The sequence below is a fragment of the Coloeus monedula genome (genome assembly GCF_965178545.1).
Source record: "Coloeus monedula genome assembly, chromosome: 27".
NCBI lineage: Eukaryota > Metazoa > Chordata > Aves > Passeriformes > Corvidae > Coloeus > Coloeus monedula.
Window position 1 is genome coordinate 1,833,316 of NC_138807.1, and position 68,476 is coordinate 1,901,791.

The 68,476-nt window shown below is 60.8% G+C and overlaps 2 protein-coding genes across 2 annotated transcripts in view; one reads left to right on the forward strand and one right to left on the reverse strand.

Annotated features, from left to right (window-relative positions):
* NFIC (nuclear factor I C) overlaps positions 1 to 622 on the reverse strand; it is a 39,859-nt gene extending 39,237 nt beyond the window's left edge. Inside the window, exon 1 of the mRNA XM_082297958.1 lies at positions 42 to 622. Within this exon, the coding sequence (XP_082154084.1) occupies positions 42 to 44 (3 nt within the window). The 5' untranslated portion in view covers positions 45 to 622. The remainder of the gene's footprint in view (positions 1 to 41) is intronic.
* Positions 623 to 23,030: 22,408 nt separating this feature from the next.
* On the forward strand, positions 23,031 to 59,482 carry UNC13A (unc-13 homolog A). The gene is made up of 43 exons (XM_082297680.1): positions 23,031 to 23,128; positions 27,981 to 28,010; positions 28,333 to 28,432; positions 28,664 to 28,781; positions 28,963 to 29,086; positions 29,260 to 29,333; positions 29,413 to 29,467; positions 30,186 to 30,221; positions 30,753 to 30,963; positions 32,957 to 33,149; positions 33,360 to 33,565; positions 35,141 to 35,234; positions 36,198 to 36,241; positions 37,320 to 37,398; positions 38,950 to 39,021; positions 39,671 to 39,890; positions 40,421 to 40,648; positions 40,823 to 40,964; positions 41,352 to 41,521; positions 41,944 to 42,059; positions 42,163 to 42,326; positions 43,059 to 43,209; positions 45,338 to 45,406; positions 45,518 to 45,607; positions 45,756 to 45,890; positions 46,166 to 46,299; positions 46,740 to 46,825; positions 47,060 to 47,186; positions 47,268 to 47,364; positions 47,477 to 47,620; positions 48,718 to 48,801; positions 49,032 to 49,109; positions 49,385 to 49,473; positions 49,602 to 49,754; positions 49,888 to 50,011; positions 53,135 to 53,173; positions 54,151 to 54,180; positions 55,282 to 55,338; positions 55,520 to 55,600; positions 55,722 to 55,869; positions 58,252 to 58,344; positions 58,422 to 58,581; positions 58,858 to 59,482. Exons 1-43 carry the CDS (start codon positions 23,107 to 23,109, stop codon positions 59,144 to 59,146), a joined length of 4,956 nt encoding a protein of 1,651 aa, XP_082153806.1. The 5' UTR covers positions 23,031 to 23,106; the 3' UTR covers positions 59,147 to 59,482.
* The last annotated feature ends 8,994 nt before the right edge of the window (positions 59,483 to 68,476 follow it).

Here is a 68,476-nt window from a genome sequence, read left to right on the forward strand (position 1 = left end):
GGGGGAAGTAGAAGAGAAAACGAAAGTGTCATGGGACCTACCATCGCCAAGTGCAATTAACGGGCTCCAAGTTGCTGCGAAGCGCAAAGCAAAGAGGATGGATGGGCTGGTTTGGGATTTTGGTCTAAAACGTGTGTTTTCCACCGCGCCGAAGGAGGAGAAAAAAAAAACCGCTGCCCCGCGAAAGAATTAAAAAATTAAAAACCCAATAATAATAATAATAATAACAATGATGGTAATTATAATAAAAGTCCTCCGAGGCCAGCGGCAGAGCACAGTGTCCCCCGCGGGCGGTCACCCTCGCTCCGGCTCCGTCGCGCTGCCGGGGGCCATGCTCCGGGCGGGGGGCCGGGCTGCGGGGCGGGGGGCGCGGGGCGGCGGTGACGGGCGGCGGGAGCGCGGGGCCCGCGCCCGGCCCGGCCTTGTGCGCTGCGGGGGTGGCGGGGCAGGGGGATGGCAGGGGGGGGTGCGATGGGTATTTTTGGAAGGCAAGCAAAATAATATTTTCTAAAAATTAAAAAAAAAAAAAATTAAAAAAAAATAAAAATAAAGCCCGGGAGCGGGGCGGGCGGGCGGCGCCTACGGCAGAGCAGCGCGGGCATCCCCCCCGCGCCCCCCCGGCGCAGCCCCACTCCGGCCGGGCACGGCTCCTCCTCGCAGCCCGCAGCGCCCCGGCCCCATCGCCGCCGCCCCCGCCTCCTCCTCCTCCTCCTCTGCCTCCTCCCTTCGCCCGGGGCACCGGCGGCGTTGCGGCGGGGACGCTCCCGGTGCGGGGGCGGGGAGGGAGGAGGAGGAGGAGGGAGAGAAGGAGGTGGAGGAGGAGGAGGAAGGCTCCGGCCCCGCTCGCCCGGCAGCGCGACGGCGGCCCCCGGATGGTGCGGGTAGGTGGCGGGGGCTGCGGCGCGGCCCCCCCGGGGCCGGCTGGCTGCGGGGCCGCCCCTCCGGCCCTGCCCGGCGCGGGGGGGGGCGCTGGGGGGGGCGCGGCCCCGGTGCGGAGCTACCGCAGCGCGGGGAGGAGCCGCGGGCAGCGCCGGGCCCACCGCCCGCCCCCGCCCCGGGCATCCCCCGGGCACCCCCGGCCCCGCGCAGCCCTGGCCGCCAGCCCCCAGCCCGGGCATCCCCATGGCACGCACGGCCCCGGCCCCGGCCCCGGCCCCGCACCGCGGACACTCGGCCTCACCCCCATCCCCGGCGCACGGACGCCCCTCGGCACCCCCGGTGCGGACACCCCCCGGTCACCCCGATCCCCCGGGTACGGACACTCCGCTGGTCACCCCAATCCCCTGGTTGCGGACACCCTGGCGGTCACCCCGGTGCCCCAGGTGTGGACACCCCCGTGGTCAACCCCTGCCACCCCTATTCCCGGAGGCAGAAGCCCCCCCATGTCAGCCCCGCGCCACCCCCACCTCCGGGTGTAGACACCTGCCCTGGTCAACCTCGTTGCCACCCCCCTGTCCCTGGGGGCAGACACCCCCCCGGCTGTGTCACCCCCCGACTCCAGCCCTCTCGAGCATCCTCCATCCCTGCCCCTCCATCCCCTGCGGGGTTCCCCACCCATCCCTGCTCCCCCAGCCTTCCCTTCACCCCTTCCCCAGGAACACCCCCGGATTCCCCCCCATCTTTTAAAGCCAGAGGCCTCTTTGCGCCCGGGGCTGGGGGGTTTGGGGGCTTTGCCCCCTCCCCAGTCCCACTCAAAAGTTGGCAGCGACTCAGGCACTGGGTTTGGTCCGGGACCGGCGAAGGGCGTGTGTGGGGGGAGAGCGATTCCCTCCTTTCTATTGACCCCTTTTGTGTCTGGACCTGGATTTTTAACCCTTGTTATCGAGTAATCCTTTAATCTCTTAATCCTTTCAAATAACCATATTTTTCTACAGGAAGGCAAGAAAAATTAGATATTTTTTCAGTTTGCTGAGGGCCGAAGCGTGCACCATGTGCCTGGATTTTTCGGCACGCTCCGTAGTCCTGAACAAACAGGAACATAATCTCTGTCTGCCTTGAGCTCAAATGGTTTCAATGTGATAAATAATATGCTAAATAATTTATTATATATTTAAAAAATAAAATTAAAGCAAACTTCTCAGTCATTCCACTAGTTTTTATTCCATGATTTTCTCTCTCTTTTTTATATATATTTTTTTTTGGGGGGGTACTCTGAGCCTGATCATTTTTACAAGGGCTCAGCTCAAATTTAGCAGGGATTTTGGATACACTGGAGGTTTATTTTGTCCATCCCCCGTATCCCCTTTGCCTGCTAAACCCACCACATGCATACCAAGATACTGGATGTTAATTTGTACGTTCACAGGGTATTGTATTATCCTGTATATATCTATATTCTGTATGTGCATATATTTACTGAGTTATTTGTCAGACACAAGTACGGCCATCGGCCTTATGGAAATGAGATCTAATTTTATTCCAGCTGTCTATAAAAAAAAAAAAGAAAAATTCTTTAAATTTAAAACCTCAAGAACTTTTTTCTTTAAGGGTTTTTTTTTTTTTTAATCACCATCTGCTCCCCCCAAAAAAGCCACTTCCCTGTTTTAAAGCTGAAAAAAAAAAAAAAGGCTGAAATGAGCAGTTCCCTCGCCTCGTCCCAGCTCCAGAAGCCTCGAGGAATGTAAACTCGGCGGTAACTCCGCTCGCAGAGCACAGTTTGCATTTTCTGCCCGGCCCTGAGCGCGATACGGCGCAAAAATAAACCCTGGGAAGAATTTGCCAATTTTTAACCGCTTCCAAGGCCGCTGTGGTGCCCGCTGGCAGCTCCCTCTCTCCTGCCAGGGTTTTATTTTTCTCCAGCGATTCCTCGTCTCCCCTGGCCCAGCGTGTTTTGGGGGGAACGTGGATATTTGGGTTCAGTCCGTGGGAGATTGCCCGGCCGTGCCAGGCTGGCGGTGCCAGGGCGGGCGAGGAGGGAAAATGGGAGAGAAAGAGCAGGGCTGGGATTTTATTTTCCCTTCTGCGAGGCCCTGGTGTGCAGGGTGATGGGGAAGGGGTTATTTATTTCTTAATGATAAAGAAGTTCTTTATTTATTATAAATAATTGTTTCTATTTATTTATAATAAATAAACAACTGCCGTAGTTATTTATTTTTGTAATGCTGTTAAAAGTATTTCCTGGGTGATTCAAAGCTGGGGCTGAAGGGCTGCTGCCCTTGGTTTTGAGACATCCCCGTGGGCTTCCACACCTTGTGTCCCCCCAAATTCATCCTGCAGTCTGTCCTCCCAAACTGATCCCATTTCTCCTCTGTCAGCGGGGACTCATCAGCACCGGCCGAGGGTGGAAGTAATTTCAGTGCAGTGAGTGGCACCTGTCCCCTGGCACTGGCAGGGCCAGAGGCAGAGCAAAGGGCACCCCAGATCCTGACTCCTCATCTGGAGGGTCACCCAGCCCCGGGGGTGCTGCAGGATTTGGGGTGCCATGGGCTGTGCTGCCCATGGGGCCGGAGAGCTGCCACCAAACCCTGCAGCAACCGTCCCCACTCCCCCCTGTTCACTGCAGCCCCCTCAGCCTGAACCCCAATTCCTAGTGTAAATCCCAGGCAGAAAAAGACTAAAAATACAAAAATCCTGATTTTTTTTGTGTTTCCAGGCTGCCTGTAAACGGCGTTTTGAGGATGGGGGTGGAATCCAAACCCAATTTAATTTTCCCGTGCAGGCCATCCCTGCTGCCTCAAATAAAACAAGAAGTGTGGGGCGGATTTGGGGCGCAGTTCTGTTTCTCCAAGTGTTTTTTCGCAAGCATTAAAGCCCGGAGGTGGAAGCTGAGTTACCCCAGTTCCAGGGAGTGGCTGGATCAGGCCCTTTGTTCATTCCTTGGGTTTTTATCCCGGCCTGTTCGTGGGCTCACGACCCCCCGTCTATAAAACCAGTGCTTGGAACAAGTGGAAAATTGTGGGGCCCCCCCTCAAAGCTGGATTTTATTTCTAAAGGGCATTTCATGGTTGATTTGTGCTGCTAAGACACCTCGATGCCAACTTTTGGGCTCAGCCAAGGGGGTGCAGATACCCGCGGAGCAGCACAGGGCTGGATGCCCCCCCATCGCCACGGGGAAACATCCCCCAGCCTCATTAACCCTTTTCTTGGGCTCATTTTTAGCATTTTTGCAGGTTTTTTTCCAAGGTCCCATTCTACTGGGCGCAACGGCACGGCCGAGCCACGTCCCTCTCTGGAAAGAGGGAGAGAAAGGGAAATAATCCATGTTGGGATAGTTTTGTTGCTGCCTTTCTTTGCTTTTAAAATAACTTTTAAGGAGAATATTCTGGTTTTGACCAGAATTTATTTACTTTATTCCTGCATATGGCTCTTGGCCTGGGTCCCAAACAGGCAGAGGTCTGGCCTGGCTCGATTCAAAGCCAAAACGTGCAATGAAAAGAGATTTTTTTTTCCTCCTTTTCTCTTTCTTTCTAAAGCAGGTTTTTAACTAGTCAAATTGTTGCTGATGAGGGGGGGATTTCAGCTTAAAAATTGCTAGCAGATTTCAGGGAATTATTCTGCAGGAATTTCAAGGGGTTTTAGGATTTTTGCTGTGGCTTTTTATTGGTTTTTTTGGCTGCAAGTTAAATGTAAAAAAAAAAAAAAAAAGAATCCCCAATTTTCCCCCCCAGTCTGTATTTTCTACATCATCTCAAACATCGCCTTTTCCCCCCGGGATATGTTGGAAACCAGCCCTCAAAGAGCTTGTGGAGCCCTCTCCCTGCTCTCACACCGCTCGGCACAGGGAACCATGACCTTACCGGAGCAAATCTCCCCCAAAATGACCCTAAAGCTTGGTTTTACATCAAAAAGGGGCTTTGGGGGGGGTTGCCAAATAGCTTCAAACACCACCACGGGGCCCATGGTGCTGCTGCTGCTTTCCCTGCTCTGTGCGCTTGGGCCAGGACTTTTGCAGCCACGTGTGGATGGAGGCACCAGGAATTCTTGCAAACACCGAAATTTCACTCATTAAAAAAAACCCCTCCCAACAACAACCAAACCCCAAATGCAACCAGGAAACGTTTCCTCACTCGTTTGTTTTTTTTTTTTTTTCTTTGTCCGCAAAAAGACATAAATCAAATCTGGCCACTCTCCCAGGGCGGGTTTGTCGTGTTGGTGTTGGGGAATTTGGGGAAATTTCTGGAGTGGGAGGAATGGCCCCGACTCTTTGTTCGGGGCGTGTGAATCCCAGTTTGGTTTTTGTCCCCTCCCTGCAGACAGAGCTGGCAGAGGGGGGTCCCCATGTCACCGTCACACTGCCACGGCAGCCCCTCGGCCCCTGCAGCTCCGTTTTGGGAGCAGGAGCACCTCAGTGCCGTGACCCCGGTGACATCCTCGGCACAGGGCTGTGGCTCTGCACCACCACACTGAGCCCAGCAGTGCCCCAGTGCCAGGGGAGCCCCCCCAAAATGTTTCCGTGTCAAGGGGAGCAGCACCCAGGGGTGGGGGGAGCACAAAAATCCCCCCAAATATGGCTTTGCTGGAGGGGAGGGCGGAGGAGCAGGGAAGCTTTGGGGAGCTGAAAGTGAAAGTGGCGGGCGGTGGGTGCGGCGAGCGCAGTGAGGTTTTGGGGACCCAGCTGGCGCCCTGTCCCCTGCGGGGGGGGTTCAGTCCCCAGGAGCTGGGCCTGGGGCGGGCAAAAGCAGCCGGTGGTGGTGTTTTGGAGCCCCTACAGAAGCGGGAAGGAATCCTGGGGGAATTTTAATCAGTTGCCAAAGCAAACAGAAGTGCAGGGAGGTAACGAGGTACCTGCTCCCGCCGCCGGATCCAGCACCTCCGGCTCGGCCCCAGCCCCCTTCCCACGGTGTGTGCCGGGCCCAGCACTCCAGGGCACTGCCAGGGGCAAACACGCTGGCAGCAGCAATGGAAAACCACCACTACCCAGTTGCACCAGTTCAACACTGGGGCCAGGTGTGGGGTTCACACTCCCAGCACAGCCCTGGAGCCCAGCGCTGGCCCCGGACCCTCCAGCGGCCCTTAGATGAGGCCTTTGCTGTGGTAGGAAATGGTTTCTCCGAGGATTTTGTTTGCCAGAGGAGAAAACTGGGCTGGAATTTGCAAGAAGAAAGTTTGAAGGGAATGGCAAAGAATTATTATATTAGTTTTCCAGAAGGAGCTTCCAACTGTGCCGGAGCACAGCGACGTGTCCCGGAGCGACACAAACTGGGGGAATACCCAAAAGGGATTTTGGGGAAAGAGTCCCTTTCCCGGGAAAAGTTTGGCAACTCGCAGACTCCATTGCCAGCCTCTGTCTGCAGCTAAACCAATTACTGCAGACAAATTGTCATGGACGCTCGCCTCGCCGAGCTCTCGGCCGCACAAAGGGCTCGGCTTTCCCTCCTCGCCTTCCGTCCTCACTCTCCCTCCTCGCCTTCCCTCCTCGCTTTCCCTCCTGGCCTTCCCTCCTCGCTTTCTCTCGTTTTCCCTCCCTTTCCCCCTTCCCTGCCACGATTTTATGAGAGAGGAAAATTACTCGGATGCTGAGCGTACTGTAAGTAATAAGGGCTTTGAAAATAGGCTCCTAATTAAAAATGATACCACCGCTCGTTTGTTTTTAAGCACATATTAAACTTTTTTTCCCTTCCCTGCTGCATTCAAATGTTGGGGTTGCTGGCTTGGGTCTTTTTTTGTGAAAACTGGCTTTCCATGCCGTGATTCTGGTTTGATTTGATTCCCCCCTTCTGCCCCCCCGCCCCCCCCGGGGTCTGCTTCGAATTAACGAAAGCCAAATCCAAGAAGCTGGAAAGGGATATTATAGAATTTTCCATGTCCTTATTATTTTTTTTATTAGCGGGACCAGGCAGCTCAGCAGAGCGGGGAGGGAAAATGGGGTTTGTGGTTGGGGGGGCTGCGTGAGGCACTGGTGGGGGGGCAGCAGCCCCCACCTGCAGCTCATGGACCACGGGCTTGGGGGGCTTGTGGCCAAAGTGTTTAGCACAGGCGCTTGAGGTGCACCAGAAGATGGGGTGTTCTGTCTGAATGTGGGGTTTGCAGGGTCACCCACTCTGCAGCACCCCAGGGTGGTGGTGGGGAACCCCCAGAGCTGGCGTGGCACCCGCGCCGCAGTGTCCCGGCATGCACCAGCCTGGGCACATGGAGCAGGCACCGAGGGATGCTGTGAACCTGCCGGAGGCTCCCTGGGGGATGTGGTGGCACTCAGGGGGTGTGGGTGCTGCTGGCTGTGACAGTGCCCCAAGGCCCAGGCATTGCCCCGCGGGCAGGTGCCCAGTGGGTGCTGCGAGACCCCGTGGGGTCAGTGCGCAGGGCCAGGCACCCTGGGCAGGGTGGGGGCCTTGGATAGCCATGGGAAGGGGGTACAGGGGCTTTTTCATGGTCCTGGTCCAGCCTTGGATCATAAAGCCCAAATTATGGCCGGGCCCGGGGCTGGGAGCTGCGCATTAACGAGCAGCGCGGGGACCAACAGCTCGGCTCCCCCACCTGCCCCGTGCCAGGGCGAGGGAGTTCGGTGGGTTTGGATTTGTTCCCTGCCTGTTTCGCACTCGGGGCACTCGGAGCAGGGCCTGGAGAGTTAACACCAGCCACGCCAGCTCTTGGCCGCCGGCACATGCTCTGCCCGGCCCTGAACCGCCGCCAGCTCCCGCTCCGGCAACAACAGCCCCCATTGTGTGCCAGGCGCCCTGCGCCAGCACCCAGCTGCCGCCCGGGCCGAGGGTGCAGCGCAGGGCCACAAGTGGACTTTGTATCCCCGCTTCGGGCTGCTGGGTGGTGCTTTTTTTTTTTTTTTTCTTTTTTTTTTCTTTTTTTTTTTTTTTTTTAATAGGAAGCAAGGAAAACAGGGCGTTCGGCTCCCGGCGTTTCGCCCAGCCGCTCTGCAGCGAGCCAGGAGGAAAATATTTTTTTAAAGACAATTGCTTGGCTCTTTTTTTGCCTTTTATTTTGCCTCTCTTTTTTTTGCCTTTATTTTTCATTTTTTTTGCCTTTCATTTTGCCTTTCATTTTGCTTTTTTGCCTTTCATTTTCCTTTTTTTTTTTTTGTCCTTTTGTTTTCTTTTTTCTTTTTACTTTCCCCCTCTTTTTTCTCTCTTTTTTTTTCCCTCCTGCTTTTTCCCCCCTTTTTCTGGTTTCTTGGGTCTCTCCCTATGGTGGCCCCGGATGCATCGCCTCCGAGGGGCTGTGTTTACCCAAGTGGCACCGTGTTTGTCACCGGGGCTGGCTTGCTCCGGTGTCTAAATCTGTGGTGGGAGGCACGTGACAGCGGGAGCAAACATCCTCCGCTGGCTGCCAGCGCCGGGGCTGCTCCTTCTCCCGTAGGATTGGGGCTGAAGCCTCCCAGCTGCTGCACCCGAACGCTGCCTTGGGGGCTCAGCCCAACCCTTCAGCTCTTTTGAGGTGAAGAAAGGGATCTGTGCTCCTGGGGCCCAAGGCAGGATGTGTCCCTGCTGTGCCATTCCCACGGAGTTGCAGGAGAATCACCAGGTCCCTCTGTGTTCTGAGCGGGGAAACCGAGGCACAGCTCCTTACTTGCAGGGGCAAATCAGACCCATGCGGGAGGATTTTCCTGAAGGTTTTTAAATCAACATTTAGGGCCTTTTGGGGTGAAGGCTGTTGCCGAGGCAGAGATAGGGGCTCTTGCACTGCACTCCTGGCTCCCGTGGCACTTTGGACGTGGGTGAGCTCTGCTTAAGGAGCATCCCTGGCTGAGCATGGCGGGTGGTGGGAAAGGTGCCCAGCCCAGGTATGGCAGCACGGAGCCCACGGGACCCGCAGGCTCTCACCGGAATGCCCGCGCTGGCACTCCCCACCTGCCCGGCCATCCTGGCTGTGCTCCCAGAGCAGGGAGGAGGAGGAAGGCAGCGTCACGGGCCGGGAAGCCGAGCCAAATCTCAGCCCAGTGATAATGTTGAACATTGATTTCTGTATTCCCCTTCCTCCGGCCTGGCAGGACTGTGGGGTGCACGGAGCCAACAGCTCCTGCAGCCGGAGCCTCCGTCGTGGGGCATCCTGCATCCATGTGTGCCCTGCATCCCAGCCAGCTCTGAGGCCCAGACCTGCCAGGGGGAACTTCAAGGCAAGAAGAGTCTCCAAATAAAGGGTATTTTGGAGGAATGGAGGCACCATTTCTGAATCCAGGGTGGTTTTGGCTGTGAGCAGGCCCTTCTGGGTGCTCTGCTGTGTTCGGCGTGTGCCAAACTGAGTCCCGAATCCCAGCCCTGCCCTGGGCTCCAGATAACCTGGACACCCCAAACACCCCTGACACCCTCCAGACACGCCCATGCTGCACCTGTGTCTGACACCGAGATGGGAGCAGGGCTGTGGGGAGCACAGTGGAGTCTCTGGGCTCCAAAGTGTCTCAAAAATGTGGGTTTCAGGTCACATTCCCAAATCCCTGGAGAGGACCCTGCAGCCCCAGCCTCCCGCACAGAGCATTGGTCTCTCCAGCCTGGTGCATCCCAGAGCTGCCAAGGTGCTGGTGCAGGTGTCACCCTGCTCCTGCCCCATCCTTCCACCAGCCATGGAGGGGCCACGGCAACACTGGCACCCCAGAGCAGCCCCGCAGCACCATCAACCCAGCTCCAGCCTCGGAGCTGGGAAGTCTGTCCCGAAACCAGTCCGACTAGAATAACTGGGAAGGCAACTGTGGTTTCTTTTCAGGAAAAAAGAGATCTCGAAAAAGAACTGAAACTGTTTTCATTTGGACAAAAATATTCCTAGACATTTTTCCACATTTTGCCAGCAAGAAAGAGCATTTGCTTTTCATTTTTCAATGGAAACCCAGAGAAATGTAATTGAAAATGATGTTTTCCCTGAGAAAGAAGAAAAAGGCAATTACTGTTAAAAATCCATTTTGGTAAAAACAAAGCAACTTGGTGAAAGAAAACCCTCCCCAAACCAGGCCTGGCCTGTGCTGACACGGTTCCCCCCGAGCTCTCATCCCGCTGGGGGCCGCACGCCGGGACCGGCCGATGGCCACTGGTCATCCTGACTCCCTCGGGTCCGGAACGGCCGGGAGCCGGGAATGGCCGGGAGCCGGGACCGGCCTGACAGCGGGAGTGGGACACAGCAGGACACCCCCACCATGTCCCACCACGTCCCCGCAGCCCGCCTGCATTTTGGAACGGGGTGTGAAGCAAACATGAGACGACCTCAAACACTCAGTCCCATGGTGCTTTTTGGAATAGTGATAATTAAATTCAGACTTTTTTCCTTTCAAAATGCCCTGGAAAAATCCAATCACTTTGCAAATCAAAATAAGCATTTCCAATTAATCCTCTAACTTGAACCACATGGCTTTTAGGGAACGCGGTTGCACTCTGCTGAGACGCTATTTTTAAACCGGTGACGGCTCCGGCGATGTTCTGAGCGTGCTGCAGACAGGCACGGCACAGCCCAGGCCGCCGGGGGCTGCCGGAGGGAGCTCGGGGGCACTTTGTTCCCCTCCCTGTCCCCCAGGTGTGCAGGTGCTGCCCCGTGGCCACCGCAAGGGCAGGTGACAACTCTTGCTGAACACCCGGTGGCTGCAGGGACACAGCTTGAGGCTTCCTGAGTTCAGCCTTCCCCCTCCGACAGTTGTGGCCATTGTTGCAGAGGAGCAGCCACAACCTCCTGCTCCCTCCAGCCAAGGGGTCCCAGCAGCAGCACCCCCAAATTCCTCCCCTGGGGGCTGAGGCTGCACAAACTCATCACAGGCTGGCTGGGCACTGGGGCTGTGCCAGGGACAGGGGTGGTTGCGGGGTGTGAGGACAGTGCCCATGTCACAAATGGAGCATGAGGACATTAAAGCCTCCCCCCAAACCCCTTCCTGGATTACTGCAGAAACTCTACCAGTGGGGAAAAGCCCTGCTTACGAGGCCACTTTGCCTGGCACCACTCCCAGGCCTGCCAGTGGGAGGAACTGGTGGCATACTGGGTCACCTTCCCCTTTGACACCTCTTTTATCCCTGGGGACAGGAGCCTTGAGCCCGTGGTGGGTGAGGGCACCCAGGTGAGGGATGAGGCCAGCTCCTGCCTCCCGGTCCCTGTCCTTGCCCCATTCCAGCAGTGGCATTTCTAGGGCCCCTCCATGGTGGTGCCAAGGTGGTGCTGAGCGGTGCCAGCTGCCACCCGCCAGGCCTGGGGGGTTATTTTTAGCCCTGGCTGGGGATTTGGGTGCTAAGCAGCCAGCACCTCACAAGCTGATTTGAGCACTAAGCTGAAAAGCTGGGGACGTGGCCAAGGCAGGCACGGATCCGGCCCCGGCCCCTACCTGCCCCCAGTGCTGGGGGAAGGGGCACCGAGCCCTCCGGGGAGGGGGTCACGGGCGAGCCTGAGGTGCTGTGGGGTGGCACCCCCATCCTGCTGCTTGTGCCCATCACCCTCCGGTGCCCAGTGTGCCAGGGGCAGTGCCACTGGGGGGAATGGGGGTGTTGGATCCCCTCCAGGCCGCGGGGGCTGGCTCTGGGAAATGCCGCCGTGGGCAGGGAGAGGCGGGAGCAGGCCCCAGCCAAAGTCAACTCAGCCACCGACGTTCCCAGGCTCCGTGTGCTGACGGATGCCCCAGTGCCCGGGGCCTGGGCAAGTGGGGTGCTATCCACCCCCCGCAAATCCTCCTCTTCCTCACACGTGTGCTCCTGCACGTGTTTTTCCCCTGGGACTGTTTTGGGAGCAGCCAGGAGCCTGCAGCATCCCCTTTCCTCAGGGGCTGAGGCTGTGGTGGGGCCAAGGGTTGGTTTGGCACCGCTTTGGGCACTGAGCCAGCACCTGGAGCTGGGGCCGTGGAGATGCTTGGGGCCTGTTTCATCCCACTGTGGGGATACTGTGGAGCACCCACATCATCTGTGCAGGGAAAAATTAGGGTGCTGAGCTGCTCTGGGAGCTGTGGCATAGGAGGGCCGGCAGGGCCAGATACTGGAGTGCTGAGAGCGCCCTTGGCCTCAGCCCAAAACTTCCTGCTGTGTCCCCAACCAGCTCCTTGTCACCTTCATCACCTCCTGCCCATTCCTCGTCCCCCATGCTGGGGTCTCCAGCAGCCAGGCTGCTGCTTGGGAAGGAGCCATTCCCCTGCGGACACCAGCATGGTGACAGGCTGTGGGTGGCCAGCACAGCGGGTGAATGGCAGAAGGGCTGACCTCGGCCTGTCCCCCTGTCGCCCCTCACCAGCTCTAGGGTGGTGCCCACTGCTCACAGAGCCCGCAGCCTCCCCGCCATGCCAGCTGGCTGCCAGCCCTGCCTGGCACTGGGGCCTGCCCGCTCCTGCCTGCACACGTCAGCGGCAGAGCTGGGCCCAGCCCTGGTGCTCAGCACCTGTGCCAAGGAGCGCAGCCTGACCCCGCCAGCACCGAGCCTGGCCCCGCACGCCACGCTCTGCTCTTGTACCCATGATGGGTCCGCTGCCCGCAGCAGGGCTGCGGCACCCAGCACCCGCCACGCCCAGGAATGGGCAGCATGGATCCAGCCAGCTCCGTTCCCCCTCCCGAGGGAGCCGCAGCATCTCCGGGCTGGTGGGTGTTTGGCAGACGGGTGCGGAGGCGGCTCTCGGCACTGTACCTGTGCCAAGCAGGCGTCTCCAAAACGCTGCAGATGCCAGCGGGGCATGGCTGGACCCCAGTGGTGGCCAGGGCTGCTGGGGGAGCTGATGGGGGGTGAGAGCGGGGACCAGCCCCAGCCCTGGGGGAGAAGGGCCCTTCCCTGGCACTGCCAGGGGGGGTTAGGGCTGTTCTGCGGGAGGAAGGAGGCGGCTGCGTGCGGCGTCCGGCCCTGCCGTGTGGGTTTCCCAAGCTGCTCGCCCTTCATTTCGGAGCTTATTAAGAGCTGGGCTTTGTCAATAAGGCACCATATAAAGCACATTGTTGTCTCTTAGCAACCTTAACTAGTTTAAGAAGAATTTTGTTTGGTTTTTTTTTTTCGGAATATAGAAGAAATGCACCAGGAAGCGGCTGCGCCAGCCGGGTTCATCCGGGAGCACCCGCTCTTCCCGCACGAGTCGGCGGCACAGCACAATGGCTTGGCCCCAGCTCCAGTCCCAGCTCCCGGCGAGCAGGGCCTGCTCCCAGTTACAAAATGGGAGTGCAGGGAGCACCGAGAGGCTGCTGGGGGAAGGACACAGATCCAGGGGTGGCAATGTTTGCGATGGGGAGATTACCAGGCTCTGCCAGACCCTGTCTGGGCAGCCTGCAGGGAGGTGGGGGGGTGTGGGGGGACCCTGTACCTGGTGTGAGGACAGGAGGGAGCCTTGGCCATGTCCCATTATTCCCCGTGTCCCCAGCCCCTGGCCCTGCACAGGAGCTGATGGGGTGCCATGGCCAAGGGCACCGGGCAAGTGGTGGCAGAACCACAGGTCCTGCACTTCTGCCCGAGTGGGACCAGAATGCATGGAGACAGGGATCCCACCACATCCCTGCCCGGGCTGGACTGGGATAACTGGGCCCCAGCCTCTCACTCTGCATGGTGCTGGAGCTGGTTAATGGCAAACGGCGCCTGGGAGCATTAACCCAAGCGGGGGGGCGGGAAGGGGGGGTACAAAGAGGCGCTGAGGGTGAATCTGCAACCGCAGGAAGTCAGTTATTAATTCGAGGGAGACGTTTTGCCCCTTGATTTACTGTCATCGGGCCTTTATGTAACGGCAGGGGAAGGGTGGGCGATGCTGTGGGGAGGGGGTAGATGAGGCGGGATGCAGTCCAGCATCCCCCCAGTGCCCCCTTCTGCTGCTCCCTGAGCCCCCCTGTGTGAAAGGAGAAGGGGACCGGGGTGGGAGCCCACCGGCTCTGTGTGCCACCGTGTACCAGGGGAGCATGGGGGACCCTGAGAGAATCCTGTGCCTTCCCCATGGGACTTCCTCCTCCCCGCCCCCCCAGTTCTCAGTCTGGGCCCCGGCAGGCTGTTGACATGGCTGGGGCCTCGTGTCCTCGTGTCACCTCCAGGGTCGGGGGACAGGAGCTTGCAGAGCAGCTGCCGCCTGCGTGGTGCTGGTGTGCAAACACGGGGGTGTTTGTGCACGGATGCACATGTGGATGGAAGTGCACGTGTGGCCACGTGGGCACGTGCACATGCCTGTGCGTGTGCAGATGTGTGTGCACACGCAGGTGCGCCGTTAGGTGTGTGTGCACACGGGCACCTCGCGGTGCTCTCGGCACACCCCGTGGGCACCGCCACGCACACGCTGAGCACCGCGCGTGTACGCGCGGCGGGGACGGGGGACACGCGGCGTGTGGGACCCACGGCAGCCCTGTGGCAACGCCGAGTGCCGGGGGACACGGCAACCCTGTGGCAGGGGACACGCAGCGTGTCAGGACCCCACAGCGGCTCTGTGGCGGGGGGACACGTGGGGTTCCAGGGGACACGGCAGCCCTCGGTGCCGGCTGGAGGGTGGCCCGGGCGGGAGAGGGCTGGGGGATGCAACACTCCCCTGCCTTCAATTGGCTGAGCGGTAAATAAATAAAAGGGAATTAAATAAATAGAGGCGAGTCGGTTTATATAATCGCTGGTACAGTTTGTCCTGAACCTCTGCACGGATTAGAGAGCTGGCACCAGCCGTGGGTCATTAGCAGCTGGGCTGAGCCCCCCCAGCGCGGCCGCCCCGGCCCCAGCCCCCGCCGGTGGCCCCCAGCCTTGCCCCCTATTTACCTACCCGGGTACTTTTTAACGAGAAACCTTGGGAAGGGCTGTGCGTGCGTGTGCACGGGTGTGCGAGTGCTTGCAGGGATGTGTGTCCATGTGTGAGCTCTGCAAACGTGCACAGGAGGGCACACGGCTCTGTGCGGGCACCTGCCCGTGCCCAGGTGTGCCAGAGCAGGTTGGTGTGTGTGCAAGGGGCTGCGTGTGTGGGTGTGCACAGTGTGTGCATGCACGTGTATTTTCGTGTTTGTGTGCACGGGGGCTGGCACATGCCTGTGCCTCTGTGTGTGGTGTGCGTGTGCACACGTGTGTGTGTATGCACCTCTGTGCACAAGCACGGGTGGTTTTCCCCTCTCTGCTCAGGAAAGCACCTTTCTCCCACAGCTCTGGGTTCTTCCTGGGTGCTGGGGTGTTCCTGCAAAACCATTTCGTTTCTTCCCTGCCTTTGGAGCAGCCCCTGGGAGGTGCGTTTGTTGGGGTGTGAGGGGAGCGCCCTCAAAAGCTGTGGCACCCAGGCAGGAGGTGTCAGTGTGCCACAGGACACACTGGGTGCCAACTGGCTAGGGCGCCCGTGTCCCCCCGCACCCTCCCCAAGCACCCCCACACCCCGCCCCCGGCCCCGAGGGCTGCCGTGTCCCCTGGAACCCCACGTGTCCCCCCGCCACAGAGCCGCCGTGGGGTCCTGACACGCCGCGTGTCCGGTGCCACAGGGTTGCCATGTCCCCTGTCCTCATGCCCTCCCACCGTCGCCCGCAAACCTCGACTCCCCTCCTCAGCTGCCCCAAATTGCTCCGAGCGTCCCACGGCAGAGCGTCCCACCCCGGGGACGGCCGGCGGGAACCCCCGATGTCCCCGGGCTCATCCCGGACTGTCCCCGCAGCGCCCCGCGGGGAGCCCCGACCCCCGCAGGACGCAGCTGCGCTGCCGCCCGGCGCCGGAGTTGAGTGTGCCCGTGCCGTGTCTGTGCCCGTGCCGTGTCTGTGCCCGTGCCCGTGTCGGTGCCGGTGCCCGTTCCGGTGCCGATGCCCGTGCCGGTGCCCGTGCCGGTGCCGGTGCTCGTGCCCGTGCCGGTGCCTGCTGCCGTGCGCGCTCTTCTGCTGCCATCTAGTGCCCACCCACGGGCGAGTCCCCGCAGGGCGCCTGTGGCTCGTGGCGTTCCCCGCCTGGGCAGTGCCCCGCCTCGGTCTGCCCTGGAGAAGCCACCCGCGCCTTGGGGATATCTTGGTGCTCTCTCTGGGGAGGTGCCGGTGGGCTGAGCCCCATGGCTTTGGACCCTGTGGGGGTGGGCCCTTGGCTCCGGGGGGACGGGGAGCACCATTCCCCCTGGAAACTGGGAGAAACCCAGCCGAACCACGGCGCCTGGGAAGAGGTCAGTGGCATGGGTTGCTGCGATGGCACTTGGATGTCCCACCAAATCCCGCCACCCCCATCTCACCGGGCACAGGTTGTGATGGAGGGCTGCAGGATCCTGGTTTTACCCACCAGTGACTATCCCGGTGCTCTCTGTCCCTGAAAGGGACAGTGCCATAGAGGGGCCATGGCTGGCACCAACCCCAGGCATCACCAGCCACCTCGCTGCCGCTGCGGCCGTCGACCTGCGGACCCCACCGCAGCCGTCCCCGACAGAGCCATTCCATGCAGGATGCTGGAAAGCAGCTTTCCTGCCTCTCTCCCGCGCCTCTCATCCCTGAGATGGATGGACGGCCTCGCCCTGCGCTCGATACCTGCTGACTCAGGGACTCGTGCGCCAGCATTGACGGATCAACCTCTGCATCGCTGCCGGGGCTCAGCAGTAAATCGGCTGTGCCGGAGCCAGCCAAGCCCACGGAGCACTCGTGTGTGGATGCTGGCCCTGCCCAGCGAGGAGGGGGTGATCGATGGGGTGTCAGCAGAGATTCAGGCTCCTTGGGGCTTTGCTCAGGGACGTCTCGGCAGGAGATGCCGCAGAGGTATTTTTAGCCACGTAATTCATAGCTACCTCCAGCCTGATTAATTTTTTTCCCCTTTGGTCAATCCATCACACATTCTTTCCCGGTGGATGGATGCGTGCTGGGAGCTGGGTGTGCTGGGAGGGGCTGAGGCAAAACCTGGATGCTGGGGCCATTTAAGAAAGGTTCATTTGATTCTGTTTTCCATGGAGTAACACAAAACACCTGTACGGGGGACCCTAAATGCTGAGAAAACCCTTCTCAGGTGCCCCCCAGCAGGCCAGGGTGGGTGGAGTGGTGAGCACCTGTGGGGCAAAATTGGTTCTGGGACTGTGTGCTGACGTGGACCAGCTCCTGGGATGCTCCAGCCTTTCCCAGGGCACTTTCCCAGCCAGAGATGTCAAAATGGGAGTCAGGGAGAGGCTGCAGCATCCCACATCTGTCGTCTCTGGTGAAAGCATTTCCACTCAGGCCTGATTCAGCAAAACAGTGTTTTTCCAATTGCTGCTGCACCCAGGATGAGGACACGCAGTCCTGCGGGCTGCCGGCATCTCCCAGGGGTGCGGGCACAGAAGGTGGGTCAGGCAGCTGATGTGCTTGTCCCTCGTTGGGAAATGTGAGCTGAGCGATTAATTTGGGTCCAGTCTGGGCTTTAGGCTCCCGTTTGCCCCTGCACCCATCCCCCCTTCCGAGCCCTCACAAACTCTGCAGCGCCACGGCACCAGCTACCTCGGGTGGGACCCAGCGTTTGTGGGTGCACCACGGGGCACGCAGCAGTGGGGTCACCCTGACACCCCGCAGAGGCCCTGGGCTGCTGCCAGTCCCTCTTCCGGCCGGCCGAGCGTCACCCACCGCCCCCGTGTCCTGGCGCGACCCAGCTTCCCCGCGCCAGCGGCTGCGGCCGGAGGCAGCGCGGGGCTGCGGGGGCCGCCTCAAAGGCCCGATTTTCTTGCTCTGAAGCCCCGGCTCTGTTCGGCGTCGGGCAGGGCAGTGGGATGCTGGGGCAGCGTGGGTGATCCCGAGGGAAGGGGCACCGCGTTCCCGCTGGGCACGGGCGCTGCCAGTGCCCCCCACCTCCAGCCCTTTGATTCCGGCTCAGCCTCTTGCCCTGGAAACTGCAGCTGCCCACGGCAGGGTCGTGCAGGGCAGGATCTGGTCTCCTCTCCCTGTGCTCCGTGCCTGAGCAGCAGCAGAGCTGGCATGATGCCAGGCACCATCCCTGCATGAGGAGGGGGACACTCCAGTGTCCCCAGGGTTTGTCTCTGAGTGGGTTTGCAGGGTTCCCTTGCAAGCCTGAGTGTCAGCTCGTGCTTCCCAGCAGGAGTCTGCTCAGCATGTCTGCTTCCCAGTTATCCTGTCCTGGGAGAGCTGTGGGGTCCCTTGCAGAGGGTGATGGCTTCTCGGGAGCTTGGGGAGTGAATCCCCTGGCTCAAGGTTTTGCTGTGAAGCTGCAGAGAGATTTCTCTGCTTCCCAAAACCAGTCCAGGGCTGTGCCCAAAGCAGTCTTAAATCCAGTTTAAGGCCATTCATAGCCCCTGCCTTGGGCCAGGGTGAGCGCTGGGGGATGGACAGACAGACAGACACCCAGGCCCCCTTGCTGGCACCATCTCAAGGACAGGAACTGAAGGGACTGGATGGGGCTGGCAGAGGTGGGATGGGGTTCACACCAGCAGAGCCCTTCACTGCCAAGCAGCGAGATGCTGTTTCCTGCCAGCAGCAAAGATTTCTCCAAAAACACGTGAGCCAAGCACCTGGAGTGAGCTGGGGCAAGGACAGCCAGGTTGGGACCCAGGGCAAGGCTGGGATCAGTGGGAAACAATAGAAATCCAAACCCCTGAAACAGGGAGATGATCCCTGAGCACACGTGGGTGGGTGAGTGGGTTCCACCCCAACCCTCCCTCCCTTGGTCCCAGCCACGGCCATGGCACAACCTCCCTGTCCTTGGCCCCAAGTCCTTCTTCTGCCCAAGATCAGCTTCCCCCCTCCAAAATCAAACAGCCAAGAGCTGACCCTGCACCCCTGACCCGGCCGCCCTCACTCACCATCCACCAGGTCTTGGCCCTCACGTCGTAGCAGAGCTGCCACCTCACCGAGCCCCTGGCCGCTGGTGCTGCTGCCATGCCTGGCACCTCCATCCCTACCGGCTACTCCAGGAGGTGGCTGGCATGATGCCCTGCTCCCAGTGCCATCACAGACCCTTTTTCCCTCAAAAAGCACTCAGAGCAGCTCCCAGCCCTGGGGAAAAGCAGCTGGATGGAGGCGAGGAATAATCCCAGTCCCGGAGTTCCTGGGCTGCCCCCGGGGAGGCGGGTCGGCTGCTCTGGGTGGGCTGGTGGGTGGCCACTGCCGGGCAGAGGCTGTGCCAGCGGCTGGACACGCCGGAGGGACAGCACCCACGTCAGCGGGACGGAGGGATCCTGGAGGGTGGGACAGCAAAGGGATGTGCTGGGTCTTGGAGGATTTGGGAGTTGCTTTGGCTCTGTCTGCCCAGGGAAGGGGCTGCTGCAGGTACCCCCTACAACCCCCCAGCCCCCCTCCAGGGACCCTGACACATCCCTGTGTGGGTGATGGGCTCCCATGTCACCTGTTCCAGAGCTGTCCTGTGTCCCCCAACACACGCGTGCTCAGATGGAGGGGCCCTTCTCCTTCTCCTTCTCCTTCTCCTTCTCCTTCTCCTTCTCCTTCTCCTTCTCCTTCTCCTTCTCCTTCTCCTTCTCCTTCTCCTCCTCTCCGGCTCTGTACAAACTCAGGGATGAAAACGGGGTGTGTGGGTATCTCACCTGAGGGTCTGGGGGAGCCAGGCACCAGCAGGGCGGTGCGGGCTGATCTCTGCTCCCAGTGTGGGGGCAGGATCTGGGCACTGGTGGTTCCTGGCCCTGTCACCCTGGTCCCAGCGTGACCTGGCCCAAGGAAGTCAGAGGTGCCTCAGGGTGTGACATCCTTCTGGCCCTACTGTTTCCACGTGCACTGTGGGATTCTCCAAAGGATCCCAGTGGGGATCACGTCTGCCCCCTTCCCTCTGAGCCTGCTCCCCACCCAGGGATGAGCCATCCTGGATTTTGGGCTTGCCACAGGCAATTCTGACCCTGGTGAGTGCTCAAGGCTCTCAGTTGTCCACGTCATCATGTCCATTTATCATCCGTTCTCCCAGGAATTGTGATTTGATTTGGAGATTGGGGGTTGTGGGCTGACCACCCCCATGCGTGGCTGAACAGCTGGCTCTGGCTTTGTTATCCTCAGGGACAGTCAGATCCTTCCCAGTGCTGTGCAGTGGGACAAACTGGTCCCTGCTGGGTGCCCTGCCTCCCCCCTGTGCCCCCTGCCCTCCTCCCCGCTGCTTGCAGACTTTCCAACCCCAGGGTTTTGCTGCAGGGATTGAGGAAGTTTTTGAGGAGGTTTGGGGTTTTTTTTTTGCTTTCAAGGCCCAGGAGTCACAGGAGAAGCTGGGTTTGTGCTGAGCTGGAGATTTGATGACATTTGGAGATATTCAGACAAGAAGCTTCTGGGGATGGAGCCAGCCTGCTGCCTGGGGTCCAGGGGGCTCGGGCACCACCACAGACACAGCGCCAAAGGATTTTGGGATGGGTGAGATGGCTGTGTGGGAAGGGAAGCAGCATGAGGGGCAAGTTGCAGGAATTCAGCTCCTGGAAATAATTAATTTCAAGGCACGGAGATTACTTCCTGATTTACTTTTTTTTCCTAACTACCAGTTTTTTTATCCTTATTTTTGATCAAAAGCCAGGCCTTTTCTTGGGAAAAGAACTCTGGAGCTTCTCACGAACACTTCCCTTTCCAATGAGACTTTTTTTATCCGAACAAGGGTTTGGGGCAGAAAATAAACCCAAAGTTGAGCCGTGGTTGCAGCTCAGAGCTGGGTACTGAGGCAGGAGGGTGGCATTGGGCAGCAGTGGGTGCAGGGGGGGGTCAAATGGATTGAGCTGAGTAAGGAAAACCTTCCTGCTTGGAATCTTCCAGAACTGCTGTTTGGATTGGAAAGGGTGGTGTGTGAAAATGTGAGTGTGTGTGTGCCTGCACTACTGGTGTGTGTACACAGGCAGGCACGTGTGTGTGTGTGTGTGTGTGTGTGACACGAGCACGTGTATCAGTGTCACACGTGTGTGTGTGTGTGTGACAGGAGTGCATGTCAGTGTCACACATCTGTTTGTCTGTGTGTGTGACACGAGCATGTGTGTGTGACAGGAGTGCATGTCAGTGTCACACGTGTGTGTGTGTGTGTGTGCCTGCACTACTGGTGTGTGTACACAGGCAGGCACGTGTGTGTGTGTGTGTGTGTGTGTGTGTGTGACATGAGCGCGTGTGTGTGACAGGAGTGCGTGTCAGTGTCACACATCTGTGTATCTGTGTGCGTGACACGAGCGCGTGTCAGAGTCACACGTGTGTGTGTGCGTGTCAGTGTCACGTGTGTGTGTCTGTGTGTGTCACGTGTCTGTGTGTGCAACACAAGCACGTGTCGGTGTCACACGTGTGTGTGTGAGTGACACGAGCGCGTGTAGGTGTCACACGTGTGTGTGTGAGTGACATGAGCGTGTGTGTCAGTGTCACACGTGTGTGTGTGTGTGTGACACGAGCATGTGTAGGTGTCACACGTGTGTGTGTGTGAGTGACACGAGCGTGTGTCGGTGTCACACGTGTGCCAGCACACGTGGACCATGCACTGACGGTGAGCGGAGCAGACATGTCCTGCTGGAAGCAGCTCTGCTGCCCCAGGGCCGCGGCGCTGGCAGAAAGCAGGAGGAGATGCCATGAGCTGGCACCCAAAAATACATCAAGAGGCCTTGGTGGCGTTGGGAAGAGCCTCTGGCACATCCCTGCCTGTGAAGAAGGGCTCTGGGGGTATCTGGGGGACCCTGAACCTCCTGCCAGGATGCGGTTGCGAGGGTGGGCACTGTGGAAATGCCGTGTGCCGGGGCTGGGGTGCCATGCAGTCCTGGTCCATCGTCAGGGGAGTCTGGGAGGGCTTTGACAGGCAATGGGGGGCAGAAGGGAGAGAGCCCCCAGAGTGAGGAGTGGGGGGAGGTAGCCTCAGTGCTGGCACCCACCCTGGCATGTGCCCACTCTGCCATTCCTGGGGCAGGGCTGTTGGGAAGCAGAGAGCCAGGAGAATGGATGTGGTGGGGAAGGGGCAGGGCTGAGCCAGCTGCTGCAGCCTGGGCACCTGGGGGCCCTGCCTTGGCATCTCAGCATTGCCCAGGGTGATCCTGCCTCCTCTGGCCTGTCATTGGTGCGAGCCCAGCTCTCCGTGCCTCAGTTTCCCTGGCAGGAAGGGCTCTGCCCATTGCTACCCACCGTACCCGGTGTCCCTGCAGTGTCCACCAGGGAAAAGGGAAGGAGATGGCAGCGGGGCTGTTTGCAGCCCGGCCCCGTGGGCCTCCCTGCTGCCCAAACTGGGTCACCCTGCCTGAGCTGTCACCTCAGGAGGGGCTGTGTGCACACGTGTGGGGGACAGGGGGTGTGCAGGTGTGTGAGGGCACACACGGATGTCCAGCTCCCATGTTCCCTGCCACCGGTGGCTCCCGTCCTGCACTGTCAAGGGGCCTGACCCACCCCAGGCCTGGGACTGCTTTGGGAAGGTCAGGCCCTGCTGCTCTTTTGGGACCCCTCATCACTGTTGTGAGACCAGTGAGCAGGGTCAGGCCGGGGCACCCAGTCCAACAGGTACCCTGTGTGCACATCTTCCCTCGCTGCTCCGTGCCTCAGTGCCCCTTGGCATCTTCTTTTGCCCCTGGTGTTCCTGACCCCACTTCCTGCAGCTCCCTGCAAGATGCGATGATCCCATGGGAGTGACATGGTGACACCTTTGCTTGTGCCACAAAGCCACCAGGACCAGCAGGATGGGAGCGTGAGTCCATCACGTGGCTCCACGGCAAGAGGAAGCAGGCGGGGACAGGATGAAACCCTGTCTGAGCTCGTGCCCCCAGCGATGGAGGTGAAGGTCTCTGCTTTACCCTCATGTGGGACCCCTTCCATGAGGGTCAGCATCCGGAGATGGGTGCTGGTCCCTGTCTGGGACCACGGCAGCTTCTGCAGCCCCTGAGCTGGGATCCCTGCCCAGAGCTGAGCATCTCTTTGGGATGTCACATTCGGTGGCCGAGACGAGAGAGGGGACAACAATGGGGGAGTGACAACGACAGTGTGCCCCCACTTGCTCAGACCCATCCCTGGACATGCACAGCGCTGCCCGGGGAGGGTGAGATAAATTTTGCACCCCAAAACCACCCCCCCTTTAAGGCTGTGCAAGCAGGACACAACACCCCCCCCCCCCCCCCGCCCGCAGCTGCACAAGCCAGACGACCCCACCCTCCCAGGGAAAGGAGGGCACGACAGCCCCCCAAGGCTGTAGGAGCCAGCCAGACCCCACCCCCCCGGCAGCACAGTCCCTCCGATTCGGGCAGGAGCCTCCGGCCGTGCGGCGGGCGGTGCGGGTGCGGCCGCGCTCCGTCCCGCCCCGCCGGACCCCGGACCCGCCGCGGCCCCGGCTCGGGGGGGCTCGGGGGGCGGCGCCGCGCGGGCGGGGGCGGGGGTGACGTCAGGCGCTGTCCGCGGTGCTGAGGGAAGATGGCGGCGCGCTAGAGCCGGGCGGCGGCCAGGGCCCCCCGCGCCCCCCGCGCCCCCCGGCACCCACACCGCCGCCATGTCGCTGCTCTGCGTCGGAGGTACCGGGGCACAGGGCACGGGCCGCGGGGACGGGGCGGGGGGCGCGTCCCGCAGCCCCTCTGCTCGGGGCGGGGAGGGGGCAGCGCGGGGCCGGCGGGGCCGGCGGGGCTGAGGGGAGTGTGGGCAGCAGGGGGGCGGGGGGGGGAAGGGGGGGTCGTGGGAACGGCTCCATTCACAAGCACCCGGCGCGTGGATTTATGAATGAACCGGCGGGGGCGCGCGCGCGGCGCGGGAGCCGGGAGTGGGGGAGGGACGGGGCTGTGGGCGCGCCCTGCCCGCACAGGGATCCCCCCGGAACCCCCCGGGATCCCCCCGAACCCTGACCCTAAACCCCTGCCGGGAGGGACGGGGCTCCCCCTGCGCCTCCCCCCGCCCCATGGGGACGGCAGGGGAGGGACGGGACTCCCCCATAACCCTCCCTGGCTCTCCCCCCGCCGCTTCCCACCCCGCCCTGGGAAGGGGGCTCCCCCCGTAACAACTCCCGGGCTTCCCCCATAACCTCCCACCGCCGTGGCGAGGGAGCTCCCCCCATAACTTCCCACTGCCGGGGACGGAGGGGGCTCCCCTATAAGCCCCCCCCGGGCTCCCTCCGTAGCCCTCCCCCGCCGTGGGGAGGGGGATCCCCCCGTGCCGCCCACCCCAGCCGCTCCTGGCTATCAATCTCCAGCTTCCCGCCCCCTCGGAGCCCCCTTTTTCCCACCCTGCCCCCCCCCGCGTCTCTTCCCACACCCCCCTCAAACGCAGACCCCCACGTGCTCATCTCCCAAACACCCCTGCCCGTACACCCCCACCATCCCATCTCTCCCCAAATACCCCTCTAATCAACCCCCCCAGGACCCCACCCCTCACGCCTATCCTCAGGCACCCCCATCCTGCAGGCACAGCCCTCTGCATTCCCAAACACCCCCTCATGAAAAACACCCCATATGTGCCCCCAGCACCCCACATCTATCCCCAACCCCCCAATTCCACCCTCAAGCACCCTCGACCCCTAAAATCCCTCCAACCCCAAACATCATCTTTCCCCATCTATGTATCTCTACATTTTCACTCCCCCAAACAGACCCCATGCACCCCAAATCCCACAATCTCTCCCCACGTCCCTTTGTGAACCCCTAAATACCTACCTCAAATTACACCCCGAGCCCCAGCCCCACCTCCTGCAGCCCCCTATGCCCCTGCAGGTGTTGCCCCACCTGGGCATGGTGATGCTGGTGGGAGCCAGGGCAGCTGGGGGGGTCAGGGTAGGAGCCTGGGGGTCTGGTGCTGGTGTGTTAGGGGATCTGCTGCTCAGTTAGGGGATCTGGTGCTGGTCACCCTATACTGGGATGAACTGGGGGGAGTGCACAGGGAGGGGAGCCCCACACCCAGCACACTGAACCTTGCCCAGCTTGATGCACAGATGAGTCCTGCTGGCTGGGCCTCAGCCCCGCTGGTCACTCTGGATTGAATGCTCAGTAAGGGGGGAGTAGAAGTCGGAAGGGGATCCCTCTACCCTCTTCCCAAGGCCCTGATGGGGATGAGGTAGCACTTGTGTGTCATGGGGTCATAAGATGGAGGTGGCAGAGTGACATCTGGGACAAGGTGGGACATAGGGTGTCTGGGATTTTCCCACCCCAGGTGAAATCTGGAGGAATATGGGGCTCTCCTGGTGCTGCCTGAGTTCCTCAGGATGGGGGCTGTGCCCCCTCCCACCCCCTGCCATGTCCTTGTCCTTTAGGTGCTGTCACAGCCCCCTCTCCCCTGGCAGTGTCACAACTGGCGTGCCCCCGTGTGCCCCCCAGCCAGCCCCAGATTTGGGGTACCCTCCTCTGGCGGGGGGGGCGCCTCTTTACTCCCACATAAAGGACTGTCACATGTGGTGACACCCTCGGCGGCGCTGGGGGTGGCTGCTGAGAAACAGCTCTGAGTGGGTTGGGGCTTCCCCCAGTGCCCCGTCACCACTCGCTGGTCACGCTTCTCATGCTATTTCTGGGGGTCCCGGGGGCGGGGGTGCCACCCCAGAGCCTCCCCCAAGCTTTCCCTGCCCCTCCTGGGGAGCTGCGGCCACGTGCAGCTCCTGGGGGCTTCGTGCCATGGGGTGTCCCTGGGTGACAGGCACTGGAGTGACCTGGGACTGTGGGGTGAGTGGGGACAGGAGGGGGTGTCTGGAGTGGCGTGAGGCAGACGGACAGATGGACAGGCGGGCGGACGGGCATCCGGAGAGACAGATGGAGAGACGGAGGGACAGATGGATGGAGGGGATGGGAGACGCGAGCATGGAGGCTGAGGGGTGGGTGGAGGGAGTGACAGAGGGGTGGAGGAACAGAGGGAGAGGACAGACAAAGGGGTGGATGGATGGATGGACAGATGGAAGGATGGACAGAGGAGTGCACAGAGGGATGGACAGAGGGTTGGATGGACAGACAGAGGGATGGACAGATAGATGTATCGGGGGATGGACATAGGGATGGGTGTGTGGACAGATAGTGGGGTGGGCGGGCAGAGGCATGGGTGGATGAACAGATAGGGGAGTGGATGGAGAGACAGGTAAATGGGTGGACACACAGGAGATGGACATGGTGGGTGGTGGGGTGGGTAGATGGACAGACAGGTGAATGGATGGATAGACAGAAGATTGGGTGAATGGAGAGGCAGGTAAATGGACAGAGGGGTGGCTGGATGGACAGAGGGGTGGCTGGATGGACAGAGGGGTGAGTGGATGGATGGACAGCAAGATGGATGACAGATGGATGGGTGGATGGACGGAGGGACGGGTGGGTGGAGAGACAGGTAAATGGACAGACAGGAGGATGGGTGGACAGGGGGTGGACAGGGGGTGGACAGACAGACAGGCTTGTTGTGGCATGCCAACAGCCCAGCCCAGCTTTCCTGCCATTCCCAGTCCAATCTCTGCCAGCTGCCTCCTGCCTCAATTTCCCCAGCTGGTCAATGTCCCCAGAGAGGAGCCAGATCCCCCAGCCTGGGAAGATCCCAGCTTGTTGGTGTCACACAAGTGTCACACTGTCCTCAACTCCTTGCCTGGGGACTCAGGTAGAATTTAGCCCCAGGGTGGCACCCCAGGACTCGCCACCCCTGTGCTAGCTTTGGGGACCCTTTGATGGGTGTGAGGGCAGCACATCCCGCAGATGGTGACAGCAGGACTTCTCCCTGGCAGGAGATGACAGCCAGGAAAGCCACGTGTTCCCTGGGTAATTGTTTGTTCCTGTCATCTCGGGTATTTTTGGAGCTTTTCCTTCCTCTGCTCTCCCATTCCTTTTTGGAAGCAGCAGCTGGTGAGGAGTAGTGGGTGCCCCTGGGCCCGGGGGAAGGGGATCCCTGTCAGCCACAGGCAGGTTTTGGCTCCAAATGCTGTATTAGAATAGAATAATATCAATTTATAATATGTATCATATAATGTATAAATACCTTATATTTAATTTACATCATTATTACACTCAGTGATGCCAGCCATCCCCAGACAGCCCCCAGGCTCCCAGCCTGGTGTCACTCGAGGATCTTTGGGATCCTGGCGCCTTGTGCCACCCCCCAGGTGTGAATTCCCCATCCCTAAGTGCAGCTGCAGCTCCTGGAGCCCTGTGATTCCCTGGGAACATGGCTGCCGGTGACGTGGCTGGTGGCCTTCCTTCGGACAAAAAGCCACCCAGCGTGTCATCCAGCTCTCGGTGGCACAGGGCAGGCAGCCGAGTCCAAGGGTCCCCAATTGTTTTCCGAGGCGATGATTCCCCCTGCCTCAGTTTCCCCGAGGCCGCTGGTGCCACCTCCCAGCCCTGCCGGGCACGTGGCTCTGGCGGCAGCCCCGCGTCCCCTCCGGCGCTGGTGGCGGCTGATAAGCGGCTGGCGAGTGGCACGTCTCCGAAATCAAATTACCTTTGATGTCGCCAGGGCTATTTTCATCCCTCCTCGGTCACGTTGGTCCTGCACCCGCTGGCACCCGCGTCATTTAGCCGTTCTCCGGGTGCTGTGTCATTCCCTCCCTGCCCGGTCCCCTCCTGGCAGCCCCGAGGACACCCCTCGGCCCCGCCACCCCCCCCCCCCGGCACTGGCAGCGTCCCTACCTGGCTGTGCTCAGCTCCTTGTGCCCCCCTCCCCCCCCCCCCCCACTGCAGCCAAAAGTTGGGGACCGACCCCCACCCGACTGGGTAAAGCTGGGGGGGGACAGCCAGGACTGGGGGGGTTTTCCCCTGGAGCTGAGCAGGATCGGAGGGCCCCCTGCACACCCCAATGGGCAGGATGGGAACCAGCCCCACAGTGCCCCCGGGGGCAGACAGGGCTGCAGTGCAGTGGCAATGTTTTGGGGCCGTGTAAGATTTTGAGGGGCTGTCTCCACCACCTCTGGGGCTGGTTTTGGGCAGGCCCCCGACCCACCAGGTTTCCTGTGGGAAGTCCTGGTCAGTGGTTTGGGAGAGCCTTAACCCTGGTCCTGCTGGGCTGGTGCCACCCAACTGGGCCTGGAGTGGGGGACAAGGCCCCCCAGACCACAGGTTTTCCCTCTGGATATGGATGGTAACATCATCTGTTTCTCCAAATAAATCCCAAATCAAAAGGGGGGGGGGTGTAACATTCCTTCAACAGAGGAAGGCTGGTCATTTGGGGTTACAAGCTGTCCCAGAGTAGCAGGTTTTTTGGGGGAGCCTTTGCTCCCCTCTGATGCCCACCTCCATCTCATGTCTGATCCACCACCCTCATTTGGCATTGGGGATCCCAACACTTTTCCCACCTGGCAGCTGGGGGGGGGTGTGGGGGGCAACCAGGACTGGGGTCTTCCCATCCCCTTGACACCCTGGTGGGGATCCCCAACCTTCCCCCAGGGTCTCAGCCTGTTTCTCTTCTCTCCCTTTGTCCCCACAGTTAAAAAGGCCAAGTATGATGGGCCCCAAGGTAAGTGAGACCCCACCTGCCTGCCCACCTGAGGGGAGAGGGTGGGCGGCTCTTGGGCTGGTCGGATGTGGTGGGATCAGGGGAAGGGCTGGGGACGGGGGGCGAGGGGACCCTTAGCTCTGGAGGCATCATTTGGCAAGCTGGGAGGACACACACAGGGATGGGGGTGCCCTGGACAGGCGCGGGGGGCTCACATCCTACCAGCCCTGGATGTAGGATCCATCCTGGGGCTGGCGTGCTGAGGGAAGCGTGTGTGGCAGTGGGCAGTGGCAGGGGTTGGGGACACACTGGGGGTCACTTCACCCTCTGCTTGTTCCCACAGAGAAATTTAACACCTACGTGACCCTGAAGGTGCAAAATGTCAAGAGCACGACTATCGCGGTGCGGGGCAACCTGCCCTCCTGGGAGCAGGACTTCATGTTGTGAGTGTCCAGAGGTCCCCTCGAGCTCCCCCATCCCTGCTGCTCCCCTCACCCCCATAAATAACACAGGGAGCCCCCCACTGCCCTGACCCCGGGTCTGGCAGGCTCACCTGAGTCCTGGGCCCAAGGGGACAGGTAGAAGCTGGGGTGGTCCCAGAGGGCTGCTGAGAAGGGGTAACCTGGGGGGGGTTAACTTCATGGGGGATGACCTGATACCTTTCCTGTCCCCAGTGAGATCAATCGGCTGGACCTGGGCCTGACTGTGGAGGTGTGGAACAAGGGGCTCATCTGGGACACCATGGTGGGCACGGTGTGGATCCCCCTCCGGACCATCCGGCAGTCCAATGAGGTAGGGAGCCGGGCACAGCCATCTCCCTGCTGAACCCCAAGAGACCTGTGCCACCCCCAGCTGTCCTTTGGGCCAAGCAGAGCCTTCCCCGTTCTGCCTGAGGCCAGACTGTGTGTGCTGGGGTTGTGGGGCCAGGAAAGGGGGGTCTGGGAGCTCTCCTCACTCCATTTCCACCCCACAGGAGGGCCCTGGGGAATGGCTCACGCTCGACTCCCAGGTCATCATGACCGACAATGAGATTTCGGGCACCAAGGATCCGACTTTCCACCGCATCCTCCTTGACACCCGCTTTGAGCTGCCGCTGGGTGGGTACCCCATCCCTGGCCCCCAGGCCCGGCCCGTGTCCTTCCTCGCCCTCAGCCCCAAGGATGCTCATGAGCCTTGGGGCTGGGGCTGAGGGTCTGATACTGTGGCCCCAAAAGCTCGAGGGCTGTTTTGGGCGAGGTCTGTGCACGAGCTGGGGTCTTTGCCCTCGCAGATATCCCTGAGGAGGAGGCCAGGTACTGGGCCAAGAAGCTGGAGCAGCTCAACGCGATGCGGGACCAGGATGATGTGAGTGCAGCCAGGCCTTGGGTGAGGGGGCAGGGGCAGTGCTGCCAGCAGGAGCCCTCACCAACCCCTCTCTCCCCAGTATGCCTTCCAGGAGGAGCAGGAAAAGCCTCTGCCCGTGCATGGCTCGCAGTGCTGTAAGTGCTGCCCTGTCCCTGCCCCGCTGTGGGACCCCCACACCCTCCTTTCTCCCCAATCCCACACTGAGGAATTTTAAGGGGTGGGCTCCACATCTGCTTTGGGGCATTGGACCCCGCCCTAAGTGGGGCTCAGCTTCACCCCATACCCTGTCCCCATCCCCACTCCTTTTGTCCTTCCCGTGTTTGCTGGCATTCCTTTGCTGTCTCCCTGCTCTGCAGTGGGTGAGCCTTCCTGTGGGTGGAGGGAGCAGGGCATGGGAGCAGTGGGGCTGGTAAGGATGGTCCCCCCATGGCGAGGGGCAGCAGGCTGGTGATTGGGGGCTGCTGGATGGGGGCCCTGCAGAGGCATTTGGGGTGGCAGCTCAGTTTGTCCCAACCCGTGCCTCAGTTTCCCCTTCTGTAACCACCCCAGGGCCATGCATGGTTCAGTGCCCCTGTGCCCAGCCCCAGGCCCTGTCCCCTGTCAGTGCCACCATGCCTGGCTGTAGCACTGTCCTCAGCCAGGGTCAGTGACACCATGCCCTCCCCAGGCACAGTCTCCAGTCCTGATTGGTGTCACCATGTTCAGGCCCAGGCACTGTCCCAGTGCCAGTGTGCCCCATCCTGGATGCTGTCCCCAGGGCAGTGTCCCCAGCCCAGTGTGCCCTCTGGGGAGATGCTGGCTCCTCCCAACCAGCTGCCTCCATCTTTATTACCTCTGCCCCTTTCTTTGTAGGCAACTGGAATTATTTTGGCTGGGGAGAACAGCAGAGTAAGTATCCTGCCCACTCATCTCTTCCCAGCCTGGGGGTCCCCAGCACATCTCTCTTTGCCTGGCCCAGGGCTCAGGGGACCTGGAGCTCAGGTCTAGCCTGTGGCCTTGTGCCATGACTCTGTACTGGGTGAGGACAGTGTCACCAAGTGCCCTGTCCTGGGCAGGGCTGTCCCCATGGGCTGGTGGGGACATGGCACCATGGGGCTCTGTGCCCTTGGGGTGTCCCAGTGGCAATGAGCAGCTTGGGCTTTGCCTCTGTGGTGGAACATTGATGGGGCAGAGGGAGGGTCCCTGCCCGCGTCCTCTTCCCCCTTCTGTATGTCCCAAATTCCCCCTCCGCCTTCCCCTCATCCCTCCAAACCCTTCCTGCGCTGTGAACACATCAGCTCCCCCCTCACCCTGCCCTGGGCCCACCTCCCCAGCACGGTCCCACAGTGGTGGGGACACAGTGGTGGCATTAAAGGGTCTGTGCAGGGTGGGGGGAAGATTTGGGCCATCCCCTGCCCCACTCACTGTGGCCCCTTGCAGACGATGACCCCGACAGTACCGTGGACGACCGGGACAGTGACTACCGCAGCGAGACCAGCAACAGCATCCCCCCACCCTACTACACCACGTCCCAGCCCAACGCCTCCGTGCACCAGTACCCCATGAGGCACCAGCAGCAGAGCTCCCGCGACTCCTACACTGACTCCATGCAGAGCTACGAGATGGACTACTCGGACCAGGCTCCCATCAGGTAGTGTGGCCACAGCCAGCTCACCCTGGGACCCGCTCTCTCAACCCCCCCCGCAGGTGACAGAGGCCAGCAGGTCCCCAGGGTGACACCAGGGATGGTGCTCCCGGTGCTGTGGGTGACAGAGGGAAGGATGCTGAGGTGAGGAAGAGTGGGGTGGTGCTGGCCCCAACCAAGCCTTTCCTTCTCACTAGGAAGTTTTCAAACTCTTTTGGGTCACTGCCCTCCTCTGTCCTCAGTGGGTTTGGGGCCCCCCACCCCTGGCTGTCCCTGCTGGGAGCTGGACAGTGGGGTGTGGGCTGGCTGGGGACACAGACGTGGCAGAGCCCAGGCCAAAGTGCCAGCCCCATCCAGTGGACAGAGCCTCCCTGCCAGCGTCCCCACGGCAGCAGGGGGTGGCGGGTGGCGGCGGTGTGGCACCTGGGAGCTCGCTGACCATGTTCCTCTCCTCCCCTGGCAGACGCTATGGTAGCGTAGACTCTGCCGCAAACGGACGCAGTGACGCTGAGTCCGGTTCTGAGTCGAGCAGGCGGACCAGCCGCCAGCCTTCCCTTGAGAGCAGGCGGTCCCTAGACCTATCGGATAGGTGGGTGGCTACCTGTGCCGTGTGCCGTGTGCCGTCGCAGAGTGCTGTGGTCGGTCCTTGCAGCCATGGTGAGGCCAACACCAGTCCTGGCAAGGGCGGCCTTGTGCCACGCTCCCCGCCCCGGATCGGCCTGCTACAGGGACAGCATTGGGATGCTCCAGGTGTCCCCCCAGCCCTGTGGTGTTCCTTCTTGCTGCTGCACCCTGCTTCATGGGGTGACATCCCAGCATCCTGGTCCCGCTGGCTGGCACTGCGACTGTCTGGCAGCACTGCTGCTCGTTCCTTGTCGTGCCAGCGGGTGTGGGACTGGGCCCTTGGGGACTCAAATGCCACCCCCTGTTCCTGGTCACCTGCCAGGGTGTGCCTGTCTGGGCAAAAGCCTCATGCAGTGATTTGGGATCCTGCAATGTGCCAAGGGCCCCTCTCCCAGCTCTGGCCAGGATCAGGATGGGGAGATGTGGGGTTTCCAGGTGTGAGCTGTGTCTCCTGTATCCCTGTGCCCCAAATGCTCCTTCCTAAGGTACCTGGATAATGCCAGTACCCCTCCCAGCTGGGACTAGCCTGAGCCATCCCCCAGCACTCTCTTCCCTGCCGTGTCCCCTGGCTTCCCACAGCCTGGCTCAGCCATTCTGGGCTCTGCCCATCCCAGCCCCTCCTCTTTGTCCCCTCACACACCCCCTGAGCCCTGGCTGCCAGTGCTGGAGACGTGGTGTCGGCCTCTTCCTTGGCATGTCCCTGTCCTGTCTGCATGTCTGCTTCTGTCAGCCTGTCCCCACGGAGCCATGGGGCTGCCCTGTCCCTGGCAGCCTCCCGGGGCACAGGGCCCTTGTGGGCCCCCCAGTGCAGGCAGCTGTGAGAGGAGGGGGCTGGAAGAGCTGGGGGGCACATGGGGTGGGGGAAGGGGTCTGGCCTGGCAGGAAGAGTGGAGAGGGGAGCCTCGGGTAGGGATGGTGTTAAGAGGAGTGAGGGGGTTGAGGGGGTGTCCTGGGGTGGGGGTGCCTGGGAGGGCTGCAGGGAGCACTAAGACATCAGGGTAGAGGTTGGGTGACAGATCTTTGTGTCGGGGGCAGGACAGGGTGTCCGGCAGCAGCAGGAGGCAGGATCTGGCTGGGGGTGCTGCTGCCCCCACCCCTGGCTGGGGTGAGCCTAGGGGACAGACACTGTCACCCCCATCCCCACTCTCAGCCCAGGCGCAGGCAGGGAGGTCAGACCCTGCAAGTGCACCTGCTTGAGGGGCTGCTTCCAGCCCAAGGATTCTCCTGGTTCTGTGCCTTCGGCTCCCAGGATGAGGAGCCCAGTGCTCCCGATGGGAGCTGCACATCCTCCTGCCCCTGGTGCGGGGCCCCGGGGCTCTGCCTGGGGTGACACGGACCCACGGGAGCCCTGTCCTTGTGTCCCCTGGCCCCTCAGCCCCACAGGGAGCAGCCGCTACGCCTCATCGGCCGAGCTGAGCCAGGGCAGCTCCCAGCTGAGCGAGGACTTCGAGAACGAGAGCCTGAGAGACTCGGAGCTGGACGAGAGGGACGGGGACTCCTACCACTCCTGCCACAGCTCTGTCAGCTACCGCAAGGACTCGCCGCGCTGGGAGGAGGAGGATGATGATGATCTCTACCTGGAGGAGGAGGAGGAAGAGTTCATTGAGGACTACAGCGAGACTGAGGAAGGCTACCCCAAGGAGGAGGAACTGGAGGAGGAGGAGGAGGAACTGCGGGAGCAGGACACCTATGAACCCCCTGAGCATGAAACATACCCACCACCACAGAAACCCCTGCCACAGCAGCAGCAGCAGCAACAGGTCCCACAGCAGCAACAGCAGCAGCAGCAGCCACCCCAGCTGGTCCCACAGCAGAAGCCTCAGCAACAGGAAAAGAAGGAGGAGAGGAAAGAGGAGAGGAAAGAGGAGAAGGACATCTCTGTCCCCCAGGAAGCCCCTGAGGCCCTCCAGGCCCAGCGGGCAGAGGAGGAAGTTCCTGTGCAAGAGGCAGCCCCGGAGACTGAGCCCCCAAAACCGGCTGAGAGGTAGGAGGGGGAGCTGGGCTGTGGTGTCCCTAGGATGGCACTGTGCCTGGAGGCACTTAGGGTGCTCTGGAGGTGGCTCAGGGATGGTGCTGGTGCTTGGCGCAGGACCAGGGACCTTCTGTCATGTCTGGAGCTTTGCCAGGTGCCTGAGCCATGGGGGAAGCCCACCTTGTGCTACCCAGGCAAGAGCCAGCACCCTGGGCACTGCCCTGCCCCAGCCACCCCCTGTGCTAAGCATGGCTAAAGCTGCTGGGGCTCCAAGGCTGCAGGTTCGTAACCTGGGACGAACCTGGGGCTGGGGGAATGGGGTCTCGGGGCTGTGATTCCTCTCCTCTGGCACAGGCTCTTGGCACCCTGGGTGGAGCTTGGTCAGAGGAGGAGATTTCCTTCATGGGAGTCGATCCTCTCCCTAGGCCTGGAAAAAGCTCATCCATGGTCTCCTGTGCTGTACAGGTGAATTAATTGGTGGTCAGGTTTCTGGTGCAGCATGGGAATGATTCCTATCTTGGGGACAGAGGATTCAAATATCATTATTGAGCATTTCCATTTTCAGTGAGTGTCACTCCTCTGTGCAGAGGTGAACTGTGATGGGCTCTTTCAGCCTTTTGTTTAGTTTAAATTACAGACCAGGAATGGGGAATCTCTAATTTAAAACAGTGTGTAATGAGTTGTTTTTAAAAGAAATGGATATTTAAGCCCAAGACCTGGCAGGAGCCTCAGGTCATGTCTGCCTGCAGTGTCCACTGGGCAGGGGGCTCAGGGGGTCCTGTGCTAGGATTTGGGGACCGTGGATTGTGCTGGGAACCCCAGCTTGTGTTGGGACCCCCAGATTAGCCCTAAGGGCCTCAGATTAGCACTGATGACCCCAGAGTAGCACTGGGGACTGTGGATTAGTGCTGGGAACCACAGGTTAATGCTGGGGATCCCGGGTTAGCACTGAGGATCCCAGATTAGCAGACAAAGCCCCCCAGGTTTGGGCAGGTTCATCTCCTGAGCACCCCACGGCCTCTTCCTAGCGTGGTTCTGGGCTCCTCTCTCCAGTGTCACATCACACCAGGCTCTCCAGGAGACTGGTATGTTTGGAGGATTTCTTTTCTTTTCCTCCATGTCTTGATTTTGTAGGAGAGGGGAAAAAAACCCACAACATCCAGCATGTCCAGGCAGACAGCTTTCCCTGGGCTTGGAACCACCGGCGTGTTGGGTGCTCTTTGCCCCAGGAAGTGGCCAGAGGATGTTGTGCTGGGGAGGTGGGGGGCAAGGGATGTTTAATTCACACGCTTGTGTCACCAGCTGTCCCCTGGGTGTCACTTGGGTGCCCAGGGCAGGGTCTCCTGAGGGTGGGGAAGCTTCTGGCTTCTCCCTGGCGTCCTGCCCTGATTGTGCTGCCCTTTGCAGCAGGACCTGCTGCCTTTTCAGGTCCTTCCTGGTACCAAGAGGGGGTTTTGCCATGGCCACGCTGTCTCAAGGCCCATCAGGATCCCCAAATTACAGCCTCAGGCCTGCTGGGGGTGTGGGGGCTGCTCCCCCCTCCCTGGTGCCGTGCTGGGAGGTGACAGGGGGTGTGTGTGCTTGCAGGGAGCCGGCAGAAGAGGAGGTGCAGGACCCCAAAGCACGAGCCAAAGCCAACTGGCTGAGAGCCTTCAACAAGGTCTGCATGCAGCTGCAGGAGGTGAGGACCCCTGGCCACCGCCGCCGCCCCGGGCTGGGGGCACGGCCCCTTTCCACACCTGGGCAGCTTCCAGGGACATCCACGGACCTGGGGGTACCAACAGTGGTGGCCCACAACCCATTCCCACCAAGTGGGACATCCTGGAGGGGCCGGGAGTGCTGAGGACCCCCCGTGTGTGCTGCATGCGTGTGCTGGTGCGAGCCCCCCCCCCTCCCCTCTGTTGAGTTGACAATATTTTGTTTTGTTTTTAGACTCCATCCTCCATCTTTTCTTTTTGTTTTGGCTCTGGATTCGCTCCCCGGGGTCTCGATCCCCCTCCCCACCGCTTCTCTTTTCAGTTGTCCACCACCATGGCCCTTGCACCCGCGTCTCCCCTTCCTGCAGGGAAGGGATGTAGGCTGCCTGCAGGTAAGCATGTCCACCTGGCACCTCCCAGCCACATGTGTGCCTTCCCTCTGTGTGTGTGTGTGTGCAGGGATTGCCCATGAAGGAGGGGCAATGGTCTCTCTCCACCCTTCTCCTCCAAAATAATCCCCTCCCTGCAGGGGAGGTGGCACTGCTGGATGATCCCTGGACGCACACCCTCTTCCATGTGCTCTGGCTTTTCCCTGCTCTTCTTTCCAACTGCTGTGGGTCCCTGAGGACCTGCTGAGCCTCTATGATGCTTCTCCAATCCCACAAGCCCCGAATTTTCGCACAGTGTAACCATCCCCCTGCTTTGCCAGCCTCAGCCCCTCCGCTGAAGCCCACCCACTGCTCACCCAGCTCGGCCTCCTGAAGATATTTATTCCCAGTGCCAGCTCTTTGCTGGGAAGAGCCCCCTTGATTTTGGAACACACTTTTCTCTGCCCACCCTGCTCATCCTTCCATGCTCCTGCAGTGCTGTGAGCACTCACTGCCCTGGGGGGCTGTCCCCATGCTGGTGGCTCCTGCTGTGCCCTGACACTGTCCCTTGTTTTCCAGGCCCGCGGGGAAGGTGATGAAAAATCCCTGTGGTTCAAAGGCGGGTGAGTACAAGGGGAAGCTGGGTACACTCTGCCCCTCGGGATCTCAGCCCCCTCCTCATTAGGATGTGATTAATGAGCTCAGCAGTGAGCTTGTGTGGGGAACGGTTGCTGAGCTGTGGGCAGGCAGGGAGGCCAGATTTTTGGGGCTGAATTTTAGGGCTGGTCAGTGCTTTTGGAGCAGCCAGCAGACATGACATCGCTCTGTGACGCCAAGAGCTGCTGCCAAGGGGGAGAGCGAGGAGGTGAGTTGGGATGGGGATGAGGTGGGGTAGCAACTCCTGCTTCCCTCATGGAGCGGTGTCATGGGCAATCCTGAACGTCTCACCTGGACAGGCTGGAGGTCTCAGTCCTGTCTTGCCCTTGCAGACATGCCCTCTGCCATGGACCTGGGCAGAACCTGGTAGGTTGCCTGAGAACCCCCAGATCACTCCAGGGATTTCTTCCTGACAGGGCTGTGAGGTGCTGTTCCTGCCTTGGGTTCCCTTGCAGCAGAACTCGAGGCTCACCTGCTCAGTGCTCCCCTTTGGGGTCCCAGAGGGAACCCCAGCTCTCCAGCCTCACGCTGCAAAGCCAAAGCTGACTAAGCCAAATGGGCAGCTTTTCTCCTGGGTTTCACTGTCACGCTTCACATGGGGAAAAATCACAGTTTTTGCCAAAATCCCCTTCCCCCTCAGTTTTTAATCCAGTGATCCCTGCCCTGGCTGGGCTGGTGGTGGGGATGGGGATCCCATGGGTGGGTCCCAGACCACACAGGGGTTGCTTTGCAGTCATATTCACCAAGTCCTAGATATTGAGAAGAAATCCTTTCCTGTCAGGGTGGGGAGGCCCTGGCACAGGGTGCCCAGAGCAGCCGTGGCTGCCCCTCGATCCCTGGAAGTGTCCAAGGCCAGGTTGGCAACCTGATCTAGTGGAAGGTGTCCCTGCCCATGGCAGGGCATGGAATGAGATGGGCTTTAAGGTCCCTTCCAACCCAAACCATTCTGCGATTCTACAAAGCGCTGAGTGACCACGGGGCAACAACAGGGGGCCCTTCCTGCCTCAGTTCCCCCTTCCCCGCTGACTCTCCTCTCTCTTGCAGGCCTGGTGGCGGGCTGATCATTATAGACAGCATGCCGGACATTCGCAAGCGAAAGCCCATCCCCCTAGTTAGCGATTTGGTGAGGTTCCCCCCAAGGCACCCCCCCACAGCTGCCGGCTTCGCTCCCGCTGCGCCCCACCGGACTGCGCCGCCCGTGCCCCGCTCCCCAGCTGCCTCTAACATGGCTTGTGTTCTCTGTTTTCTTTCCTGTGGCCTGGCTGGGCCTTCCCCGCGGCAGGGGGGCGGCTGTAAGGTTTCTGCGCTGCATTAACAGCATGCCCGACATTAAGCCTGGACGCAAATCTCTCCCTCTAGTCAGCGATCTGGTGAGCGCGGTGCGAGGGGTTAAAGAGACAGCGCCCTGGGGGCTGCCGGCCAGCCCTCGAGCCCCCAGCCCTGCCAAAGGGGGGCGGGGGTATCCCACGCTGCTTTGGGGGGCTCCTGGCCCTCCTTGCAGTGGGGAGCTGGGCTCTCCCTTACCCGAGGGTGCTTCTCTTTAACGGAGCTCTGGTCCCTACCCCAAGCATCAGCCTAAGGTTTCCCAGGGCTGCATCTGGTTTCCCATTTTTCTACTGGTGCCGTGTCCCTGGTCCCTTCCTGTCCCAGCTGCCATAGGTCCCTGCAGCTTGGACCACGCTGGTGCTGGACAGACAGATCCCCATACCAGGGGAGGGCTGGCAGTGGCTTTTCCAAGTTGCCCAGACCCTGTGCTCCTGTCCCCACTGTCCCAGTCTATGGGGTTGGAGACCCCCAGTGTATGGGCCCCCCATGATGGGGTCCCCTCCAGCCCCTGGGCTCTGTTGCACAGGGTCACTCTGCTGGTCCCCTACCGCCCCTGATGATAAGAGACAGCAATTTTGGAAACCAGACACCTTTTGCCCCCAGAATCAGGTGTCCTTCTCCTCCTTCCCCCTCTCTTCACACCTTGTCAGCTCCACTGTGTGCCCTCCCTGGGGTGCCACCCTCCTGTTCCCAACCTGCCTCCCAGCCATCCCCCTGCCCCCTTGCTGCCCCCAACCCGGTGCCCCCACCCAGCCCTCTTGGGCAGCCGCTGATGCTTCTGCACTGTGCTGTGTCGGTGTTTTGGGGGTGGGGGGTGATGGGGTGGGGCAACGTGTGGGGTTTTGGGAGGGCTGCTGCCTTTCCCTGCTGGGATTTGCAGGCTGCAACCAGTGCTGTGGCTTGGGGACACAGTCCCCCCCACCAGGGACTGCTCAGTGCTGGAGGCGGGGGTGTTGCCCCAATTCCCACCGGTTCTGGCAGGGAAGGGGCTCTCCTGGGAAGTGTTTGCACTAATGGCTCTTTATTCCCCCCTTGCTGGCCCTGGCTGCCCACAGGCCATGGTAAGTGCCCCCTACCCCATCTTCCCCGGGTCTCAGACACGTGGTGAGAGGCTCTGCCGCACTGGAGCTGAACTGGGAATGCCATGGGTTGCCGAACTGGTTCCAGTCCCACTGCACAGTGGTGCTGGCATCAGTGGGGGCTGGGCTGTCCCCACTGCCTCCCGTGCAGCCAGGACCCCTCCCTGTCTGGGTCTGGGGTCTGTCCTAGGTGTTTCACAGCCAGCTGGGGGTGGAGGAGGGACCTCTCATGATCTGCTGGATCTGGGAACTCTCTTTCTTTCCTACAGTCCCTGGTCCAGTCCAGGAAAGCGGGCATCACATCCGCGCTGGCCTCGAGCACCTTGAACAATGAGGAGCTGGTAAGTGCTGGGGTGGGCTGGGTTGGGCATGGCTGGGAGGGGGAAACTGAACCTCGAGGGCCAGGCCAGCGGTGGAGGTGCAGAGTCTGTGCCCCACCAGCATCCTCTGGTGATGCCTGAATATCCAGGATGCTCATGGATGCATCCAGGGATAGAATTGTGGGATCATTTATTACTGTACCCTGCAGCTGTAGGGAGGAGAGGAGAGAAGATCCAGCAGGCAGGAATTGTGCAGCAAGATTGATTTATTTAGTTATTTTACAAACTGTTTTATAGACTTTTTTCTTCATAGTCTAATTGGACAAGGATCAGCCACCCCCTGGGTGGATTGGCTAGAAATCCTAAAACATCCATTGTCAAAATATTTTTCTACTGTACCATAAACAAGGCTTTGCAAGGTCACAGGTGTTCATAGTTTATAGAACTTCTGCTAATCTCTTGGTGAGAGAGAAAAGTATCCCAGGGCCTTCGAAAGAAGCAAGAAAATTCTTGCTGGCAGCAATATTGTATCCACAGTCATTGAGGCTGGAAAGGACCTGTAAGATCGTCAAGTCCAACTGTCAACCCAGCACCACCACCATTAAACCATGTCCCCAAGTGCATCCTCTGCTTCAGCATTTCTCCCCCCCTCTCCCCTGTCCCTGCACAGAAAAACCATGTTTACAAGAAGACCCTGCAAGCCTTAGTGTACCCCATCTCCTGCACAACCCCCCACAACTTCGAGGTGTGGACGGCCACCACCCCCACCTACTGCTACGAGTGCGAGGGGCTGCTGTGGGGCATCGCCCGGCAGGGCATGCGCTGTGCCGAGTGCGGCGTCAAGTGCCACGAGAAGTGCCAGGACCTGCTCAACGCCGACTGCCTGCAGAGTAAGGACCTGGGGCCCACAGCCTCGTCCCTTCTCACCTTGGAGAGGGAGGAGGGAGCAGCCCGGGAGAGCTCCACTCCTGACGTGGGCATGGGAGAAGTGTTGGGCAGGGCAGACTCATCCTGGGCAGGGGATAGATCCCTCCAGGTTTGAATTAATGAATGCATGGAATTGTAGAATTGTGGAATTGTTAAGGCTGGAAAAGGCCTTTAAGATGATCAGGTCCAACCATCAACTCAGCACCCTTGTGGTCATCGCTAAACAATGTCCTCAAGTGCCACAGAGACACGTTTTTTGAACACTTCCAGGGGTGATTCCGCCACTGCCCTGGGCAGCGTGCCAGGGCTGGACAAAACTTTCGGGGAAGAAGTTTCCCCTAATACCCAACCTAAACCTTCCCTGCTGCAACTTGAGGCCATTTCCTCTTGTCCTGTCCCCAAGCCCACCACTCCAACCTGTGAGAGCTCTTGTCTCTCTCCTGGGTACCACCAGCCCCCCGACCCCATCTCACCCATGCCTGTCCTCTCCCAGGGGCAGCGGAGAAGAGCTCCAAGCATGGAGCAGAGGATCGGACCCAGAACATCATCATGGTGCTCAAGGACCGCATGAAGATCCGGGAGCGCAACAAGCCAGAGATATTTGAGCTGATCCAGGAGGTGTTTGGGGTCAACAAGACCACGCACACGCAGCAGATGAAGGCGGTCAAGCAGAGCGTCCTGGATGGCACCTCCAAATGGTCAGCCAAGATCAGCATCACGGGTAGGCAACCTGTCACCTTCAGCCTTGGGGACCATGGGGATGTCCCCATTGCTCAACCCCTCATTCTGTCAGGCAGCTTCAGCCCCTGTGGGGACACAGGTGTCTGTTTTGGGGGTCTTGGTGAGGCTGTGGCACTGACTTCTCTCTCTGTCTGTTCTCTCTGCTGTGCTGCAGTGGTTTGTGCCCAGGGCCTGCAAGCAAAGGATAAGACAGGTTCCAGTGACCCCTATGTCACTGTCCAGGTTGGAAAGACAAAAAAAAGGACTAAAACTATCTACGGCAATCTCAACCCAGTCTGGGAGGAGAATTTCCATTTGTAAGTTCACCCCCAGTCTCCCCATTCCCCTCCCTGGCCACTCATGGTTGTGCCAGGCTGTGCTGGGTCTTGCCATGTCCCTGTAGGGTGGGGGGAGCCAGCTGGGCCTCGTCCTGCCCCCATTGAGGGTGGAGGGGGTGCTGGGGACCCTTGGGGTGCTGTTTTGTGCCATGGGGGTGTGACTCCAGGGGCTGATCCAGGCTGTGCTGGGGCTGCCTGGGTGTGGCACAGAGCCCACTGGGGAGGGTTGGTGCCCCTGCATCTGCTCTCTTCCCCAGTTCCTGCTCCGTGCTGTGCTGGTCCCTTTTGTTTAGGGAAGCAGTGATGGGGAGTAGCTGGAAAGATTTCCCTGCTCATCCTGGGGCTTGCCCTTTCTCGCCTCCCCAGCGAGTGCCATAACTCCTCTGACCGCATCAAGGTCCGTGTGTGGGACGAGGACGATGACATCAAGTCCCGCGTCAAGCAGCGCTTCAAGAGGGAATCCGACGATTTCCTGGGCCAGACCATCATCGAGGTCCGGACCCTGAGCGGGGAGATGGACGTCTGGTACAACCTCGGTAACCAGCTCCCCACCCCTGCCCTGGGCTCAGGGGAGTGACACATCCTGCTGGGGATGGGACCCCCGGTGCTGGGCTCCAAGGGGGATGTGCTGCCAGCCATAGGCTGATGGCTGATGCAGCAGGGTCTGCTCTTAGAAACACTTAATATCAAAAGCCATCAGGAACAAGTGTCTTCCCAGGGTCATTTTCAGAACCCTTTACCCAGGAGGTTCTAGAACACCAGCCCCCTGCAGAGGGGAAACTGAGGCACAGAAAGGCCATGTCTCCAGTGGCTGGACATGTGGCCAAATCCCAGCTCAGCCTGGTTGTCCCCTCAGCCCTGGCCCTGTACCAGAGCATTGTGCCCCTCTTTGGGGCTGGCAGTGAGCAGGGTTACTCCAGGGAAGCCTCATGCCTTGTCCCTCTCCCTGCACCCACAGACAAGCGCACAGACAAGTCAGCAGTGTCGGGAGCCATCCGGCTGCACATCAGCGTGGAGATCAAGGGCGAGGAGAAGGTGGCTCCCTACCATGTTCAGTACACCTGCCTGCACGAGGTGAGCAGCCCAGGCAGGCACAGGGGGCACGGCCCACTCCCCAGCAATGCCACCCTGCTACCACACGCCCTGGGGAGCTCACAGGACTCATTTGTACCTCCAGAACCTGTTCCACTTTGTGACGGATTTGCAAAACAATGGGGTGGTGAAGATCCCCGATGCCAAAGGGGATGATGCCTGGAAGGTGTACTTTGATGAGACAGCACAGGAGATCGTGGATGAGTTTGCCATGCGCTATGGGGTGGAGTCCATCTACCAGGCCATGACGTGAGTCCCCTACTCCCAGCTGGTTCAGAGGGGCTGCACCCACCCCCTAGGTGGAGGGTTACTGTCCCCATCATCCTCCCCTGCTGCCATTGGCACCCACCTTCCTGCCCCAGGACTTGCCCCAAACCTGTGCACCCATCCCTTCCCTTCCCAACACCCTCTGGCACAGCCTCGTCTCAAGTCCTGTGTCCAGTTTGGGCACCACAAGATCAGAAGGATCCAAAGCTGTTGGAGAGTGTCCAAAGGAGGGACACGGAGCTGGGGAAGGGTCTGAGGAGCGGCTGAGGGCACTTGGCTCGTTCAGCCAGAGCAGAGGAGACTGAGGGGAGGCTCCTGGGGGCTGCAGCTCCTCCCGAGGGGAGGCGGAGGGGCAGGGGCTGAGCTCTGCTCTGCGACAGGGACAGGAGCCCAGGGAACGTCTGGAGCTGGGTCAGGGCTGGCCATGGAGCTCAGGGAAAGGTTCTTCCCCCCGAGGCTGCTGGGCACTGCCCAGGCTCCCCAGGGAATGGGCCCGGCCCCGAGGCTGCCAGAGCTGCAGGAGCGTTTGGACAGCGCTCTCAGGGATGCCCAGGCTGGGGTTGTTGGGGTGTCTGTGCAGGGCCAGGGGCTGCACTGATGATCCCTGAGGGTCCCTTCCAGCTTGGGATGCTTTTGGATTCAATGACTCATGCACCCCAAACCCTGCATCCCCTCCCATGGCCCAAAGCCCTCACCTGCCACCTCTCTCCGTAGGCATTTTGCCTGCCTCTCCTCCAAGTACATGTGCCCCGGGGTGCCGGCGGTGATGAGCACCCTGCTGGCCAACATCAACGCCTACTATGCCCACACCACCGCCTCCAGCAACGTCAACGCCTCCGACCGCTTTGCCGCCTCCAATTTCGGGGTAAGTCCCATGGTGCGTAAACATTCTTTTCTTTTTCTCTCCTTTCTGTGGGAGGGGGTGGGGGGCTCCGGGAGCAAAACGAGCTGTGCAAAACACCCCACTCCAAACTGCAGCCAGGCAGCAGTGGTGTCAGCCCCTGCTTGCCCCAAAAATCATCCCGCTCTTGTTTCTCAGGAAGGAAAAGGGCCACCACCTTGCCAGGAGAAGGGCTCAATTTGCTCCCCTAATTACTGTGGGAGGCTGAGCAAAGTGGGACGCTGGGTCACAGCATGCCAGGAGAGGGGACACCTTGGTGGCAAAATCAGAAGCATGTGGCCATGAGCCACCCCTGCAGTTCGTGGGGGGTCTTGCACAGCCTCGTGTGCTTTGGGGGACCCTGGCCTGCTGCAAACTCAGCCGGTTGTGCCAGCACCGCTGGGTGCCGAGTGGGGCGAGTTTGCGGCAGGGCCGGGTGCCCCTCGGGGACATGGGCGAGGAGGGGCTGAGCCCTCGCCTCGGCTCCCCCCGTGCCATCCCAGGGGCAGGACATGGTCGCTCTGGATGCGCATGGGTCGAGCCAGGGTCAGTGCCCAGCCCCGGGTGCAGCAAGGAGCTGGGTAGCCAGGGACACAGCCAGGGCCGAGCACAGCTCCGGGCAGCTTTGGCTCACCTCGCAGGGGGTAGCTAGAGCCGAGCGAGCTGTGCCTCCGGATCACGCAGGAGGAGGAAGCCGTACCAGAAACCCGCCTTTTCTCTAACATGGAGGATTTTAAAAACTTGTCTTTTTCTCTTTTTTAGAGAGCCTAAGGTTGGGTCCTAAAGTGCCCGGCCATGCCGCTTTAACCCTGAGTACCCGTCGTGTCCAGTGTTAGAGTGCTGCAGCCGTTCCTTGGGTGTCGGGGACGCACGGTCCGGCCCAGGGCCCGGCTGGGCCATCCCGGCGAGCGCCGAAGGTTTGCGGTGGCCAGCACAGGCTGTGGGTGTGGCCGAGCCATGGACTCGCTGCCCCGTCCCGCCCCCGTGTCCTTACCCAGGACTCAGACGCTGTTCCGGGCTCGCCGGAGCCCTGCGGGTCAGCCCTGACCCGGTGCAGCCAGTGCTGAGGGGGGAACCCAGGGCTCCCACGGGGGGCCCACATGGCTGCCCAAAGCCTCCCCACCAGCAGGAACGCAAAGGGAAATGCTCCCCAACAACGTTTTGGGGCCAATATTGGGAAGAAATCTTTCCCTGTGAGGGAGTGAGGACTGAGGTTGCGCAGAGGAGCTATGGCTGCCTCATCCCTGGAAGTGTTCAAGGCCAGGTTGGACAGGGCTTAGAGCATCCTGGTCTAGTGGAAGGTGTCCCTGCCCCTGGCAGGGCGTGGAACAAGGTGGTCCTTAGGTCTCATCCAACCCAAACCAGTCTGGGGTTCTGTGACCAGTTACTTTGCCATCAGCTCTGACCCCTGATCCAATCCACAACCCCAGATGGGATTTGCATCCTTCTGCCCTGTGCTCCCTGGGTGGGAGCTGGGCTGAGCTGAACTACAGCCCCTCAGCCCTGATGGAGACCCCCCCCCCCCCACGGGGTGTTCCTTGCCCACATCCCTCGATGCAGCCCAGTGGGACAAGTGAGGAGTCCATGGAAATGTTCAACTCCTGGGGCCACCCTGAAGATGGGCAACCACTGTACATCCTTTCGCTGCCCTTTCTCCTGAGCTCTTGGAAAGCCCCAATTGAGTGGCTACTGATCCTGCACCCTCTCTCCCAACTCTTGCCCTGAGCCCAGGCTCAGAGCTGTTCCAGTGGGCAGGGCAGACAAAGCAGCCTGTCAGCCTCCCAGCAATGACAGGGGACACGTGGTGCCACCTCTCCATCCTGAACCACACCTGGCACGGCCACATGTGCCCCAGGAGTTGCTGAGGCCTTCAAGTGAGTCCCAGCCACCAGCAAGGAGATGCTCTTCTCTGCAGGCAGGGCTCGAAGGAAGGAAGGAAGGAAGGAAGGAAGGAAGGAAGGAAGGAAGGAAGGAAGGAAGGAAGGAAGGAAGGAAGGAAGGAGAGGGATGAGCAAGGACTGGGCTGAGAGCAGAGAGAGACAAGGGATGGGGGAGGGGGTGGGTCCCTCCCCCTTTTCCCCTGTTCACCTGCCCCCGGGGCGTTTCTCCGCAGAAAGATCGCTTTGTCAAACTCCTGGACCAGCTGCACAACTCCCTGCGCATCGACCTCTCCATGTACCGGGTAAGGTGCCTGCCCTGCCTCAGTGTCCCCACCCGAAGCAACAGGTGGCTGTTCCCTTACCCTCACTTGCCTCTGTGAGTTTTGAGGGCAGCTCCCCTCTTTCCTTCCCAGAACAACTTCCCTGCCAGCAGCCCCGAACGGCTGCAGGATCTCAAGTCCACGGTGGATTTGCTGACCAGCATCACCTTCTTTCGGATGAAGGTACTGCTGGGGCCCCACTCACCCAGCCCCTCAGGGAGCCTGGCTCTCTTTGGGCCTGGTTCTCTGGGGGTTGGGGTTGAGCTGGCCCATGGTGCTCCTGGCTGGGTGTCTGGGGTGCTCTGAACACCATACCCTCCCTGCACACCAGGTCCAGGAGCTGCAGAGCCCTCCTCGAGCCAGCCAGGTGGTGAAGGACTGTGTGAAGGCCTGTCTCAACTCCACCTACGAGTACATCTTCAACAACTGCCACGAGCTCTACAGCCGCGAGTACCAGACAGACCCGGTGCGTGGGGCAGGGGGGTGCCGGGCACTGACCTCCCCATCCCCCGCCCTTCTCCTTTTTCTCGTGCTCCAGCTCCCTCTCCAGAGTGCTCAGTCCTGTGCAGAACAAGCCCCAAGGCTTGGGCAGGCTTTGAGCTGTGGGGTTGAGACCAGGACAGACGAGGGGGCTGCATGGGGCCTCCAGGGTGTTCCCTCTTGCCCCCTTGTTAGCCCTGACACAAAGTTGAGCCCTGCACTGGGGTGACCAGAGTCTCCACTGTGTCCCCATCCCTCCAGACTAAGAAAGGCGAGGTGCCCCCCGAGGAGCAGGGCCCCAGCATCAAAAACCTGGATTTCTGGTCCAAGCTCATCACCCTGATTGTCTCTATTATCGAGGAGGACAAGAACTCCTACACACCCTGCCTGAACCAGTGAGTAGGTGCTGGGGAGGGGGATGCTGCTGTGCCTGCAGGGGGTGCCCAGGTGGAGGCAGTGGGATCTTGAGGCCTTTGGAAGTGGTTGTAACATCCATTCTACAGATGGGAAGGCTGAGGCTGCTGGGAGGTGTGTGAGGGATGCTGTCCACGTGGAGGGCCGGTTCACCCCATGTTCATAGCCTTGAGCTGTGCCAGGGGAGGCTCAGGTTGAACTTCAGGAAGAATTCATGGAAAGGGTGGTCAAGTATTGGATGGGGCTGCCCAGGGAGGTTTGGAGTCCCCATCCCTGGAGGTGTCCAAGGAATGACTGGACGTGGCACTCAGTACTCTGGTCTGGTGACAAGGTGGGGATCGGGCACAGCTTGGACTTGATGACCTTGGAGGTCTTTTCCACCCTGAATGATTCTGTGATTCACACTCTCCCCTCGCCCCAGGTTCCCTCAGGAACTGAACGTGGGGAAGATCAGCGCTGAGGTGATGTGGAACCTCTTTGCTCAGGACATGAAGTACGCAATGGAGGGTGAGTCCTGCCTGCCACCCTGAGCCGGAGAGGGGGGAACCAGGCAGGAGCTGTCCTCAGCTCACACCTCACCTGTTCCCTGGGCAAACCCATTTCATCTCCTCATCGTCCATGCCTAGCTTAACCCCCCCTAGAAGCACTTCCACCTTCACCGTGTTACCCTGGAGCTGCCCCTGGGGAGCCAACCCCCAGATTTGGGACTCCAAGTGACCCCCACGCCCTTTCCCCGTGCAGAGCACGAGAAGCACCGCCTGTGCAAGAGCGCAGACTACATGAACCTGCACTTCAAGGTGAAGTGGCTGTACAACGAGTACGTCACCGAGCTGCCCTCCTTCAAGAGCCGCGTGCCCGAGTACCCCGCGTGAGTGCAGCCCTGGGGCCGGGGAGGGGGATGGGCACCACGAGGGCTGCTGGCCTCACCACAGATGGGTCTCTCTTGCAGCTGGTTCGAGCCCTTCGTCATCCAGTGGCTGGATGAGAATGAAGAGGTGTCACGGGATTTCCTGCATGGAGCGCTGGAGCGGGACAAGAAGGATGGGGTATGAACAGGACTGGGGACGCAGTCTCGGGGGCCCAGTATGCCCAGTATGTCCTGACTGGGGCCAACATCTCCCCCACACGCCCTGCTGACACCTCGTCTCACTCCCACAGTTCCAGCAGACCTCGGAGCACGCGCTCTTCTCCTGCTCCGTGGTGGACGTTTTCTCCCAGCTCAACCAGAGCTTTGAGATCATCAAGAAGCTGGAGTGCCCCGACCCCCAGATCGTGGGGCACTACATGCGCCGGTTTGCCAAGGTGGGCACCTGCCAGGGCAGGGGTCAGCACCACCCCTGGGACTCCAGTCCCAGCCCTGGCTGGGGCTCCTGGGCTCTCTGTGCCCCCTCCATCCGGCTGTGGGTAGCCAATATACCACCAGCACACCCTGGGACACTCCCAGCTTTGCTAGCACAGGAGATTATTTAATTAATTATGAGCTAATTGATTCGTTATTTGCTTAATTAATATAGATTAATTAAAACTGGCTTGCTGCAGTATAGGAGGGACTTGCATGCAGGCTTGGTGGCTGTTGCCTTCGCAGCTGTGCTGGTGATGGAGCTGCCCATGGAGACCAGTTGTGCTGGATCTGGCTTCCAGTGGCTGTGCCCATGTGGCTCCTGGTGCATGAACGTGAGGCAGGTGTGCCCAGGTGGGCAAGGAGGCCAATGGCACCTGGTTTGTACCAGCAGTGGTGTGGCCAGCAGGACCAGGGCAGTGCCTGTCCCCTGTGCTGGGCACTGCTGAGGCCCCTCCTCAAATCCTGGGGTCAGTTCTGGACCCCTCACGACAAGAAAGACATCGAGGGGCTGGAGCATGTCCAGAGAAGGGAACAGAGCTGGGGAAGGGGCTGGAGCACCAGGAGCAACTGGGGAAGCTGGAGGGGCTCAGCCTGGAGCAAAGGAGGCTCAGGGGAGACCTTGTGGCTCTGCACAACTCCCTGACAGGAGGGGGCAGCTGGGGAATGTCGGGCTCTGCTCGCAGGGAACAGGGACAGGAGGAGAAGGAACGGCCTCAGGCTGGGCCAGGGGAGGTTTGGGCTGGATATTGGGAAAATTTCTTCACTGAAGTCACCATCCCTGGAAGTGTTCAGAAAACATGTGGATGTGGCATTTGAGGATATGGTTCAGTGATGAACCTGGTGGTGATGCTGAGCTGATGGTTGGACTTGAATTTATAGGGCTTTTCCATCCTTCCATGATTCTAAGATTCATGGGGCCAGAGGGTCTGGGGGGTCCCCGTATGTATCCAGATACGAGGTTGTTTCGCTGCTGTGGGACTCATGGTTTCCTTCTCTCCCTCCTTCCCCTCTGTTGCTGCTGTCTGGGTGTCTTCCTTGGTGCCCTGTTTGGCTGCAGACCATCAGCAATGTGCTGCTCCAGTACGCTGAGATCATCTCCAAGGATTTTGCCTCGTACTGCTCCAAGGAGAAGGAGAAAGTGGTGATGTATCTCCCTTCTGCTGTCCCCACATGGTGGCCCCAGCTGTCACCTCAGATCCAGGGCGGGTTGGTCCCTTCCTCATGGCAGTTCCTGACACGCTGCCAGGGTGGCTTCCATGCCATCCCTGTCCTGATGTCCCCCAGTTCAGGGCGGGAGGGTCCTGGGGCTGTGGGCAGCTGTCCCAGCCATATTTATTGGTGCTGACGCCCCTCTCCATCCCACCCCTCCAGCCCTGCATCCTGATGAACAACATCCAGCAGCTCCGTGTCCAGCTTGAGAAGATGTTTGAAGCCATGGGTGGGAAGGACGTGAGTGTGGGGGGGTTCCAGGAGGGAACCCTGTGGGAGGTTGGATCATTCCCTTCCCCCAGAAGTAGCCCCTTCCCCAGTTCCCGGTGCTGGGACCAGACCCCTTCCTCACTCCTGTGTGGGATCACGCCGTCCCACCCCACAGCACACTGCTCTCCCACCATGTCGGACTGGGAAGGGCTTCACCCTGCCCAGAGATGCATTTGGGGTGCAGAAACCTCTCTGAGGGCTGGTTCAGGGACCCTGTCAGCTTCCCCAACCTGTCCCTCCTCCAGCTGGACACAGAAGCCAGTGATATCCTCAAGGAGCTGCAGGTGAAACTCAACAACGTCCTGGATGATCTGAGCCGAGTCTTTGCCACCAGGTACAGCTGGGTGGGAGGGCAGGGGCAGCGGGCAAAGGAGAGGTCTGGGGGTCCAGAAGCTGTGGCTGGGGCCAGGCTGGGGGCTCTGGGGAGGAGGTGCTGAGCTGCCTGTGTGTTGTGGTCCCCAGTTTCCAGCCACACATCGAGGAGTGCGTGAAGCAGATGGGTGACATCCTGAGCCAGGTGAAGGGCACCGGCAACGTCCCTGCCAGCACCTGCAGCAGCGTCGCACAGGATGCTGACAACGTCCTGCAGCCCATCATGGACCTGCTGGACAGCAAGTGAGTGTGGGGGGCAACTGGAACCCCACCCTGCCCCTCCTGGCCTCGTCAGGGAGTGTGAGGGACCTGCAGGGTCAGGGTGACACGGAAGGGGTGACACGTGGGGTCCTCCAGCGCTGTCTCCTCTGCACAGCCTGACGCTCTTCGCAAAGATCTGCGAGAAGACGGTGCTGAAGCGGGTGCTGAAGGAGCTCTGGAAGCTGGTGATGAACACCATGGAGAAGACCATTGTCCTGCCCCCACTCACGGACCAGACGGTGAGTGATGGGGAGAGGGACCAGGGACCCTGAGACACGGGTGACTGACTGGAACCAGTGTGGGACATTGCTGGCCAGGTGCCCTCACCGGCACCTGAGAGGGTGGGGACTTCACTGACATCTCCAAACCTGTGTCCAGCTCCTGGCTGAGGAAAGGATGGAAGAGAGATAGGTCATCCTTGCCCCAGGACCTTCTTGGATGGCTTTGCCAAAGAACCTTCCTGCCACCTCTGCTGTGGCATCAAGAGGGGACACTGGCCCTTTCCTATCCATCCTTCCCTCAGAGCTGGGGCAGCATCCCATGCCACACTCACCCATACTGGCTGTGGGCATGCTCCCTGTGCCAGGAGGTGAATCCAGAGGCTCCTGGAATGCTGGGATACGCTGCCTGTTGGTCTTGCTGAGGGACTGGGGGTATCATGAGGATGGGGGCATATTCCCCAGCAGGGCTGAGCTGTTCCTTGCTCCTGGGGATTTTAGGGAAGCAGAGCAAACCCAGGGAATGGTCCCACTCTGAGGCTCTGTATCACATCGCTGTTTGTCTGTTCCCCCCACACCTGAAGCTTCCTGGGGTGGTTCCCTCGAAGTCAGGCAGGAAAGGGTGACACCGAGTGCTCTGGACCAGCACACACCTGTTCCTGTCACTCCTTGGTGGCTTTTGTCACTGTTACAAAGCTGGGCTCAGGCTCTTCCCTTGGAGCTCCTGGAGCTGCCAGCCTTTATGTCATGTGCTGGGGCTGTGGAGCTCCTGTGCTGTGTCTACGAGGGGCAGCACAGTGGTGACATGTCAGCCCCCAGTGGTGCCACCTCACTGGCACCGTGTCACAGCCCTGAGCCTGGCTCGGGTCAGCCCCACATCACTCCTGACCGGGCTCACACACCCTTGGCCAAAGGTGGCCAAATCTCATAGGAATGCTGGTGCCACTGAGACCCAGTCCCCGTCCCAGTCCCCATCCCAGTCCCTTCCCAGCCGTGCTCTGGAGACACTGGGGCCTGTGCTAGGGCAGAGGAAGGGGCACAGACACATGGCTCTGTTGGGTGATTCTCATTAGGGCAGACAGTTCCTGGAGAAAGCTGTGCTGGGACTGGTCCCTCAGGCAGGTGACAGCCTGCCTAGGTGTCCCTGGGTGCCAGCCTGCAGGGTGGCCGGACAGGTTGGTGGTTTGGGGGTCCATGTCAGAGCTGAGTGTTGAGTGGGGTCCCTGGAACTGAGCCCTCCTGGGGCAAAGCCCCCCCAGTCAGGAGGGACCGGGCAGGTGGGGATGGGGCCCCTCGGGGGCTGTGGAGGCCTGCGGTGACAGGGCAGTGACACCGAGTGCTGTGGATGGGGGACACCCATGGCCCTGTTGGGGGTGGGGGGCAGCCAGGGCTGGCACTGGGGAGGATGGAGGAGGCGGGGACCGACACTCACATCACGGTTGTTCTCTCCAATTGCTCCTCTCGCCTCTCAATGGCAGATGATTGTAAGTACGGCAGCTCCCTGTCTGTCTGTCTGTCTGTCCGCTCTGTGTCGGTCCTGGCCTCGCCGGTTCTTGTCTTGTGTGGCTGCCCGTGCCCTGCCCACACCCTCCTTCGGCTCCTGACCTGGTCCAGCTCCTGGTCCCCAGCCCTGTGCTGCCCGCCTGGCACTGGCTCCTGGCCGGCACATGCCAGCGGCCCCTCCGGGATGTGGTGGGTGGAGAGGTCTTGGACAGATCGGCAGTACCGGGATGTGGGGAGGGACAAGGGCAAGTGGTGGGCTGGGAGGGGACGGTGATGGCAGTGCCAAACCAGGGCTCGTGCTGAGGGGAGAAATGCCGTGGGAGGCACGAGCAGGGAGCGGTGCGTGCCTGGAGTCAGGGCTGCTCTTCCTTTCCCTCGTGCCTCAGTTTCCCCTCAAGGCCCTGGCTGGGGTCTGGCTGTGCTGGGGGTGAGGGCAGAGGCTGTCCCTGCCAGGAGGAGGAGGAGTCTCTCAGGGGGACACGGCGGTCCCTGGCCCCGGTGCTCGGTGGTGGGGCAGGCTGCTGGCATGGGTTGTGAGGCTCCTTCCCTGGTCGGGATACGACCCTGGGAGCCTGGACTCCTGGTTCCCTTCTCGGCATCGCTGCTGGGTCCTTGCATGGCTTTGACTGAGCAGTTTCCTTCTGTCCTCTTCTGACCAGTCTGTGGCTGTGGGTTTATGCCCCTGGGGGCAAGGAAAGGGCAATTCCCCCCCAGTCCTCTGCCCACCCCTGCTGGGACCCAGGCACCCATGCAGGAAGAGCAGTGGGAGTGAGCTGTGGGGTGCTGGTGCCAATCCCTGTGGGAACAAACACCCCTCTGCTGTCCCCCAACACCTTTTGTGTCCAACAGCAGCATTTGGGGAGGCCTTGGGGGCAGCCTGAGACCTCACGGGGACCTCATGGGGACCTCATGGGGACCCCATGTCCCAGCCTTGCTGAGGCTCTGAGGACAGAGCAGTGTCAGCTCTGTGTGGTACAAGCTCCTCTTGTTCACCCATCACCCCGTGCCAGGGCCAGAACCCCTCCTGGCAGCCCTGCTTGGCCCTCCCTGTGCTGCTTGTTCCTTCTGAGGCTTCCTGGCCAGCTGACTCCCTGCTCCCCTCTCCTGATTCCAACATGCCCCGGTCCACCCTGAGAGCTGAGTTCGTCCCCCCCGTGGCACTGCTGCCTCATTTCACACAGTTTCTCTTTCCTGGATCAGTGTGGGGTTGTCACTGGGCCCAGCCCTGCACAAACCAGAGCTCTGTGTGCTAAACCCAAATCCCAGATACTCCCTCCCTGCTCCCTCCCCAGCGCTGGGAGCACCTGCCAGAGCTGGAGCAGGATGTGTGGGGGCACCAGAGCCTGCCCACACACAGCTGGATCCTGTATTCCAGCGAGGATCATCCCTCATGGATTCAGCATCCCTGCATCCCAGCAGTTTCCCAGTGTGAGGACAAGTTCTCCAGCAGTGCAGCTTCCTGCTTTCCAGTGGGGATCCAGCACCCCGATGACACCAGGCCCTCACTGAGTATCTTGGTGGGGACCAGTCCCCCACTGGCTGTCCTTCAGGAGCTCGTGATGTCTCTGCCACCTGTGCCCCTGTGTCCTGTCCCACGCTGTCCCCCTACCCCACACTCAACCTCTGACATTGCTTCTACAGGGCACGCTCTTGAGAAAACATGGCAAGGGGACAGAGAAGGTAAATAGCTGTGGGCTCCGTGTGTGTCACCGCCCCGGGGCCACACTCGTGGTCTCTCACCCGCCTGCTGTGGAGGTCCCGGCTTGTCCGTGCTTCCTCTGTTGTGCTGTCTGGATGTGCTGTTGCCTGCGTGGTGTCGTGGTGAGGTGTGCTGTGCTGTGTGCTGGGGACAGTCCCAGTTCTGTGTGTCCCCGGGGCAGGGAGCGGGGGCTCTGTGGTGTTCAGTCCCCGTGGGGCAGATGTGGGGTGTCACCCGTGCCCACGGGGGACACTGCCCCACAGCCCTCAGCCCCAGCTGCCTGGCTGGGACAGCGAGGGGTTGAGACCCCCTGCATGGGAGACCCTCCCACAACCCACTGTGGGGGGCTCAGGAAGAGGGGGACCCCCCATGCTGGGCCCTGCTGGGCACAGTGGGGGCCCTGGGGCTGCTGAGATCCCCTGGATCTCTGAGCCTGCTCCCCCTTCCTTGCTGAGCCCCAGCCCTGCCCCAAGGGCTTTCTCCAGTACATGGGCTCTTGCCCTGTCTGGGGGCTCATCACGACAGGGTGGGGGCCCAGCAGTGACCCCAGCCTGCTCCCCAAATCCTGGTTCTTGGGAAGAGCCATGCCAGCATCCGTCTGGGCAAGGCCTGCGGCTCCCCCTCCTCTCCTGGGGGACACTGGCTCCTGCCCAGTTTGCTGAGTGTGCTGGGGGAGCTGATTCCCCCTGATCTCCCAGCCCCAGACGGGGTGGGGAGCAAACGTGCCCCCCCTCAGAAGAAACCTGCCACACTCATCACAGCTTCACCAGCACCAGCATTGGGCTGAGCCTTTGCAGCTGTGCACTGGTGCCAAACCAGGGACACCAGCGGAGAACTGGGCACAGCCAGAGGAGAGTACAGGGCCAGAGCCCTCACGGCTGGGGGATGTGGGGGGCCTGGAGCTGCGGCCAAATGCTGCTGGGGCCACCAGTAACTGTCCCTTGCTGTTCTCTTCCAGAGCAGGGTGAAGCTGCCCAGTCACACTGAAGTAAGGACATGGCTCTTCTGCTCCCCACTTGGCACTGCTCTCTCCCCGTCCCTCCTCCCTGTCCCTTGTCCCTTGTGCTCTGGGTTGGGGGCTCCCAGCTCAGTACAGTGTCCTGTCGTGCTCTGTTTTGGGGACACCAGTGTCCCCAGCTCCCAGCCTGTCCACGGACTGGGGGAAATGGGAACAGTGAGGGTGGAGTTAATGGGACAGAACTGGATGGGCAGAGGGGTGGGAACAAAGGGTTAATGGGGGGATACAAAATGAGGGCACGGAGGGGGCAGACCCCTGCAGAGGGTAATGGTTAATGGGAGAGATGCTGAGGTTTCTGTGTTGGGAAGGACTGGAACTACTGGTGCTGGGAGAGGGAAGGTGGCGGAGGTCTCTGGGCCCCAGTTTATCCAGTTACATTTGCACGCTGGAGGAGCGTGTGCTCAGCCCGGTGAGAGGTGCCAGCCCAGGGCAGTGAGCGGGATCTGCCCATCCAGGGGGCTGCTGTTCCCGTGGGCACCACGGAATGGCTCCATGGCCCCAGCCATGATGGGGGCACGGGGCAGGCAGAGGCAGCCCGGCTCTCCCACCTGGGGGGCTCCCTGGAGTACCAAGGGGCTGGGAACCTCCCTGAGACTGGGGGCTCCGTGTGGCAGGGGCGGTTTGGTGGCCATGGGGTACAGGCCACATCCTCCCCGTGCCCGCTGTCCCTCGCACTCGCTCTCTGCTCCCACCACGTCCGATGTCCGAGTGGTCAGTGCTGTGCTGTGCCAGGCCCTGCTGGACGCAGGAGCAGGTGCTTGGAGCACAGGCAGCAGGATGGGACTCTTGGGATGAGCTGCTTGTGCTGAGCAGGGCATGAAGTCCCTGATGCCGGGGTGACGTCCTGCCCTGGGGTCCCCAAGCCTGCAGCCTCACACCTGTGCTGAGAGCTCGGGCTGAGATGGGGGCTGCCAGCCTGGTACCTGTGTCACCTTCCTGGCTGCGGTCCCCTGGAGCCTGGGGGAGCCCCTGGAACTGCAACAAGCTTCTGGCATGATGTGCCCAGCCTGCCCATGCCACCCCCAGCCTGGCTGCTCACCGGGGCCCTCCCTGTCTCTTTGCTCTCTGCAGGGCACACAGATGATTTTCAACGCGGCCAAGGAGCTGGGGCAGCTCTCCAAGCTGAAGGTGAGGGCTGGGGGTCACCGAGCTGAAGCTGAGAACTGGGGGTGCTGGGGTGCTCTCTGTTCAAGGATGGGTGCCAGTGCCACTGCTGCCAGGACCCCACCACTGCCCCCTTGCTGGCTTGGCTGGGGTGGGGGAAGCAGGGTCCTGGCCCTGTGCTGAGAGCAGGATTTGTGCCCCCCAGGACCACATGGTGCGTGAGGAAGCCAAGAGCCTGACCCCGAAGCAGTGTGCCGTGGTGGAGCTGGCGCTGGACACCATCAAGGTGAGGGCACTCTGGGGCGCTTCGGTTGCCCCTGGGGCTCTGACCCTGAGGCACAGACACGGGGAGCACCAGGGGGACCCTGGCAGAGCTGCTGAGCAGCCTGAGGCCTTTCCCCCTCCAGCAATACTTCCATGCTGGTGGCGTGGGGCTGAAGAAAACATTCCTGGAGAAGAGCCCCGACCTGCAGTCGCTGCGCTACGCCCTGTCCCTCTACACCCAGGCCACGGATCTGCTCATCAAAACCTTCGTGCAGACCCAGTCGTCGCAGGGTAGGACCCCCCTGGCCCCCCCGGGCCCTCGTCCTCCCCACGGGCTCAGCTGCCCCATGGCCAGGACCCACCTTGGCTCTGTCCCAGTGGGGCTGGGGGTCCCAGCCAGGCTCATGGCGGGGGAGAGATGGGTGGGGAAGGAAGGGCTTTTTCCTCCCATGGTTTGCAGGTGAAGAGGGGCCGTGGGTGCCCAGCAGCAGCCTGGCACTCCCCAGCCCCCAGCAAGAACAGTGGGTCCCCAGTGCCAGGGCATTGCTGGACTGGCATGGAAGTGGGGCCTGTGGGTGGGGGGAAGGTCACCCTCTGGCCAAGTGTCACAGTGTTTGTCCCCTCTGGATGGCCCCAGGCACCCAACACAGACCAGTCACAGGGTCCACTGGATCCGGGTGCGGTGCCAGGGCCTGTCCTGGGCATGCTGGGTGTCCAACCCCCTGATTTGGGCTCCAGGGTGCTGGGGTGCAGTGCAGGATGCTGGGCACCTTCCAGGGCAGGATCAGCCCTCAGCTCTAAATGCTGCCCTTTATTCTGTTCCTTGGCTGCTTGAGGAGGGCCCTGAGATGCTCGGTGGTGGTCAGGGGCCACTGCAGGGTGCCCCAGCCAGGCTTGTCTGCGTCCTCGGGGAGTGGGACGTGCGTTTGCTGTCCGTGAGTCTCCTTCAAGGGACGTCTGTCCTGTCTGTGCCTCCTGTGCCAGCCATGTCGGGGGCGTGGGGTTGGGTCGGGTGGGTGCCAGCACCCCTGGGTGTACCCTGTCCCCAGGACCCCACACTTGGAGCTGGGGGTGCCTGGCACTCCTGTGTCGCTGCAGTGTTGTCCGGGTGCTTGGCCGTCAGTCTGTCTGCGAGATCTGATCTCTCTTTCTCTTTGTTTCCCCCCTCCCTCACTGTTCCCGTTCCCCACACACCTCATCTCCTCCCTCCTCTCTTCTTCATCTCTTCCTTCCTCCCTTCTTTTCCATCTCCTCCCTCCTCTCTCCGTTGTCATCTCCTTCCTCCTTCATCTCCTTCCTCCTCTCTTTGTGTACTCTGTGCCGTGTCTCTGTCTCTTTCTCTCTCCTTCCCACTAGTTCATGGTGGGAAAGGGATTAGGTTTACCCTTAGTGAAGAGGTTTATCCTGAGAAGGGTACGTGTGCTACTCGCCCGCCCCTGCACCTGCCTGCCGCCGGCCTGGGCCAGTAACAGTCCCGGCACCACGGGCTGGGGGGGCCTGGGGACCCCTCAGCATCGCCAGCCTCGGGGACCCCCAGAACGGGCAAACTCCCGCTCCCAGGGCTGCTTTGGGGGGCATTTGGAGGAACTGTGCTCAGCCGTATTGACCACCCCCAGAGCGGGTCGGGGGCTGTCCCCTTGGGAGTAGGGGTGTCTGCCCACATGCTCTGGGCACCCCACATTGTCCCCAGCACTGCTGCCTGGGGGTGGGCACCCACCGTGACCTCCCCGTGGCACATGTGGCCCTAGGGGAGGCCATGCCACATCCTGTCCCCTTCCTGCCCACCCTGCTGCCCTAAGGACCATTACTAGCCCTGCTCTGGCTCCGTCTGCCTGTCCTGGGGTGCAGGGAATGAGCCCCCCACGGCCCTGCTTGGCCTCCATCACACCCTGCTGGGGGCCGGGGCTGCACCCCCGCTTGGCCTTCCATGCCCAGCCCCCCTCCCCAGCCGCCATCGCCTCCATCCCAGCTCAGCATGGGGGGCGGGGGCCGGGGGCATGGAGGGGAATGTGCCATCGTCAGCCTTGCTCCGGCCTGGCACCCTTGGTGATACACAGGGACACGTCCTCCTTCCCACCCTGAGGGCTTTCCACTGAGCCGGATCTCCGTGGCCCCATCAGACCCACAGAACCTCTGTCCCTCTGCCTTGCACCCCATCCTTCACCATGGGTGCATGCACAGCTCTGGGGTGGCATGGGGGGCAGCTGACCTGTTGGTCACAGGTCACCCAAGGTCCCCAGGCTCGGGACCCCTGGGCTTGATGTGATCCCTGGGGTGGAGGGGTACGAGGGGGCAGGTCAGCCTCGAGACACTGGTAGGGCTGTGGCTTCCCTGGCCGGATCCCTCCTGCCCAGTGCTGTGCCCATGACACTGTCACCCCTCCGTGGCAAGAGCAGGGGGAGCTGGGCCACTGTCCTCTGCTCCATTCCAGACAGGCCCCTCAGCCCTGCCTGGGCAAGGGGGTGTTCACAGCGGTGGGATGGCAGAGTCAGCCTGGTGCTGAGAGTGTCCTGCCATGTCCATCACAGCTGCTGCACCCACACTGCTGTGCCTACAGCCCTTTGGGCCACACCCCGCGGTGGGTGACCTGCCTCCTCAGTGGGGTTAGCGTTGGGCAGGGGATGTCGGGAGCACGGGGAGAACAGGCGCTTACATCTCCTCCCTCCGTCACAGGCTCTGGCGTGGATGACCCCGTTGGGGAGGTGTCCATCCACGTGGAGCTCTTGACCCACCCCAGCAGTGGCGAGCACAAAGTCACCGTCAAAGGTGGGTTCTGCTGGCCAGGGTGCCGGGCTCTGGTGGGTGACAGTGCTCCGTGAGCCTCACCTGTCCCCTCCTCGCAGTGGTGGCCGCAAATGACCTCAAGTGGCAGACGTCGGGCATCTTCCGGCCCTTCATCGAGGTCAACATCATTGGGCCCCACCTCAGTGACAAGAAGAGGAAATTCGCCACCAAATCCAAGAACAACAGCTGGGCCCCCAAGTACAACGAGAGCTTCCAGTTGTGAGTGGCACCGCGGGCTGGGGACGTGGGGACAGGCTGGGGGACGTGTCCCCCACATGTGGGCACCTCCTGGGGTCTCCCAGTGAGTTTGCTAATCCCCAGTGGGATGTTTTAGGTATTTTTTCATTGGTAAAAGCAGGGAGGGGGGGAAGGAGTAAAAAAGAAAAGGCTTTTTTAGGGGTAGGGGTGGGGACAGCAGCCACGTAGGGGCTGTTAGAGGGCTGGGATAGGGGTGGAGTGTGACCCCAACACTGCCCATCCCTTGTCCCCCCTCAGCACGCTGGGGACGGAGACGGGCCCCGAGTGCTACGAGCTGCAGGTGTGTGTGAAGGATTACTGCTTCGCCCGGGAGGACCGCACCGTGGGCATCGCCGTGCTGCAGCTGCGGGACATCCTGCAGCGCCCCGGCTGCGCCTGCTGGCTGCCCCTGGGCCGCCGCATCCACATGGACGACACCGGGCTCACCGTGCTGCGCATCCTGTCCCAGCGCAACAACGACGAGGTGGCCAAGGAGTTCGTCAAGCTCAAGTCGGACACGCGCTCGGCCGAGGAGGGCAGCAGTTAAACTCCTCGGGCCCCCCAGCCCTCGCCCCCTGCTCCCGGCCCCCTGACAGAATCCTCCAGCCGTGTATAAGCCATAGGAGTGGCCACAGAGGAGTCGCCGTCGCGGCCCTGGGGAGGGCGTGCTGTGGCTGCAGTGACAGACCCTCCCCTCCCTCCCTGGCCACGCTGGCTGGGCGACCGCGGTGCCGGGCACAGCCAGGCCCCCGTCCTGCCTCGCAGGAAGGTGCTGGGGCTGGGGGGCTGCAGGAAAGGGCTGGACCCGAGCCTGGGTGAGGGGCGCGATTCGCCCTTCCTCAGCCTGTCTGAGATGGAGGAACCCCAGTGGCCCATCCCTGAACCTCCACTGTCCCACCCAGCCCCAAACCTCACCGAGTGACGCAAGGAAAGGGTTGGGGAGGGTGTGTGTGTCTCGTGCCATGTGCGGGTGTTGGTGAGTGGCTGGCACAGCTCGATGGCCCCTTGTCGCCATCCCTGGTGTGCCCTGAGGGCAGGGCAGCTCCCAGCCCTGAGCACCTGTACATATGTAAATACCTGTACATACAGGGCAGCTGGACAGGCTGTGTCCTGCACCCGGAAGGGCTATTGGGGCTGTTGGGTTGGCGGGTGCAGCCCCCACGTGCCCTGCACAGGGTCCCCTCCCTGGCTGGCAGCAGCATCACCAGGGTCGGGAGCAGCAGGGAGCAGCCCCCGGCCCATATCCTGTCTTCCCTGCCTTGCTGCCACCGTGGGCTGCCCCACTGCCCCCCACAAGGTGCCAGGGCTGGGGGGAGGCAAGGGCTGGGGGCACCAGGGCAGAGGGACTCATTCCTCTTTGCTCTGGCTGGTGGGGACCAGCATCCCTGAGCAGTGCAGCCCACGGGATCTCCTTGGCCCAAGCAAAACCCTTCCGACCCCGCCCCAGAGACCCCCTCCCTCCAGTCCCCCAGTAAGCACCAGTTCTGTGCCCCCAGTTCCCCAGTGAGCACCATTTCTGTGTGGTAAGTGGTGTGCATGTCTCGTGCGAGTGCCTGGGAGGCCTGGGTGTGTGGTGGTGGGGTGGCCACCCCAGCCGGCCAGTTTGCCCCGAGTCCTGGGGCAGGCAGCGGCCTCATGACCCCACAAGTCAATACAGCTCTCTCAGCCCCCTCCCGTCCCAAAACAGGGTACCCCGACCGGCCCCCACGCTCCTTTTTCTAGAGGGTTTGCCTGGGACCAAAGGGTTTCACTTTCCTCTCTCGTTTCTGTTCAATGTTTACACCCTTTTTCTACCGGCTGCTCCTGCACGGCCAGGCTGGGGCTTGGCCCCGCACCCCGACCGTGGTGCCCCTGGCCCTGTGCCCCCTCCCCAGACTGTCCTGTTTGGCATGTGATTGAACTGACCAATTCTGCTCCTGTAGCACAGTGTCACCGATGCCTGTGTGTCTGTCCCGCCGGCGGCGGCGGCTCCCATGGATGCATGACAGTGAGATGTTTTGCACTATTTTGAATTTTTTGGGCTCTGTAAAAATATTTTATTATAACTGACATTAAAAAGCACACCCTTCACTGTGGCTCCTGTGGGGAGTTGGAAGGGGACAGGCACCTGGGCCCTCCCCCCCAGCCCCACTCCCATCCCAGTGCAGCACTTCCACCTTTAAAGTGAAAACCAGGCATATCCGACCCCAAGGATAACCAGCTCCAAGATTAACCAGCTCCAAGGACCAATAGCCCAGGGATGGTCCCTGCTGCCTCTCAGCCTCCATGAGGGTGCCTTTGCACCAAGGATAGGTGTTAAATGGAATCACAGAACACAGAATCCTGGAATATCCTGAGCTGGAAGGACCCTCAGGGATCATCAGTGCAGCCCCTGGCCCTGCACAGACACCCCAACAACCCCAGCCTGGGCATCCCTGAGAGCGCTGTCCAAACGCTCCTGCAGCTCTGGCAGCCTCGGGGCCGGGCCCATTCCCTGGGGAGCCTGGGCAGTGCCCAGCAGCCTCGGGGGGAAGAACCTTTCCCTGAGCTCCATGGCCAGCCCTGACCCAGCTCCAGCCGTTCCCTGGGCTCCTGTCCCTGTCCCAGAGCAGAGCTCAGCCCCTGCCCCTCCGCCTCCCCTCGGGAGGAGCTGCAGAGCTGGGACAGACCTGTCCTGGGAGGTGATCAGGGACAGCCAGCACAGCCTCACTGAGGGCAAACCCATCCCTTGCTGCTCTCGTGGCCTTCCATGCTGGGGTGACTCTTTCAGCAGAGAAGGGATGAGCTGTGGCTGGCACCTTCCTGGACTTCTGTGAGGCTTTTGGCACAGTCCCTCAAAACACTTTCTCACTAAATTGGATTGATGTAATTTGATGAATGCAGGGCCCTGATGACCTACAGAGAGAGCTGGGGCTGTTCCTGGGGTCTGGCACAGTCCTGCTTCATCCTTGAGAATTGTGGGGCTGCCACCAGGCTTTGCTAGAATCGTGGAATGACTTAGGCTGAAAGGGACCTTTAAAGCTCAAGTCCAACCCCATCCTGGCTCTTGGGCTCATCCCTTTCCAGCGATCCATGGTGGATACAACATTTCTTGAGGGTTCCTGGATTAATTAATTAGCTTTAGTTACCATAATTTCACATGGGGCTCCTGTGCCTATGTGAAAAGAGAGCAGAGGTTCCCTGGGAGGCCACGGTAGCACAGGCTGTGCCCTTGCAGCCCTGGAGGTGCCTGGGGAGCAGAGCTGCACCTGCAGCCCATGGAGGAGCCTGCCCAGAGAGGGGGATCTGCCCTACGGTGGCTCTGATCCCGTGGAGAGGCTGTGCTGGGGCAGAAGCTCAGGGATCCAGCCAGGGTGGGTTCATGGAGGGCTGGCACCCATGGGAGGAACCCCACACTACAGCAGGGGAAGAGAAGGAGGAGGAAGGAGCAGCAGGGACAAGGGGTGATGAACTGACTGCAAGCCCCATTGCCCATCCCCCTACACAGCTCTGGGGGAGGAGGTGGAGAATTTGGGAGGGAAGTTGAGCCTGAGGAGAAAGGAGAGGTGGAGGGAAGTTGTTTTAAGGTTTATTTCTATTTGCCATTATCTTCACAGGAGTCGATTAACAATAATTTAAACAAGTTCCCCCCAGCTGAGGCTGGGAGGGTAAATGCTGAGTGATCTTCCTGACTGGACCTTGATCCAGGAGCCTTTTGGAGGGCAGAATCCTGACCCCGGGGGCCTTTTGGCAGCTATATAAATATCATGGGGAGTTTGAAACCAAGTGCTGCCCTTTACTCCCATCCCCGAGTGCTCCCTGCAAGCCGTAAAAGGCACTAATTTTTGGGATCCGTACCTTAATACATCCAAAAGGCTCTGAAACGCAGGGATGGACACACCTGCTCTCAGTACCAGGCTTCAGGGAGCTTCAGGATGAGAGGGCCTGAAGTTGCACCAGGACAGATTTATATTGGATATTAGGGAAATTTCTTCACTGAAAGCAGGGTCAGGCCTTGGTGCCCAGGGCCAGAGTGGAATCAACATCCCTGGAAGCATTCAAACACTGCAAAGATGGGGCACTGGAGGATGTGGCTGAGTGGTGAACATGGGTTGAGAGCTGGACTTGAGTCTTTTCCAACCATGATTCTATGAACTAATTAGGACCTGAGGTACATAAAAATCAGTTATTTTAGAACATGGCCTGCTGAAGTCATGGCACATTAATATTTGTATTACAATATATTTAAGAATAAAGACAAAAAAGGGATTTTTAAAATATAATGATTTATGCACCAGCTGCCCACTGTGAGCAGGACAATAATGAGAGAGTTGCCCTCAAACCCTGTTCAGGAAGTCCAAGTGAAGCTCTGAGCAAGCCTGGTGGCCACTTGGTCTGTGAGCTCTGGGATGTGATGCTGGGCACTGGAAAACCCAAACCCACCTCGAGTGGGAAAATGGACTGGGTGTAACCAGACTCCTTTAAGCCTGGAGAAGGCTCTAGGGAGACCTCAGAGCTCCTTTCAGTGCTTTGAGGGGCTCCAGGAGAGCTGGAGAGGGACTTTGGACAAGGGTGAATGTCTTCCACTGCCAGAGAGCAGGACTGGGTATTACTGGTCCATCTTCCCACCCACCAGATCTCACCTCAGTCACAGAATGGAAAACAGTTGGATTCTTGAACTTAAATTCAAGTCCCTCTGAGCCCTGATGCTCATGCCACTTCATCCTACCACCTTCATGCACCTCCCAGTCCTCAGGTTCCCAAAGCCATTGTAACTCAAGACCAGGACACAGCATTTTCATGGGATTGGTTCATCTACTCCTGAAATGGATCCTGTTTATGGAGAAAGGGGAGGCTTGTGTTCAGGAGATACTGCAATTCCTCAGAGGAATTCCTTGAGACAGGAGGCTGGGGGGCAGTGTTTAACTGGGACTGCACGGGTGGTTCAGGGAGCAGTGTACAGTTACTGACTCCTTCTCAAGAGGAGCCCAAACCTCTCTAGAAAGGCTCCTGCTCCTCCATGACTCCTGCCAACACTCCTAACCCGAACAGGCTGAGGAGTTAAAGTCTGTGTGACATCAGCTAAGCCAGGTCATTCAAATAAATGCTCCCTGTCTTCACAGGAAGCAGGTAAGTCTGTTCCAAGCCTGCTGCCCACCCCTTCTCTGGGGCCAAAAGAGCTCCCTCCCACCGCCTTGCAAACAGCCTCAATGCCAGAGTTACCTGCAAAGACTTCTCTCAACTCCAAAGGATTAAAACGTGGCGAAACCCCCCAGTGCAGGACTGTCAGGGGCCCTGCCTGTGCCACAAACAAGGCACCCAAATTTCAATAAATAAACAACTTCACAGTCAAAAGGTGCTGAACCCCTGCCCTCACGGCCTTCCCAAACTTCAGAGGGTGCAGACACCTTGAAATGGGGCACTGGCAGCAGCCCAGGGGCAGCCCCAGGCTCAGCAGTGGCCAAGGAAGGCCAGGTTGAGGGTCTCAGGGAGGTGGAGCTCATCCAGGTGCAGCGGGGAGGCAGTGAAGGGCAGGTGAGCAGGGAAGAGGTGGCTGGTGTCCACCAGGAGCTGGACTGTACTGGTCCTGCAGCCGCCTCTGTGGGGACAATGGTCACATCAGGACTGCCCCAGCGTGGGGGTGTCCATGCAGGGCAGCCCCCGGGCCCCGCTCACCTCCACGCTGCTGCTGAAGCCCCACGGCCGAGGTGTACGCCCGGAGGAGCTTCACAACCTGCACGAGAGGGCAGGGACGTCAACAGGGCAGGGCTGGGCACGTCCTGGCATTTCTGGGCACAGCCTGGTCCCAGGAGCCCCAGGGTAAGGTGGATGCCCAGCAGGCAAGAGCTCCAACCCTCGCAGTACCTGCTGGGGCGTCAGCACCGTGCAGAGGCTGCACAGAGCTCCGGCGTCCTCCTCTGTCACCTTCTTCCCCTGCAGCAGCTGGGCAGCCTGGACCAGGGGCTCCAGCTCCTCAGAGAGCTCCTGCTCTGCTGCAGCCCCTGCACCCACAGCCACTGCTCCACCTGGCTGGCGTTGTACCTGCCAGGGACACGGCTCAGGGCAGGGCATGGGCCACCTCCCGCCACCCCCAGGGACACGTGCCCCACTCGGGGACTGACCTGAGCTGGATGCCACAGCCCCACGAGCACATGTCCTTCCTCAGGAGCAGGCAGTTGAGGGTGGTGCCACTGATGAGGAAGGGGAGCTGGCACAGGGCCTGGTGGCCCACGCTGGGGGCCAGCCCATGGCGGTCCAGAGTGGCGTGGAAAGAGCCCAGGCACTGCAGCAGCTCGGACAGGGAGTGGGCAGGGGCTGAGGCTGAGGAGGAGCGGTGATGGCCAGGGGTCAGGGGGAGGACAAGCCCTGGATGGGCTCGCTCTCCAGCATGGCAGCAACTAAAGGGTACAAAAAGCTCATCGCAGAGGCTCACAAACCCTGGGTGGTGCCTCAAGCAGCCAGGCTGTGCTCTGGGGTTCTGTGTCCCAGCTGGGGGTACACCAGGGCTCCCACATCGCTCCCTAAGGAGTCACTGCAGCTCATCCCAGGGCAAGGAAGGGGTCAGCCCCAAACCCACTCCTGTCCCCCAGCCCCTCTTACCCAGTTCTGCTTCTCGAGCTGCAGCACGTGGTACTGCAGCCCCTCCTGGCCCTGCAGCTCCTGGCTCAGGGCTGCCTGCTGCTGGCTCAGCTGCTTCAGGGAGCAGATGTCGAGGTGCAGCCCCTGGACCTCCTCTTCGTTCTGCTGCTTCTCCTCCCTCAGCTGGCTCACCAGCAGCCTGCACACCAGCACAGGGAAACTGAGGCACTACAGCCCCACCCCAGCCCTTGGGAGGCTGCCGAGGAGGCAGAACTGCAGAAGCAGCAGCTGCTTTCCCCCCAGAAGCTGCAGAACTGGGGTTCAGCCCCTGTCCAGGCACCCTGAGGCAGCACAGCCCCAGCCTTTCCCCTCTGAGCATAGAGCACACGTGGCACAGCCCAGGAACGGGCTCCACCAGTGCTCAGGAGGTTCTTGTGGAGTCCAGGACATCCCACCTGCTCACAGAGCTGCTCTGAGCACAGTGGGATGCCCCAGCCCCATCCAGGAAAACACAGCTGGGTAGGGTGGATGGAAGGGGAGTCAGGGGTGCCCCACTCCCAGCTGGGTGCCTGCCCCTCACGAGGGAGGATGGGGCTGCTCCAAAGAGGATTTGCAGCTGCTCAGCACCACGAGCCGGGCCACAGCTGGTTAAACACCAGGAAAAGCCCCACCAGCAGCATGGGGGAGCCAGCCTCAGATGAGACCATCTCCCTGGGAGCACACTCACCTGTTGGCAACCTGCACTGCGCCGTAGGCGTATCTCAGGTCATCGCCCACCACCTGCCCCGAGCTCCTGCCCGGTCCCGGCATCTCCGCTGTGTTCTGTGCAGGGGAGAGCAGGGTGAGACCAGTCCAGACCCAGCCCTGCCAGCCTGGACACAGCCTGGACCCAGCCCTGCTCATGGCATTGGGGCAGAAGCTCACCCTGCACTTGAGGAGTTCCAAGCATTTCTTCTCCTCCAGCTGCACTGAGCCCTTGAACCTCGGCAGCTCCTCCCAGGTCCGAGCCAGCTCCTCCTTGGGGAGGAGATACGACTTCCCCAAGGGGTCCTGGCCCCCCACACCACTCAGGGTCTCACTACCAGGCTGTGGCTCCTCCAGCCCCTGTGCACAGAGACGGCTTGAAAGAGCAGCCAGTGAATCCTGGGGACAGCCCTCCCGAGGGGACCAGCCCCCAGCCAGCTGCCTTGGGGCACATCGGTCCCCACAGCCAAGGGAAGGCACAGTCCACTTGTCACCCCCACCACACTGTCCCCAGTGTCCCCACTGGCCTCAGCCTGCAGGTCAGAGCTGTCTCTCGAGGGAGCCATGGACACGGAGGAGGACAAGAAGCTGCTCTCGGAGCCCTGGAAGCTCTCTGAGGAAGGGGATCATCTCCAGGTGCTTTGCTAAGTGGGGAAGAGAAGGATGAGGTTGATCCTCTGCTGCCACATCCCCTGGAGGAGTGACAGCCTCGGGAGGGCACCTGGGCTGGGGACCCCCAGCAGATGAACTGGTGAATCCACTTCTCCCAGAGCAGAGCAGCCAGCACTGCCCACTCCGCATGAGGAGCCAGGGAAGGGGTTGCCCGGAGGCTCCCATTTCCCGGCCGGCCCTCACCCTGTGGAAGGGTCTCATAGTCCTGCTCCAGGTGGGCGTATTTCTGCTCCAGGCTCCAGTAGCGCTCCTGCTCCTCCTCCAGCTCCCACAGCAGCCCCTGGCTCTCCCGTGCCACTTGCTGGTGCAGCTCTGTGGGGATGGACACAGAGGGGAGTGGGGACAACCATGCCGTGACCCCTCGGAGAGGGGATGTGCCTCTGCCTGCAGGACCTGCTCATACCCCGGGGGATGAGGGGGTCAGAGCACTCCTTTTACCTTCCAGATCCTGACTGCTCCAATGTGTGCTGGGTCAGGGCATCTCTCTCCTCCCCCAGCTGCAGCTGCACAGCCTCCATCTCCACCAAGTGCTGTGGGAAGGCAGAAGGGAGGTACAGCCTGAGCCCTGCCCAGTGGACTCCCACTGCATGTTCCCAGGAGAGCTCTGTGGAGCCCCAGAGGAGCAGGAGCATCCCCCAACAGACCTCCCTAAGCTCCTCGACCTCCGGGCCCAGGCAGCTGTGCCTCTCCAGCTGCTCCAGCTGCTGGATCTGGGCACTGCCGGCCGTATCCTCCTGCAGCCGCCAGAACTCATCCTGCAGGCGCTGCAGCTCCTCGGCGTGGGCAGCCCTGAGCCCTGAGAGCTGCTCCACCAGCTGCTGCTTCTCCTGGGCCTGGGGCGAGGGACAGAGCATCAGGCAGGGTTGGGAACAGGGGCAAGGTCAGGAACAGGGGCAGGGACACATCCCCACATGTCACAGCACTGAACCCCGTGCACTCAGGCTGCCCCTCTGTAATGAGACCCCATTTCCCACCATCTCCTTGGAGCCCTGAGCCATAGAATCCTCCCCCTCCAGAGCTCAGGCCTTGGGAAAGCAGCTGTCCCTGACCTGCCACCCCCATGGGCTCTAAAGCCATGGCAAAGCTCACGTGTGGGTCCCTTCCCTGCCTCCAGGCTGGTCCTCACAGCGGGATTACCCTGCCCTGTTTCCTCCAACTCCCAGACAGGATCACACCACCTCCCTCGTCCTCCAGAGACACCCCCAGAACTGGAGCAGCCACAGTCAGAGCAGAGAAACCCAGATGGTGAAAAGGGATGCTGCCAGCAGCAGAGTGGAACATGTCACACCAGGACTGTCCCCAGCACTTGACACTGCTGTGAGGCTGCACCCAGGGGAGTGCCCCACCCGTCCCAAGGAGCACAGAAACCTGGGAACAAAGCCCAGAGGCACCGCTTCTCCTGGGGACCCACGTCAGGCAATCAGCTCCTGCCCCAGGCCCAGGACACAGCTGGGCCAGGGCCAGGTAAGGGGTGGTCAGCACAAAGCCCTGCCCCTGGGACCCCCCTGGGACCCACCTGCTCGTCCAGCCTGCACTGCAGCTGGATCACCTTGCTCTCCATGCCCTTGTGCAGCTGCTTGTAGTGCCTGACCGAGCACACCTCGAGCCGCAGCCGGCTCAGTCCCGTGGCACCCGGGCCCGGCGGCAGCAGCACTGCAGGAGCAGCACAGCCCTGCACACGTGGCCATAGCACCTCCGGGCCAGCCAGCCCCTGGATCAGCACGGCCTGGCGGTGCCACACCACCCGCGGGGGCAGAGACAGGGCGGTGGCACCACCGGCACCCCCGGAGGGGAGCCAGGCACCCCCCGCCCTGCTGGGCTCCCACCTCTCGGTACCGGCACCGGGCAAACGGGCCCCGGGCGAAGGCCTGGATGGTGACGGCGGCCTGGCACAGGTGCAGGAACGAGCGTCGGGCCAGGACCA

What these genes read in the sequence shown, in the direction of transcription:
- UNC13A (XM_082297680.1), top strand. Translation starts at nt 23,107, where the DNA reads ATGTCGCTGCTCTGCGTCGGAG. An exon ending in GGACGTCTGGTACAACCTCG is followed by an intron (nt 41,522 to 41,943) that starts GTAACCAGCTCC and finishes CTGCACCCACAG; the next exon opens with ACAAGCGCACAGACAAGTCA. An exon ending in AGTACACCTGCCTGCACGAG is followed by an intron (nt 42,060 to 42,162) that starts GTGAGCAGCCCA and finishes TTGTACCTCCAG; the next exon opens with AACCTGTTCCACTTTGTGAC.